Genomic DNA, 72,089 nt, shown 5'->3' with positions numbered 1-72,089 from the left:
GTCCTCGATCTCGTGGAAGCCGGAGGCCAGCATTGCCTCCTTGTCAGTCCAGGAGGAGCGCTCGCTCGCGAATTCGGTGAGGAGGGCCGCCTCCTTCTCTTCCTCCTCCTTCTGCGTCTTCTTAAGCAGCTCCTTCCGCTCTGCCAATTGTGTGGCCAGCAGATCGTGCTCTGCGGCGAGCTTGCTGCACTCCTCCCCCTTGGAGTGCAACGCGGTGTTGGCTTCGCTCAGCTGCTGTTGAAGAGTGGTGTTGGCCTCTGAAGAGAAAGAAGAAAGAAGGCGTTAAGTCATCAACAAAGAAGGTCGCCGGGGAGATCCGGCCCGACTGCTCAGCAGTCGCCCCGAATCTCGGGGACTACAGCCCGCGGGTGCGCCAGCGCGCCCCCGCAAAGAAGAAAAAGGACTCACTCTGGCTCTCTGACAAGTCGGCGGTCCGCTTGCCCAGCTCTTCAACGTTGCGGTTGAAGGCGGTGACACGAAGGTTGTGATAGTCCTGCGACAAGTATTTCAGACAAAAGTTAGTACCCGGAACTCACCAATTGGAGTTCTGGGCCGTCTGCTCAGCTGCCGGCCCGAAACTCGGGGACTACACCCAGTGGGTGCGCTGGCGCACCCCCACAGAGAGGAACAAGAAAACAAAGACAAAGGAGAAAGCATACCCGGATGGCTGCCCGCGACGCCAGGTGCGCCTTGGTGCAGTTTTGGATAGCGTCGCTCTCAGCTCGCAGCTTTGTCTGGACATCCAGAAGCGCCTGGTTCAGCGGGCCCGTGCCGCCTCCTCGCACCAACCCAATGGGCACGATGCTCGTCGCTTCGGCGTCTGGGATCGTCGAGCTAGCGGTGCCGGTCTCCAAGGGGCGTGGCGCCGAAGTCACCTTCTCAAGAGGGCGGCCCGTTGGTGAGCCGACTTGAAGGAGTAGCCTTGCCATGGCCTCGTCTTCAGTCGGCAGCAAGAGCGGGTCCGCCGGTTGTTTGCCTTGTGCGCTCCTAGACGGCGGCGGGGGCGGCGGTGGCGGCAAGACCGCGTCCGGCATGGAGGCGTCGCCGCCGCCCCTCTCCACGATCGGGAACTCGCCGCCGGCTTCCCCTGACTGCCCCGTGAACTCCAGGGGCGGCGGCGCAGAGTTCAGAGGGGTGACGAACACCGCTGACCGCTGGTGCGCGACTTCCTTAGCCTGCCGCCTTGCCGCGAGAGTGGCCTCGGCTCCTGCAGCTTTTTCAGGGCGGGGGCTTCCGCCTTCTCGGCCTCCGCTTTCTTCAGGCGGGCGGCCTCTTCCTCCTCGCGCTTCTCCTGCGCGTTCCGCTCCGCCGCCTCCTGGAGGTCGGCGGTGGGGTCAATCCGCCGAGTAGTGGCAGACGTCTCCGCCGACCCCATAACGGAGGCGGCGGTAACCCTCTTAAGAGTGAGGGGAGCCCTAAAGCGAGGGAAGCATATGAAAAACTCAGACAAGATCAACAAAGAGAAAATAAAGATAAGGGACGGAGGCGCTTACGCAGAGACCAGCGGCGGCTTCTTCACTTCCTTGCGGAAGCGGTTGGCTTTCGCGGCCGCCTCTTCCCGCTTGGTCGCGGCGGCCGCTCCCTTAAACTTCTTCGACCGGCCACCAAGTGTACTCGGCCCGGCCTGGCGCTTCTTCGCGCCGCCTTGAGCGTCCAAGACGGCGGAGGAACCCGCGCTTGGCTGGCCAGCCTTTGGCTGGTGACGCGGGGCGACTTCCCCCTCAGCATCGTCATCAGGCCAGTCGGCGGAAGTGGCCGTAGGCCTGGAGCCGCCTGCTTCTCCTCCTCCTCCCTCGGCGTCGGCCTCCATGGCCGCCGCCCCCAAGTCAGGATCGTCGAGATCGGGGACAAACTGACGAGACGGCACCGTGGTGCCAGCCGAACGAGGGATGAGAGGGTTCTGATTCAAAACAAAAATAGTCAGATTGGACAAGTCGGAATCGGCAACAAAAGAAACAAAAGAAGAAGGAAGACGACTTACAATAGGCAGGGGGTTGGCGCATGAGTACGGCTCCTTGCCGAACCGCCAATCCACCGAGAGACCGCAGTTCGCGATGTAGTTCACCGTGTCCACCACCTCTGCGTGAGGCATGTCCTTGGAGCACATCCGACTCGGGTCCCGATGACCGCTCATCTGGCAGATCAGGTGAGGTCGGCCTTGGAGTGGGAGGACTCGGCCTGCCACGAAGGCGGCCAGCATGTCGGCCCCGGTCAAGCCCTCCTACTGCGTCAGCACTCGGAGTCGTGTGACGTCGGCGGCACCAGTAGGAGACAATGCCCTGGCTCGGTGTGACCAGCTGGGGAGCCTTCTAGCCGGCGCACCGGCTTCGTAAGCCGGCAGGTTGACCCAGTCGCCTTCTGGGGCGACGTTCTTCACATAAAAGTAGGACCGCTGCCACATCTTCACCGACTTAATCAGCGTGATGGTGGGAAAAGGATTGTCAGCCACTGATCTCCGCATCACGATAAACGCACCGCACTGGGCCGGCACGCCAGCGACGTGTGTGCCAACCTTGGACTGGAAGAACTCACCCCAAAGCTCGATGGTGGGGAGAATGCCGAGGAAGCCTTCGCACAGGGTGGCGAAGGCAGCCAGCAGCACCACCGTGTTCGGAGTAAGGTGGTGCGGCTGGAGCCCGTGGAACTCCAAGAAGGAGCGGAAGAAGCCGCTCGCCGGCAGCCCCAGGCCGCGCATAAGGTGCGAGCGGAATATGACCCGCTCGCCCTCCTCCGACGCGAGGCGAACCCACAATAAGCCCCTGCCGGGCAGCCGCCGTGTCTTGCGGAGGATCTCAACGTCGTCGTCATCGACTTCAGAGCCATCCCACACTCCGGAGCGCACAGCAGGAGGCGCGGCAGCGAAGGAAGAGCTCATCGCTGCGGGTGCGGCGTGGTTCGGAGCAGCAGCGGCGAGAGGAAGAAGAAGCAAGAAGGAGTGAAAGGGAGTAGGGAGGATGGGCGCGCGTGCTTCGCCGCCCCCCTCCCCCCGCCTACTTGTAGGCTCATGGGCTGAGAAGCCGAGGGGCAGTTGTGGGATTAACTGCGCCCAGGACCCCACGACCCCCATGATTTACCACACAAAGTTACTGCGTGCAATAACCGCGCGGGAACCCCAACCATCCGCACGGCCACAACGGATCCGTTCACATGCCGAGGCGCGGTAGTGGCGGGCCCCGCCTGTAGGCCTGTCCCGTCGTGCGCGTGGGTGGGCAGACTAGCTCAGCCACGTGGCGCCTCGCGACGGGTCCACAACGGGCGGCAACCCGGAGGCTTATTAGGCACGCCGCCTGGACTCCGCCGCAACGTTCAAACTGTTTTAGGGGCAAGTCGGCCTTAAGCAAGTCCGGCTCCAACTAGTCGGCTTGACAGAAGACGGCTAGCGAGGCCCAGATCCAACCGTCGGAAAGAAGAAACTATTGAGGCTCCTCGACATATCACCCTCGGTGCCCCTCCAGCTTCGGGGACTACTATTGGAGTAATGGGCCACGGGTAGGCTAACCCAGGCCCAAAACCTTTCAAGACATCGGGGCAGGCTGCACCCCTCAAGACCCCAGGACGAAGAGCCGCCTTTTGAGAGTCGGCTGCGAGGTAGCCGACTGCCCACTCGCGGCCGAGTCCAGAGGACGACTTCAGGATGAGCCGACTCCTGACTGGTGACTTCCAGAGAAGCCGGCCATGTTGAGTCGGCCCGCGACGCCAACAACCCCCATGCCCTCGTAAAGAGGGACGGGATGGGGAGTGGCCACAGTAAGGTCCACTCCCACCCTTTTCCAAGGGCAGGCGTGGCCACAATACGCCGTACCCGCGGAGATCTCCGTCCGGCGAGACACTGTTGCCATGCCGGCCCTGACGTTAGCCCCAATGGGCGGAGTCCTGTGCCCACGACGGCGTACCGGTACGACCCAGGGACGATGGGTCCCACTAGTCGGCGGGCGTACGGAAGACGGCGAGAGCGCCACCAGTCGGCCCAGTTGGCAATCGGCCCCCAGGAGTCGGCCAGCCCCTCCCACGGGCCCCACGCGCCATTAACCAGACACGACAGGGAGTGGCAACAGTGATCGCCCGCCAGACGTCGGAGCTGTTGCCACAGCCCCATGACCGAGTTCGCGTCATTAGAAGCACGACCACATTAATCCGCCGCCGGCAAGATCCGCCCGCCGCGGACGCGGCCTGTCGGCTCCGTACCAAGCCAGTCGGCGGGCCCCAGTAGTCGGCGGATAAGACGGCGGCCAGAGAGACTGACGGCTGGGCCTGCGTTTAGCCGAATTACCATTGTACCCCTGGGGGGTAGGCCTATATAAACCCCCCAGGGCACCCATGCAAAGGATTGGAATCCATTAGCACTAGGCCAGATCATATAGGAAGGAGAGAGCTAGCCTTGGCTTCTCCTACCTCCAGGAAACAGCTCAAGGAGCAACCGTGTACACACTTTGCCATAGTGATCATGCGGAGACCCCGCAGAGCAGCGGTAGGGGTATTATCTCCACGGAGAGCCCCGAAGTTGGGTAAGATTCGCCGGCTTGCATGCCTTCGCCTTATCCCGTTTCCAGGCACCGGCGACGTTCTACTCGCCCCCCACCATGATAAGCCATCCTTTGGCATATGTCGCACCCAACCCCCGACGTGGAGAGGGGAAGGAAAAGTGGGGCGGCGCCCACCTCCTAGTCCAATTCGGACTCAAGGGGGAGGGGGCGCACGGCCTACCCTGGACACCCCTCTCTCTCCACTAAGGCCCTGATGACCCACAAGTATAGGGGATCTATCGTAGCCTTTTTGATAAGTAAAAGTGTCGAACCCAACGAGGAGCCGAAGGAAATGATAAGCAGTTTCAGTAAGGAATTCTCTGCAAGCACTGAAATTATCGGTAACAGATAGTTTTGTGATAAGGTAATTTGTAATGAGTAGCAAGTAATAAAAGTAAATAAGGTGCAGCAAGATGGCCCAATCCTTTTTGTAGCAAAGGACAAGCCTGGACAATCTCTTATATGAAGGAAAGCGCTCCCGAGGACACATGGGAATTATCGTCAAGCTAGTTTTCATCACGATCATATGATTCTCGTTCGGTACTTTGATAATTTGATAGGTGGGTGGATCGGTGCTTGGGTGCTGTCCTTACTTGGACAAGCATCCCACTTATGATTAACCCCCATTGCAAGCATCCGCAACTACAACAGAAGTATTAAGGTAAACCTATCCATAGCATGAAACATATGGATGCAAATCAGCGCCTTACGAAGCAACGCATAAACTTGGGTTTAAGCTTTTGTCACTCTAGCAACCCATCATCTACTTATTTCTTCCCAATGCCTCCCTCTAGGCCCAAACAATGGTGAAGTGTCATGTAGTCGACATTCACATGACACCACTAGAGGGATGACAACATACATCTCATCAAAATATCGAACGAATACCAAATTCACATGACTACTAATTAATAGCAAGACTTCTCCCATGTCCTCAGGAACAAATGTAACTACTCACAAAGCATATTCATGTTCATAATCAGAGGGGTATTAATATGCATAATGGATCTGAACATATGATCTTCCACCAAGTAAACCAACTAGCATCAACTACAAGGAGTAATCAACACTACTAGCAACCCACAGGTACCAATCTGAGGTTTGGATACAAAGATTGGATACAAGAGATGAACTAGGGTTTGAGATGAGATGGTGCTGGTGAAGATGTTGATGGAGATTGACCCCCTCCCGATGAGAGGATCGTTGGTGATGACGATCGTGATGATTTCCCCCTCCCGGAGGGAAGTGTCCCCGACAGAACAGCTCTACGAGAGCCCTAGATTGGTTCCGCCAATGTTCCGCCTTGTGGCGGCGGAGTCTCGTCCCGAAAGCTTGCTTATGATTTTTTCTCGGACAAAAGACCTCCTGTAGCAGAAGATGGGCATCGGAGGGCCACCAGGGAGCCCACGAGGCAGGGGGTGCGCCCAGGGGGTAGGGCGCGCCCCCCACCCTCGTGGCCAGGGTGTGGCCCCCCTCTGGTACTTCTTGCGCCCAATATTTTTTATATATTCTGAGAAGTGCTCCTGTGGAGTTTCAGGACTTTTGGAGATGTGCAGAATAGGTCTCTAATATTTGCTCCTTTTCCAGCCTAGAATTCCAGCTACCGGCATTCCCCCTCTTCATGTAAACCTTGTAAAATAAGAGAGAATAGGCATAAGTATTGTGACATAATGTGTACTAACAGCCCATAATGCAATAAATATCGATATAAAAGCATGATGCAAAATGGACGTATCAACTCCCCCAAGCTTAGACCTCACATGTTTAGAGATAGAGGTGTCAATAAAAATAAAATACGGACATGAGGGCATCATGATCATTCTTATACAGCAATATATATATATATATATATATATATATAATGTCATATGATCTCTTATGCTAAAGTAACAATTCAATCACAATTTCAAGTATGAATCATAAACTTCATTGAGAACTAGCAAACTCTAATCTCATTCATTGAGGCAATTGCAATTTATCATAACATAGGAAAGAGTCAATATAAGAGCTTTTCAGCAAGATCATAGGAAAGAGTCAATATAACAACTCTCACTTCCATATGATCTCTTTATTTCTTTTTATTCTTTCTCTTTTTATTTTATTCCCTCAAGATCATAGCAAAATAATCAGGCCCTTGACTCAACACTAAACTTTATTATATATAGCTCACGGACTCGATTACATAGAAGGATCATAAAGCAAAACTCACAACTAGATCATACTAAAACTTTATCCTACTAGATCAAGATATTATCGAAAGGATTGAACTAAGAAAAATGGTAAAGATAAAAGTGATGGTGATACAATACTGGGGCACTCCCCCAAGCTTGGCAGTTGCCAAGGGGAGTGCCCATACCCATGTGTTTATGTTTCCTTCCTCGGAGGTGGTGATGAAGGAGTTGTTGATGATGTAGGCTTGTCGTACATCTTCCAAGGCATAGGCTCACCATCATAGAAGGATGATCGAGTCTCCGGAATCCTCATATCTGTAGCCAAACTCATCCTCTTGAATCTATATTCATACTCACAGTTTTGGTTTTGCAGGTCATAGATCTAGGCTTGGAGGCGCTCGATTTTCTCATGAAGCTTGAAGATGGCCTCCCCAATGTCCTCGGCATCCAGCTTTTGGTTGTTGGTGAACCCCATGATCATTATGTGATTGGAGTCAAGTCCACGCTCCACCATCTCCTGACACTTGAAAACTTGTTGCTCCATCGCCTCGAGCCTTGTCGCCACGCTTCCGGTTGTCCTTGGTCCCTCCACATCGCGGATGTGCAACAACCCCTCACGCATCTCAATGATTTGAGGGTGTTGCAACACCTCCGTGAGGTAGGGTTTGATGACTTTCTCGAATAACTTGTCCTTGGGGGCACTTGAAGACGCCATGGCGATCTAGATCTGTCAGAAAAACAGCTCGAAACAAAGACATGAGATATTTGCGTGATACGGTGGTCAAAACCTTCGGGAGATTATATAATGAACTTTTACTGACCAAAAGGAGTATCGTGCAAGAAAATGGAGTCCGGAGAGAGCACGAGGTGCCCACGAGGCAGGGGGCGCGCCCAGGGGGTAGGGCGCGCCATCTACCCTCGTGGAAGCCTTGTGTCCTTTCCAGTCTACTTCTTATTTTCCTATTTTCTTAAATATTCCAAAACGAAGAAATATTGCAATTAGAACTGTTTTCGAGTCAGTTTACTTACCGTACCACGTACCTATTCCTTTTCGGAGTCTAAAACGTTCCGGAAAGTGTCCTTGTGTATTCCTCCTGGGTTAAGGTTTCAATAAAATTAGTTTCAACATTTATGTGATTACCTGAGATATAATGTTTGATTCTTTGACCGTTCACCACCCTCGGATTTGCGCCTTCGAAGTTGTTGATTTTTATGGCACCAGAACGATATATGTCAAGACCCCGATTCCAAGTCACATAGATCTAGCCGGTAACACCTCATATCACTTTGCAGCCTCACGCATGGTATTCCCACGGGTGTCGCCTTACCATGGCCTGGGACCGTTTGCGCCTTTTGGCTCACGTATATGATAGTGTCGCTAGCATCCATATGACAGAGAACCCGGGCCGACATGGCTAGTCGTGAACCCAAAGCGGCACCAACCTATGGGGACAGGCATACATGAATCACATCGAGCATGTCGGTCAGCAGCGTGTGAATCCGGGCTGTAGCACTGGGCTAACAGGACTCCGGGAACCCGGCTGTAGCAGGCTAGGCAGGACTCCGGATGTCACCGCGTGACATTTCCCCGAAGGGACAGACACAGGAATGAAGTGAAACACATGCCGGCCAGTCAAGTGTCCTGAGCAGTAGTGCTGGGCTAGCAGGACTCCGGTGAACCGGGCTGTAGGGGACTACTATGGCTCATGGAAGCACTAGACTACATTTCCCCATAAGAGAGGCTGCCAAGGATAAACAACTAGATTGTCGGATCCCACACATACCAAGCATTTCAATCATACACACAATATGCTCGATATGTGTAAATACAACATGGCATCACAACATAACTCTACGACTCAAGTATTTATCCATTAGGCTCCGAGGAGCGTGATATTACAAACATGGGTCTCATGACCCAACAATCATAGCATACAAATCAAAGCACATGCGGAAGCTTAACATGTCTGAATACAGACATCTACAAATGAAAAAGGCTAAGAAGCCTGACTATCTACCAGATCCTGCCGAGGGCACAAGATCGTAGCTGAGATAGCAAGCTAAACGTCGAAGCCCACACGGAACTACTAGCGAGACTGACGTCTCTCTGCAAAACATAAATTAAGCAAACATGAGTACAAATATACTCAGCAAGACTTACATCAGAACTAACTACATATGCATCGGTATCAACAAGGGGGTGGTGGAGTTTAACTGCAGCAAGCCAGCTTTGACTCAGTGGCTAACCTGAACTACGACTGCAAGCAACTCTTTTGAGGTGGCGCACACGAGTCCACATATTCACCATATCAATACACCACTATGGATTCGCTCCCATCTCCCTACGAGAACGCCATCCATAGCACTCACGCTTATCTTGCGCATTTTAGAGTATCCACTTTCACTTGTCTATGAACAGTTATAGGCAACCCAGAAGTCCTTTACAGCGGATAGGGCTATTCGAATAGATAATTTATAACCCTATAGGGGTGTACTTCATCACACATGTTTCCACCACTTAGCGTCTGCACACGACATGTGCTCGGCAGACTTCAAGCGAAAGCCGACATGGGTGTAGACCACGACCTGACTAACCGCACAAGTCTCTAGTCCAGGTTTATCGCCTATTTGGGTTCCATCCGTGAGGAGATCCGGCCGGAGTTTCGCTCACAGCCCCAAACGATGTGTGCAGGGTTCCCGAGACACCAAACGGGCGCCCGATACACCGTGCCACGGTGTATCTACCGCATCATAGCCCACCCCTAGGGTCAGCGCTACGCACGGCCGCCAACACATATCCTATAAATACCAGAAACTAATTGCAACTCCTGGACAGAGGATGAGAGGGGTCAGTAAGTCGAGCGGTAGTAGTTGCAACACCAGAAACTAGTTGCAACTCATATTTCAGGGCCCAATGTGTGGTAGTAGTTGTTTCATGGATCACAAACACAGAACTCGGTTCCTAAGGACGACCTCAATGAAACAACCCACCATGTACTCCTACATGGCCTCTCATCGATACCTTTACCAAATCATGTTCAAACACTTAGCTCTCAATAGTGGGACATGTTCACACACCTCTGATTCATCCCCGATGAATCAGACCTGACACAATTCTATGCAATAGCAGGCATGACAAACAAGCATGAATGAGTAGGCACATCAGGGCTCAAACAACTCCTACTCATGCTAGTGGGTTCATCTATTTACTGTGGCAATGACAGATCATGCAGAGGATAAGGGGTTCAACTACTGCAGCAAGTAACAGATGAATCGTGGTTGTCCTAATGTAGTAAAAGAGAGCAGGACCGAGAGAGTGGGATTGTATCGGAATGAGCAACGGGGTTTTGCTTGCCTGGCACTTCGGAAGATAGTATAACTCTTCATCGGTGTCAATGATCACATCGTCGGAACATGTCTATTGAGAGGGGACAACCACCGGCAAACACAGAAAGAACACAATCAATGCAATGCACAATATGATGCATGATGATGACATGTTAATATGCTGTGTTTTTAGCTAATGTAACTAGCAATAGGTTAAATGGAGTTGGTTTGAACCCTAAGTTCAAATTCAAACTCCATATGTGATTTCTTAAATGCCATTTAATTGGATTGTCATAAACAGCAACTTTAAGTTGTTCCAACATGCATGAAAATGCCATATTCAGATTCTTTGGATTTTTCTGATCATTTTTCATATATAAATTATTTGATTCTGAGCTACGGTTGATTTTATATGATTTTTAGAAGTTAATATCATTTTCTGGAATTTCCTGGATAGAAATAAATCCAGAAATTACATTATTGCATCAGCATTACGTCATGCTGACCTCAGCAGGTCAACAGGGCTGACCCGGGTCAAACCTGACTAGTGGAGCATGGTCAGAGCTGATGCGTGGGCCCACCGTGGTTAGTTAAACCTAAACAGAAAGTAAACTATGTTTAATTAGACAGTGGGGCTCAGCTGTCAGTGTCACTAGGAGGTTAATTAGCAGAACTGTTAGTCGCTAATGACGTTGCAACGTCAGTTGCCGGCGTTTAACCGCCGGCGACCAAATCCGCAGCGGAGGGAGTCAGGATTTCGCTGCAGGGCCTGATTTGGCACGCGGGGAGCATCTACAGGGAGCTGGCGGAGGGGCGCATCCAGTGGTGGTGGCGGCTGGAGCTGGGGTGGCCGGAAAAGTGGCCGGCGATGAGGTTCAGCGGCGGCAGCAGCTCGGGCATCCTCGGGGTAGTGCTACAGAGCACGGGAGGAGGCGCTGCGGTTGTCTGCGGGCTCATGGGGATCGTGCTGAGCACTATGGTGTGCTCGGGCATGAGCTGCGGTTGCTGTGGTCACGGCGGCGACATCGCCGGTGGCGTGGAGTTCTCGGCCAAGATGGGGCTATGGCCTAGAGGTCGAAAGCGACCAGGGGAGAAGGGGGAAACGACTCCGGGGCTCACTGTGGTGACATAGGGATGGCCAGCGTGCTCGGGGAAGTGTTGGAGGCGGTGAATCGACCGGCGAAGTCCGGCGAGCAGAAGCAGTGGTGACGAGCTCGAAGACGACTGATACGTCTCCGTCGTATCTACTTTTCCAAACACTTTTGCCCTTGTTCTGGACTCTATCATGTATGATTTGAATGGAACTAACTCGGACTGATGCTGTTTTCAGCAGAATTACCATGATGTTGTTTTATGTGCAGAAAACAAATATTCTCGGAATGACCTGAAACTCCACGGGAGGTCTTAGAAAAAACAATAAAAAATCCTCGCCAAATATGAAGACCAGGGGGCCCACACCCTTTCCACGAGGGTGGGGGCACCCCCCCCCCTAGGGCGCGCCCCCTACCTCGTGCGCCCCCTGTTGACCCTCCGACGCCAACTCTAACTCTATATATTTGCTTTCAGAGAGAAAAAATCAGAGAGAAGAAATCATCGCGTTTTACGATACGAAGCCGCCGCCAAGCCCTAAAACCTCTCGAGAAGGCTGATCTGGAGTCCATTCGGGGCTTCGGAGAGGGGGATTCATCGCCGTCGTCATCATCAACCATCCTCCATCACCAATTTCATGATGCTCACCGCCGTGCATGAGTAATTGCATCGTAGGCTTGCTGGACGGTGATGGGTTGGATGAGATTTATCATGTAATCGAGTTAGTTTTGTTAGGGTTTGATCCCTAGTATCCATTATGTTCTGAGATTGATGTTGCTATGACTTTGCTATGCTTAATGCTTGTCACTAGGGCCCGAGTGCCATGATTTTAGATCTGAACCTATTATGTTTTCATCAATATATGAGAGTTCTAGATCCTATCTTGCAAGTCTATAGTCACCTACTATGTGTTATGATCCGGCAACCCCGAAGTGACAATAATCGGGACCACTCCCAGTGATGACCATAGTTTGAGGAGTTCATGTATTCACTATGTGCTAATGCTTTGTTCCGGTTGTCTATTAAAAGGAGGCCTTAATATCCCTTAGTTTCCAATAGGACCCCGCTGCCATGGGAGGGTAGGACAAAAGATGTCATGCAAGTTCTTTTCCATAAGCATGTATGACTATATACGGAATACATGCCTACATTACATTGACGAACTGGAGCTAGTTCTGTGTCACCCTATGTTATGATTGTTACATGATGAACCACATCCGGCATAATTATCCATCACTGATCCGGTGCCTACGAGTTTCCCATATACTGGTTTACGCTTATTTACTTTCCCACTGCTACTGTTACAATCACTACAAAATACCCAAAACATTACTTTTGTTGTCTTTACTTTTGTTGCCGCTACCACCACTGTCATATTACTTTGCTACTAAACACTTTGCTGCAGATACTAAGTTTCCAGGTGTGGTTGAATTGACAACTAAGCTGGTAATACTTGAGAATATTCTTTGGCTCCCCTTGTGTCGAATCAATAAATTTGGGTTGAATACTCTACCCTCGAAAGCTGTTGCGATCCCCTATACTTGTGGGTTATCAACGACGGCATGGTGATCCTCGCCTTGCGTGGCTTGGCGAGGAGGAAGAGGGGGACCAGGAGGAGCCTCTGAGCGTGTTGGCGAGGCGAGGCAGTGGCTGTGGCCACGGCGGTGCTCGTCGGCGGCGACGGCTGCGCTCGGGTTCGAGAGAGAGGGAGAGAGACGAGGTAGGGAGAGAGGAGAGCGGTCGAGTGTTGGGTTTTGTAGTAATTTCAAAAAATTTCCTACGCACACACAAGATCATGGTGATGCATAGCAACGAGAGGGGGAGTATGATCTACATACCTAGTAGATCGACAACGGAAGCGTTTGGTTGATGTAGTCGTACGTCTTCACGATCCGACCGATCAAGCACCGAAACTACGGCACCTCCAAGTTCTAGCACACGTTCAGCTCGATGACGATCCCCGGACTCCGATCCAGCAAAGTGTCGGGGAAGAGTTCCGTCAGCACGACGGCGTGGTGACGATCTTGACGTACTACTGCTGCAGGGCTTCGCTTAAGCACCGCTACAATATTATCGAGGACTATGGTGGCTGGGGGCGCCGCACACGGCTATGGAATAGATCACGTGGATCAACTTGTGTGTCTCTGGGGTGCTCCTTCCTCCGTATATAAAGGACTAGAGGGGGGAGGCTGGCCGGCCAAGGAGGGCGCGCCAGGAGAGTCCTACTCCCTCTGGGAGTAGGATCCCCCCCCCAATCCTAGTTGGAATAGGATTCGCGAAGGGGGGAAAGGAGAGAGAGGGGCCATCCCCCTCTCCTTGTCCTATTCGGACCAAGGGAGGGGAGGGGCGCGCGGACCATGTAGGGCTGCCTCTTCTCTTTTCCACTAAGGCCCATCATGGCCCATTTAGCTCCCGGGGGGTTCCCGTAACCTCCTGGTACTCCGGTAAAATCCCGATTTCACCCGGAACACTTCCGGTATCCAAACATAGGCTTCCAATATATCAATCTTTATGTCTCGGCCATTTCGAGACTCCTCGTCATGTCCGTGATCACATCCGGGACTCTGAACAACCTTCGGTACATCAAAATGCATAAACTCATAATATAACAGTCATCATAACCTTAAGCGTGCGGACCCTACGGGTTCGAGAACAATGTAGACATGACCGAGACACGTCTCCGGTCAATAACCAATAGCGGGACCAGGATGCCCATATTGGCTCCTACATATTCTACGAAGATCTTTATCGGTCAGACCGCATAACAACATACGTCGTTCCCTTTGTCATCGGTATGTTACTTGCCCGAGATTCGATCGTCGGTATTCTAATACCTAGTTCAATCTCGTTGCCGGCAAGTCTCTTTACTCATTCTGTAATACGTCATCCCGCAACTAACTCATTTAGTTGCAATGCTTGCAAGGCTTAAGTGATGTGCATTACCGAGAGGGCCCAGAGATACCTCTACGACAATCGGAGTGACAAAACCTAATCTCGAAATGCGCCAACCCAACATGTACCTTTGGAGACACCTGTAGTACTCCTTTATAATCACCCAGTTACGTTGTGACGTTTGGTAGTACCCAAAGTGTTCCTCCGGTAAACGGGAGTTGCATAATCTCATAGTTATAGGAACATGTATAAGTCATGAAGAAAGCAATAGCAACATACTAAACGATCGGGTGCTAAGCTAATGGAATGGTTCATGTCAATCAGATCATTCAACTAATGATGTGACCTCGTTAATCAAATAACAACACTTTGTTCATGGTCAGGAAACATAACCATCTTTGATCAACGAGCTAGTAAAGTAGAGGCATACTAGTGACACTAAGTTTGTCTATGTATTCACACATGTATTATGTTTCCGGTTAATACAATTCTAGCATGAATAATAAACATTTATCATGATTATAAGGAAATAAATAATAACTTTATTATTGCCTCTAGGGCATATTTCCTTCAGTCTCCCACTTGCACTAGAGTCAATAATCTAGATTACACAATAATGATTCTAACACCCATGGAGCCTTGGTGCTGATCATGTTTTGCTCGTGGAAGAGGCTTAGTCAACGGGTCTACAACATTCAGATCCGTATGTATCTTGCAAATCTCTATGTCTCCCACCTGGACTAGATCCCGGATGGAATTGAAGCGTCTCTTGATGTGCTTGGTTCTCTTGTGAAATCTGGATTCCTTTGCCAAGGCAATTGCACCAGTATTGTCACAAAAGATTTTCATTGGACCCGATGCACTTGGTATGACACCTAGATCGGATATGAACTCCTTCATCCAGACTCCTTCATTTGCTGCTTCCGAAGCAGCTATGTACTCCGCTTCACATGTAGATCCCGCTACAACGCTTTGTTTAGAACTGCACCAACTGACAGCTCCACCGTTTAATGTAAACACGTATCTGGTTTGCGATTTAGAATCGTCCGGATCAGTGTCAAAGCTTGCATCAACGTAACCTTTTACGATGGGCTCTTTGTCACCTCCATATATGAGAAACATATCCTTAGTCCTTTTCAGGTATTTCAGGATGTTCTTGACCGCTGTCCAGTGATCCACACCTGGATTACTTTGGTACCTCCCTGCTAGACTTATAGCAAGGCACACATCAGGTTTGGTACACAGCATTGCATACATGACAGATCCTATGGCTGATGCATAGGGAACATCTTTCATATTCTCTCTATCTTCTGCAGTGGTCGGGCATTGAGTCTTACTCAACTTCACACCTTGTAACACAGGCAAGAACCCTTTCTTTGCTTGATCCATTTTGAGCTTCTTCAAAATTTTGTCAAGGTATGTGGTTTGTGAAAGTCCAATTAAGCGTTTTGATCTATCTCTATAGATCTTAATGCCTAATATGTAAGCAGCTTCACCGAGGTCTTTCATTGAAAAACTCTTATTCAAGTATCCCTTTATGCTATTCAGAAATTCTATATCATTTCCAATTAGTAATATGTCATCTACATATAATATCAGAAATGCTACAGAGCTCCCACTCACTTTCTTGTAAATACAGGCTTCTCCAAAAGTCTGTATAAAACCAAATGCTTTGATCATACTATCAAAGCGTTTATTCCAACTCCGAGAGGCTTGAACCAGTCCATAAATGGATCGCTGGAGCTTGCACACTTTGTTAGCTCCCTTTGGATCGACAAAACCTTTTGGTTGCATCATATACAACTCTTCTTCCAGAAATTCATTCAGGAATGCAGTTTTGACATCCATCTACCAAATTTCATAATCATAAAATGCGGCAATTGCTAACATGATTCGGACAGACTTAAGCATCGCTACGGGTGAGAAGGTCTCATCGTAGTCAATCCCTTGAACTTGCCGAAAACCTTTTGCGACAAGTCGAGCTTTGTAGACAGTAATATTACCGTCAGCGTCAGTCTTCTTCTTGAAGATCCATTTATTCTCAATTGCTTGCCGATCATCGGGCAAGTCAACCAAAGTCCATACTTTGTTCTCATACATGGATCCCATCTCAGATTTCATGGCTTCAAGCCACTTTGCGGAATCTGGGCTCACCATCGCTTCTTCATAGTTCGTAGGTTCATCATGATCAAGTAGCATGACTTCCAGAACAGGATTACCGTACCACTCTGGTGCGGATCTTACTCTGGTTGATCTACGAGGTTCGGTAGTATCTTGTTCTGAAGTTTCATGATCATCATCATTAGCTTCCTCACTAACTGGTGTAGGTGTCATAGAAACAGTTTTCTGTGATGTACTACTTTCCAATAAGGGAGCAGGTACAGTTACCTCGTCAAGTTCTACTTTCCTCCCACTCACTTCTTTCGAGAGAAACTCCTTCTCCAGAAAGTTTCCGAATTTAGCAACAAAAGTCTTGCCTTCGGATCCGTGATAGAAGGTGTATCCAATAGTTTCCTTTGGATATCCTATGAAGACACATTTCTCCGATTTGGGTTCGAGCTTATCAGGTTGAAGCTTTTTCACATAAGCATCGCAGCCCCAAACTTTCAGAAACGACAACTTTGGTTTCTTGCCAAACCACAGTTCATAAGGCGTCGTCTCAACGGAATTTGATGGTGCCCTATTTAACGTGAATGCGGCCGTCTCTAGAGCGTATCCCCAAAACAATAGCGGTAAATCAGTAAGAGACATCATAGATCGCACCATATCCAGTAAAGTACGATTACGACGTTCGGACACACCATGACGCTGAGGTGTTCCGGGTGGCGTGATTTGCGAAACTATTCCACAATTTTTCAAATGTACACTAAACTCGTAACTCAAATATTCTCCTCCACGATCAGATCGTAGAAAATTTATTTTCTTGTTACGATGATTTTCAACTTCACTCTGAAATTCCTTGAACTTTTCAAATGTTTCAGACTTATGTTTCATTAAGTAGATATACCCATATCTGCTTAAATCATCTGTGAAGGTGAGAAATAACGATATCCGCCACGAGCCTCAATATTCATCGGACCACATACATCTGTATGTATGATTTCCAACAAATCTGTTGCTCTCTCCATAGTACCGGAGAACGGCGTTTTAGTCATCTTGCCCATGAGGCACGGTTCGCAAGTACCAAGTGATTCATAATCGAGTGGTTCCAAAAGTCCATCAGTATGGAGTTTCTTCATGCGCTTTACACTGATATGACCTAAACGTCAGTGCCACAAATAAGTTGCACTCTCATTATCAACTCTGCATCTTTTGGCTTCAACATTATGAATATGTGTGTTACTACTATCGAGATTCAACAAGAATAGACCACTCTTCAAGGGTGCATGACCATAAAAGATATTACTCATATAAATAGAACAACCATTATTCTCTGATTTAAATGAATAACCGTCTCGCATCAAACAAGATCCAGATATAATGTTCATGCTTAACGCTGGTACCAAATAACAATTATTTAGGTCTAATACTAATCCCGAAGGTAGATGTAGAGGTAGCGTGCCGACTGCGATCACATCGACTTTGGAACCGTTTCCCACGCGCATCGTCACCTTGTCCTTAACCAATCTTTGCTTGATCCGTAGTCCCTATTTCGAGTTGCAAATATTAGCAACAGAACAAGTATCAAATACCAGGTGCTACTGCAAGCATTAGTAAGGTACACATCAATAACATGTATATCACATATACCTTTGTTCACCTTGCCATCCTTCTTATCTGCCAAATACTTGGGGCAGTTCCGCTTCCAGTGACCAGTCTGCTTGCAATAGAAGCACTCAGTTTCAGGCTTAGGTCCAGGTTTGGGTTTCTTCTCTTGAGTAGCAACTTGATTTCCGTTCTTTTTGAAGTTCCCCTTCTTCTTCCCTTTGCCCTTTTTCTTGAAACTAGTGGTCTTGTTGACCATCAACACTTGATGCTCCTTCTTGATTTCTACCTCCGCAGCTTTCAGCATCGCGAAGAGCTCAGGAATAGTCTTATTCATCCCTTGCATATTATAGTTCATCACAAAGCTCTTGTAGCTTGGTGGCAGTGATTGGAGAATTCTGTCAATGACGCAATCATCTGGAAGATTAACTCCCAATTGAATCAAGTGATTATTATACCCAGACATTTTGAGTATATGCTCACTAACAGAACTGTTCTCCTCCATCTTGCAGCTATAGAACTTATTGGAGACTTCATATCTCTCAATCCGGGCATTTGCTTGAAATATTAACTTCAACTCCTGGAACATCTCATATGCTCCATGACGTTCAAAACGTCGTTGAAGTCCCGATTCAAAGCCGTAAAGCATGGCACACTGAACTATCGAGTAGTCATCAGCTTTGCTCTGCCAGACGTTCATAACATCCGGCGTTGCTCCTGCAGCAGGCCTGGCACCCAACGGTGCTTCCAGGACGTAATTCTTCTGTGCAGCAATGAGGATAATCCTCAAGTTACGGACCCAGTCCGTGTAATTGCTACCATCATCTTTCAACTTTGCTTCCTCAAGGAACGCATTAAAATTCAACGGAACAATAGCACGAGCCATCTATCTACAATCAAACATAAACAAGCAAGATACTAATTAGGTACTAAGTTTCATGATAAATTTAAGTTCAGTTAATTTACTTAAAGAACTCCCACTTAGATAGACATCCCTCTAATCCTCTAAGTGATTACGTGATCCAAATCAACTAAACCACGTCCGATCATCACGTGAGATGGAGTAGTTTCATTGGTGAACATCATTATGTTGATCATATCTACTATATGATTCACGCTCGACCTTTCGGTCTCCGTGTTCCAAGGCCATATCTGTATATGCTTGGCTCGTCAAGTATAACCTGAGTATTCCGCGTGTGCAACTGTTTTGCACCCGTTGTATTTGAACGTAGAACCTATCACACCCGATCATCACGTGGTGTCTCAGCACGAAGAACTTTCGCAACGGTGCATACTCAGGGAGAACACTTCTTGATAATTTAGTGAGAGATCATCTTATAATGCTACCGTCAATCAAAGCAAGATAAGATGCATAAAAGATAAACATCACATGCAATTAATATAAGTGATATGATATGGCCATCATCATCTTGTGCTTGTGATCTCCATCTCTGAAGCACCGTCGTGATCACCATCGTCATCGACGTGACACCTTGATCTCCATCGTACCATCGTTGTCGTCTCGCCAAGCTTGTGCTTCCATGACTATCGCTACCGTTTAGTGATAAAGTAAAGCATTACATCGCGATTGCATTGCATACAATAAAGCGACAACCATATGGCTCCTGCCAGTTGCCGATAACTCGGTTACAAAACATGATCATCTCATACAATAAAAATCAGCATCATGTCTTGACCATATCACATCACAACATGCCCTGCAAAAACAAGTTAGACGTCCTCTACTTTGTTGTTGCAAGTTTTACGTGGCTGCTACGGGCTTAAGCAAGAACCAATCTTACCTACGCATCAAAACCACAACGATAGTTTGTCAAGTTGGTGCTGTTTTAACCTTCGCAAGGACCGGGCGTAGCCATACTCAGTTCAACTAAAGTTGGAGAAACTGTCACCCACAAGCCACCTCTATGCAAAGCACGTCGGGAGAACCGGTCTCGCGTAAGCGTACGCGTAATGTCGGTCTGGGCCGCTTCATCCAACAATACCGTCGAACCAAAGTATGACATGCTGGTAAGCAGTATGACTTATATCGCCCACAACTCACTTGTGTTCTACTCGTGCATATAACATCAACATATAAAACCTAGGCTCGGATGCCACTGTTGCGTTTCGTAGTAATTTCAAAAAAATTCCTACGCACACGCAAGATCATGGTGATGCATAGCAACGAGAGGGGGAGTATGATCTACATACCTAGTAGATCGACAACGGAAGCGTTTGGTTGATGTAGTCGTACGTCTTCACGATCCGACCGATCAAGCACCGAAACTACGGCACCTCCGAGTTCTAGCACACGTTCAACTCGATGACGATCCCCGGACTCCGATCCAGCAAAGTGTCGGGGAAGAGTTCCGTCAGCACGACGGTGTGGTGACGATCTTGACGTACTACTGCTGTAGGGCTTCGCTTAAGCACCGCTACAATATTATCGAGGACTATGGTGGCTGGGGGCGCCGCACACGGCTAAGGAATAGATCACGTGGATCAACTTGTGTGTCTCTGGGGTGCTCCTGCCTCCGTATATAAAGGACTAGAGGGGGGAGGCTGGCCGGCCAAGGAGGGCGCGCCAGGAGAGTCCTAATCCCTCTGGGAGTAGGATCCCCCCCCCCCCAATCCTAGTTGGAATAGGATTCGCGGAGGGGGGAAAAGAGAGAGAGGGGCCGGCCCCCTCTCCTTGTCCTATTCGGACCAAGGGAGGGGAGGGGCGCGCGGCCCATGTAGGGCTGCCTCTTCTCTTTTCCACTAAGGCCCATCATGGCCCATTTATCTCTCGGGGGGTTCCGGTAACCTGCCGGTACTCCGGTAAAATCCCGATTTCACCCGGAACACCTCCGGTATCCAAACATAGGCTTCCAATATATCAATCTTTATGTATCGGCCATTTCGAGACACCTCGTCATGTCCGTGATCACATCCAGGATTCCGAATTAACTACCTTCGGTACATCAGAACACACAAACTCATAATACTGATCGTCATCGAACGTTAAGCGTGGACCCTACGGGTTCGAGAACTATGTAGACATGACCGAGACTCATCTCCGGTCAATAACCAATAGCGGAACCTTGATGCTCATATTGGTTCCTACATATTCTACGAAGATCTTTATCGGTCAAACCGCATAACAACATACGTTGTTCCCTTTGTCATCGGTATGTTACTTACCCGAGATTCAATCGTCGGTATCTCAATACCTAGTTCAATCTCGTTACCGGCAAGTCTCTTTGCTCGTTCTGTAATGCTACATCATGTAACTAACTCATTAGTTACATTGCTTGCAAGGCTTATAGTGATGTGCATTACCGAGAGGGCCCAGAGATACCTCTCCGATACACGGAGTGACAAATCCTAATCTCAATCTATGCCAACTCAACAAACACCATCGGAGACACCTGTAGAGCATCTTTATAGTCACCCAGTTACGTTGTGACGTTTGATAGCACACTAAGTGTTCCTCCGGTATTCGGGAGTTGCATAATCTCATAGTCATAGGAACATGTATAAGTTATGGAGAAAGCAATAGCAACAAACTAAACGATCATCGTGCTAAGATAATGGATGGGTCAAGTCGATCACATCATTCTCTAATGATGTGATCCCGTTTATCAAATGAAAACTCTTTGTCCATGGCTAGGAAACTTAACCATCTTTGATCAACGAGCTAGTCAAGTAGAGGCATACTAGTGACACTCTGTTTGTCTATGTATTCACACATGTACTAAGTTTTTGGTTAATACAATTCTAACATGAATAATAAACATTTATCATGATATAAGGAAATATAAATAACAACTTTATTATTGCCTCCAGGGCATATTTTTTTCAGGTGGTACTTTGCAGTGGGAGTTGAGTGGTGTGGGTTCGCGACCCTTGAGACTCGACCGGGACAGCGGAGGCTCGAGGCGGTAATAGCGACGAGGCATGTGGTTTGCATGGGACATGAAGACAGGCCAGGGCTCTGGTGGTCATACATGTGGTGAGACAACTGCGAATTTGATCGGGATGACTACAAGGAACGGTGAAATTCTTTCAAGTTTCAGACAGACGGTCAAGAAAGGAGCGGTGATGTTGAGTTCAGGTAACTCTTATGTGTGACACCCAATATGTGAGTTGTTCACTTTCATGCAGGTCAGTGATCAGTGCGCAATGGCGTTGCATGGATACTCTGAAAGTTGGGAGCACAAACTAGAGTAACAAGGAACTTAATTTTGCTTGAGTGTTGACTGTGGTCAAGAAAAGAAGGGACTATAAATTGCAGGTGGAGTCACATGGAGTCTTTGGAGTAGCAGCGGTACTCACGCGATAAACTCAAGTCCAATGTACATGAAAGTTTGACGCATGAACAAATTCAAGGTGGTGGAGAATTAATGTTCGTCAAGGTGGAGTTTGTTAGAGTTATGTTGAATATTGTATACAAGATAGGTTACAGTTGGACTCTGAGTAGTATTGTGTTTAGATGGATATGGAGTCGTGTCCTAGTAGTATCCTATGCCTCTTATAGTAGGGGTAGACATACGATGTAACCTATGCCAACATAATAGTACAGGCATGCGGGGGAGCCGACGGCGTGTGCCGGTGCCCGGACGGCCGGTGTGCCATATTATAGCGGTGTCATAGGAAGGAGCGCCCGTAGTTAGACCCCGGGATATAGCCATATCAGTAAACCTCGTTAATAAATTTGATGTCGTGTTTGTGTGATTGCTTGGTTTTTAAATTATGAACGATATGCCTGGGATTGAATTCTAACAGGATCGGATCGCTCATCCGCTTAGAGCACTGGTCTCCTTCTGAGATCGTGTGCAGACTGTACACACGTTAAATATTCGGGTATGGATCTGGGAGAGCTTGACCCGCCAAACCTCACCTGACCCGACTGCTAGGTTGATGCGGATTTGAAAATGATTCATAGTTTTGAAAAGAAATAGCGGGGTCGGCCCAAGCGTTTATTGATCTGAAAAAGTTCATTAATTTTGAAAAAAAAAACGCAGGCTTTGTAAAAAATTGAAAAGAGTTTGTGGATTTGAAAACAAAATTCATGAATTTAATAAAATGTTCATGAATTGAAGGAAAAGTTCATGAATTTTTCAAAAGAAAAGAAAATTGAGAAAAACAAAAGAAGAACCGGACAAACGAAAACTTGAAAAAAAATAGGCTCTAGTTGGTTAGTGTTATATTTGAAGAAGAAAAAGAAGGTAATCTTTATCTTTATCTTTACCTAATATTAAAAGCTGAAGGCTTTCATAGTTCTTCATAAGTCATCCTTTTATATCCATTGATCTTGTGTTAATGTGAAAAATTAATGGCTGAGATTCAAAAATAGATCTATGTAATAATTTCGAAAGAACCTTCTCAATATGAGAAGAAAACCGAAAACAAAATCTGAACGCCATGTCCAAAACCTCGATCCGTTCCGGACGATCTCGACCAGGAGCCTAGCACCGAACTGCACGGAACGTCACGTCCAAAAATCGATTCGTTTCATAAAAAAACAGATGCTAATCAATCCCTGAAAAATAGGAAACTGCATTGTCTCTAAACGCAAAAAAATCACGTCAAGGACCACACATGATCGCTCATGAAGTTCAAGGAAGCCTTTGGTCCGCTGCAATCATTTTCTTCAAAAAACATCTAAAGGAAAAGGACAGCCTTGGCGCGAGCGTCCCTGCTCTCGCGCGCTTCGCCACGAAGGGCCAGTTCCGAGCAGCCGAGCGACGTCGCCGTGAGGACCAGGGAGGAGCGCCCTGACGGACCGGGAAGCTGCTGCTGCGAAGCGCAGTTACGGGCCGGGCAGGATCACCACCGTAGATTGAGAAGGACCGTCGCCCAGACCAAGCTCCTCACGCCGCCGCACATCACGAGGTGAACCACACTTCCTGGACCGAGCTCCTCACGCGGCCGCAGATCAAGGAGGATCGCCGCCCCGACCAAGCTCCTTGCTTTCGCCACCCGGACCCGCCCGCCTCTTCGGAAACATGTTTTAGAGCCTATGCACCCGGGTACTTCTTATCCAACCACTCATTCCTGCATCACGATTCGTGCAAATAATTTTCTTTTTTTTGTTTCTCTCGTATAGGACATGTATTTGTACTTCAACTTTGCAGCACAACAAAGCTTTCTATGTAGAATGTGGGATAAAACTTACATATTTTTTGGTCCAACATAAATATACAAAATGAGATTTGTTTGATTAAAAAATCTTATTTTTCATATTTATGTCGGACAAAAAAAATCTGAAAGTTTTATCTCACATTCTAGTTACAAAGTTATGTTGTACTGCAAAGTTTGAAGTTCAAGACATGTTTTATATGAGAGGAACAAAAAGAGAAAATTTCATGTAATAAGCTAATTGTGTAACACAGATCTCAAAGCAACATTGAAGTGCTACGATAGTGAGGCCCGGGTGCATAAGCTCACAAAATCTGCATTCCCCGCCTCTCCCCAACGCCGGCACGCTAGCCACCATGTGAGTGAGGCAACCCTACCCCAATTCCATCTGCTCCCACCGGCAAACCCGGGTATCCTCGTCGCCGGCTGTTTGTGTGGTTCTTGGTGGAGCGTCACCGCTGGTTCTTATAGCATATATACAAATAGTGGATTATATTGGATTGGATTGACTGATAATGCAAAGAATTGACCTTACCGTGGATGCTTTTGAATTTCAGTGACAAGTAGCATGGAAATTGACATGTACTGATATTGCTAGGAATTGACCTGTACTGGTTCTTATAGCATATGTGTGCATCCAGTTCATTATTTGGATTGACTGGTAGTTAATTGCCTAATATATCCAGTGTTCAGTGCTACAAATTTGTTCAGCTGTACCTTGCTACAAATTTGTTCTGTAGCTGTTCGATTTTTCATTTGTAGAATTTGAAGGATCAAAATTTATATGTTAATGCTACACATTTTCAATGTTCGGTGCTACAAATTTGTCCAGTTTGTGCTTTTCTGTAGTTGTTGTTTCTGGTGTCATTTCGTTGTTGTTTCTGGCGTCCGGTCTCTCGACGGGATCAACCGTGCTCTCATTGCCCTGCTCCCGAAGAAGGATGGTGTGCCGGGCCCCGGCGATTTCCGTCCCGTTTCGCTTCAGAACGGTGATGTGAAAATCCTCTGCCGGGGGCTGACCTCTCGGCTTCAATCGCAGATCGGAGCCATCATCGATGATGACCAGACAGGGTTCCTGTCTGGGCGCAGCATCTTGGAGAACTTTGTGTATGCGGCTGAGTTGGTGCGGTGCTGCCACCGGCGGGGGGCTCCCACGCTTGTCTTCAAGCTGGATTTCGCCAAGGCGTTCGACTCCATCGCCTGGTCGAGCCTTCGCCGAATCATGAAGGTCCGGGGGTTCCCGGCTCTCTGGTGTGACTGGATGGACATCATCCTCCGTTCCACTAAGGCCGCGGTCCTTCTCAACGGCGTGTCGGGGCGCTGGTTCGCGGTCCAGAACGGGCTGCGCCAGGGGATCCCATCTTCCCTTACCTGTTCCTCCTGGTCGCGGACGTCCTCTAGCGCATGATCAGGAGCGACGGGGCTCTCTGCCACCCTCTGGTGGGTGGGGCGCCGGCGGTGGTCCTCCAGTATGCGGATGACATGTTGATCATCATGCGTGCTGATCCCGCGGCCGCTGCGCGGCTTCGGGTCATCCTCGACCTCTTCGCGGCGGCTACCGGCCTCATCATCAACTTCTCCAAGAGCACGCTTGTACCGATGAACGTCGAGCGCGGGGTCCTCGACTCTGTCCTGGCGTCCTTCGAGTGCACTATGGGGGCCTTCCCCCAATCGTACCTTCGCCTGCCTCTCTCGTCCGACAAGCTCAAACTCGACGACTTCGCCCCCATGCTCGCTAAGGTAGACCGTTACCTGGCTGGGTGGCGAGCGCGGCTGCTCTCGCCGGCTGGCAGGTTGGTGTTGATCAACGCCGTCATCGACTCCATCCCCACTTACGCCATGGCGGCCATGCGCCTTCCGCGGGTGGTTCTGGATCGCCTGGATGCGCTGCACCGGGCGTTTCTCTGGAACGTGGCGGACCGGGCCTCGGTAGCTCAGTGCCTGGTCGCCTGGGAGCGTGTCTGCCGCTCCAAGGCCGAGGGAGGACTCGGCGTCCGGTCTCTTCGGGATCAGAACGACTGCCTCCTGCTCAAGCTGCTTCACAGGCTGCACTCCCGGGCGCCGTCTCGGTGGGCCTATTGGGTATGGGGCCTAATGGGAGGAGGATCTCTCCTGGCTACCGGACGACCCCCCCCTCCCGGGCGAGCACTGGAAGTCCCTCCTCGAGCTGTTGCCGGCCTACCGGGCCCTTACAAGGGTGGAAGTGGGGGCGGAAGACGGACGTCGTTCTGCATGATCGGTGGCTTCCGTGCGGGGCACTCATCGTGGCCTTCCCCGCCTTGTTCTCGCATGCACTTCGCCGGGAGGTGTCGGTTTGGGAGGCCCGCCACAGCGGCGTCCATGCCCTTCTCGTTCCCCGGCTCACCCCCTTGGCGGTGCGTGAGTGCGCCTCCGTGCAGCGTCTCATGGAGGAGGTGCCGCCCCTGGATGGTCCTGACTCCAGGGTGGCTGTCCTTTGCTCGGGACCAAAGGGGAAACTCTCGTTGCGGGGGGTTTACACCCTTGCCCGCTTCGGGGGGACCACGTGGTCGTCGGCGCCCTTCCTTTGGTCGTCTCGGGCTCCATCGCGCGTTGCGTTCTTCGGTTAGCTACTGTCCCTGGCTCGCATCCATACGAGGGATGTGCTCCTGCGGAAAACCATCCTGACGGTGGTGGAGGTTGGGTGTCCCTGCTGCTCGGCCGCGCTTGAAACTGCAAACCACCTCATCTTCGGGTGCCCCTTTGCGGCGCAGTTCTAGCAATGCCTCGGCATATCGACGGATGGGAGAACGGTGGAGTCCATCCACTGCCTAGATGCGTCTCCCGCTGTGGGGGGGCGCCGCCCGCTGCCTTCATCCTCCTCTGTTGCTGGAGGCTCTGGAAACGTCGGAATGCGGTCGTCTTCCGCAATGACCGGCAGTCCCTTGCAGTCACCCTCAAAGCCTGTCATGACGATGCCGTTCTCTGGCGGGCGAGGCTGCCCCCCGGTGACCAGGCTCATATTGATGTGTGGCTAGCTGCTCTTAGGGGTTGAGTGGTTGTGTGGTTTTGACCACCACCACCACCCCCCCCCCCCCTCCCTCCTTCACTTTGTACATCTATGCATCTCTCTACTCAGGGTCGGGGCCCTTTTTTGGGTAATATATTCAGGTGGTGGAGGGGGCCCCTCCCCCCCCCCCCCCGGTGAAAATTCAAAAAAAAACAAATTTGTTCAAGTGCCATGTGGATGTGTTTCTATGCTTGTGCTTTTCTTTAGCTGTTGTGGCTTGTCTTCAGTTGGGCCAATGTAAACTGGATCGTATTGTAAAAGCATTGGATCTGCATTAGAGGGCAGATGAGAGGGGGCTGCAGAGGCAAGTCACTAGATCGCAGTCCTGTGCCGCCAGCCTACCGCGATCGACGCGCCCCATCCCAGTGTGCCTGTCGGCCAGCCGTCGCGATCGTCCTCATCACACCACGTCACTCTGCGCTCGCCAACCACCCCGATCGTCCTACATGCATGAGGTTGGTGGATTTTTGGATTACATGCTTTTCAATCAGCAATGATGAACAGGCATTTGGCACGTTGAAGAGCAGGCGGTTTGTATCTCATAACTGCACTTGCAATGGGACCTAGAAATAGTGGCAGAGGTACAATTTTTTTTTCATAATTGTGTAAGTCTAAACACAAGAGCGTATTGCTAGTTGAACCATGTCTACGTCCAAATGTTCAGAGTGTCTATTAATTTCTTTGTCTAATCTATGGATGTTTATTGGCTGTTATAAATAATTGGAATGACAGTTTCCAACATATCTGAGCAGAGATTTGCTAGCACTTCAAAGGAAAATTTGCCTCAATTCATACATTCATGTGGTTTTGTGACGGAAGCTTTGTACTCAATAGAGAAGCACATGCAAGCATTTGGCATACCTTCTACCACTACTAGGAAAAGGTCTACTAGTGGCGCACCTGTTTTGCCTACTAATGGCGTGCTATTAGTGGCGCACCTGTAGTGCGCCATTAGTATAGCCCACGGTGGGCCATTAGTATGCCTCCCAGGGGGCATATTTATCCATGTGCTTTGGCATACTAATGACGCACTGGTGGATGATGCGCCATTAGTGTGCTCTGGCTTACTAATGGCGCACTATGTGGTGGTGCGCCACTAGTATGAATATTAGGAATTTTTTTTCTTTTCTAATATTTTCACAGGTTACAAAATATATTATTGGACAGAATATAGCTAGCACCACACAGCAGCAGCAGATTCATTGAATACAATAGAAGATTAGTCTCCAAATACAATTCATCATATTAGTCTCCGAATTCAAAAGACCGGACAAAGATAGAACATTACAAGTCTCGAGACCGCGAGTAGCGAGTTTGTCGGAAGTAATACTAATCCTAACAAGTCCTACTAATCATCATCATACAACTTCTACTCGTTATTAATAACAAGTCATATGATCATCATCTTGATAGTCATCGAACCAACCCTACTTAATTGTTCTTAGCACATGATCATCAGTATTAGGCAGGACCTAAATACCCTATTTAAGGTAAAATAGCATAAAACAATATAGACCCTGACTCTCCATTATGGAGAATGGAGATCATCCTGTCTCCAATTCTTGCGCTTCGCTTCTTTTTGCTTCCAAGAACCTCCTTACGACTGTCCATACATTTTTCCATCCTTTGATTTTTATGTCTCCACTTCTTTTAGAAATCTCGTATGGACAGTTGAGATTCGTAGGATGACCTGGCTGTATGTTCAAAACATTAAGACTACCTTTCTGATACATCAAATGAGGCACGCAATTCTCTGGGATTATCTGTTGAAAAACATAGTAATAACTTCATAGTTAGCAATGATGTACTAGTTTTAGAAGTATGCAAAACATGCACGGATGTCGTAATAGTAAAAAAATCTTACCAGGGTATCTCCATGGTAGTAACCGTAGTTGAACACATGCACTAGTGGCATGTATTGACCATAATGTTGAGGAGTTTGATTGTAGATATTGTAATTCTCAATGTCAGTACAAAATCCGACCAGATGATTTTTCTCCTTGTAAGTTGTTAATTCGGAGCCATCGGTGTAGTGGGTTTTGTCTACCATCTCCCACACATTCTTTGAACAATAAAAATAAGCTGTCAATGGAAATAAGTTGTCAACTATTTTGAAATAAATAATATAAATTAGTTAATAATTAACTATGTTTGAGAAACTCACATAGCGGTAGAACTGGAGGCGTATCAACAAGGACCCAAATGTCCATATTGTCTTGGTCGATGTCAGGATCACCAAGATCCATGGTGACAAGCATACCCTCATCAAAACCATACATCTTGCAAAATGCTTCCCAATTTTTGCAACCAAAATGGGTTACGCTCCCAAAATTATACAGATTTACTTCAAAATCCACATCGTGATGAGTCCTTAGGTGAATTTTCTTTGTTTCGGAAATTTCATGGTCTTGAAAATCCATCCTCTCCAAGACATAGCGTCTTGCATGGCATGGGATAAGCTACACTCGAATTGTAAAAGATGAAAATTACACGTTGAAATAGTTGAAGTTATGCTTAATTATGAAAATAACACTTTCAGTCATTGTGTACCGTTTCAACTTCGAATGTCTCCTCAAGCTTAATGTTGAAGCGCCGATCATCGTCCAGGTGAGGCATGTCGCACAGACCTCGATCGTCGTGGCACCAGCCGCACTCCCCCGGGAGACTTTCGTCGTCCGATGACGACATATCCTACGTTCATAATTCAAAACTACATCATCCCTTGTGTTGGGTCCAATAAGATAATCCACAGTGTGGTCAAAACACGCCCTTCGAACTGGTTTGAGCTATTGGTGAATGGAGATGGTCTAAGATTTTCAGTAGTAAGAAGTGAAGTGGTAATTTTGAGAGCAAATGGTTAGGATGAGTGGTTCCTCTTTCCTGTTTAGCTTTACAATAGAATATTATTAGTCATGCACACTTGTGCATTTTCAGCCAGGCCCAGTGGAGTTGGCCTAAAAACATTTCTTTCTTTAAGCCTGCTGCATCCATCTCAAGTATTTATGGCCAAGGGTTAGCAGGGCCATCCAAATAGAATATGTATAACACAAGAGGCAGTTGATCCTACTTAATTAAGTACTAAGATACCCCGGCCTATGCATTAGTCGCAAGTACCCCATATGTCCTATTTTTAGAAGTCATGCTAAAATTCACGGAAAAATTTAGCATGACCTTTGCTGAAAATAGGACATATGGAGTACCCAAATTTGCCGGAACGAAAGTTAATCGACATTCCGGCAAACTCAAGGGCCTCTCGGGGTACCTGCAAAATCATCACGACACGATGGTCGGAGACAAAACCCGGCAAACTAGCACCACAATGTGCCTCTACTTTCATATGGATGAAAAGGCCACAGACCATATGGTCCTCTGCTTTCATATGGACAAAAATCAGCTCAACTTATGTGAGCTTCCATTCCAGATCTAATAGGTCACCCAACAAAAAATCATCAATAGTTTTAGCTGAAAAAAATCATGAATGTTGGTCTTATACTTGTTTTTTTAATGTACTTATGACAATCAGCAGCATGTCTATCCATGTCAACAATCTCTAGATGTTCAACAAAACATGTGCTATTTAATTAGGAAAGTAGGACCAAACTACATTCACCTGTCAAACGATGTTACCATTCATCTAGCAATACATAAAAAACACAGAAATTGCAAGGTCTGGACTGAATGCTTTTGAGTTTATTAAGTACCTTCAGTTCTGAGCTTTAAATGTCAAAAGAGCTTCACAGAATCTTGAATCCTCCAAATCACTCTTAACAGTTCTGCGTTGCACAAAGGCAGCAATGAGCCAATGATATCAGTAGCAATAATAGGTACTGCAGTTATATAACTTATCAAACAGGCCCAACTTAGTTAGCATTCTATCTACACAACTGGCCAAAGAAAACAGATGAACTATTCATAAATGTTTTGCAGTTTTTATTATTTTTGCGATAAGTGTTTCTGAATAGAGGAAGTATATATTTCATCTAAATGAAAAGATGGTGCCCATGCAAACTTGGTGTACCTAGGCAACGGCGGAGCTTCTCGGGGGCGAACCTGGGCGGTCGCCCCCCCCCCCCCCCCCCCTAGCAAAAATGAAACGTCTTTAATACACCATCATAGTAATGAGGCGGCACTGCACATACCAGCCTGTACGGCCCTTTTAACATCTCCTTACGGAGACAAACTAGCTCCGACCTAGTGCAGCCAGCGACCAACTCTAATTTCTATCATCTTCTATTCTTTCCTCTTGCCATCTTGTGTTGAATGAGCATGGGTGAGCGCCTGCGTAGAGGTAGAGGTGAGGCACTGATCAGCGTGCCTGCGTGTGGGTTGGCGGGCAGCTAGCAAGGCGTCCATGCAGAGGTGGCGAAGAGGTTAGAGCTGAGATCGGCGCCACACGCAGTGAGCTAGTGATCAGCAAGCAAGAGCAGTTTGCCCACCCACTCCCCACTGGAAATTTCTTCCTTGTATAGATTCTTGCATCTTAATTTCTTGGGGAAAGTTTTGAATAGGTCATAGATTTTGTACTAAGGACAAAGAAACGAAGAGCTGATTTTTTTGCGGGAAGATTGAGAGCTTTATTGATTAGTGAATAGGATTACAATCCATAGCCAAAAGCCAAGAGGATTCTCTGGGAACTCAACTCAATACTCCATGGTTAAATAATATTTTGGTATTTTTTTCATGGACTAGCTTTCATATATATAATCAGCGTTAGAAATGTGATTAATATACTTATCAAAGTTTCTCAATAGTTTTCAATGTCTAATTTGTCGTAGTGGTATAATTCCATATTCGGGAAGAAAAAATGTTTTCCCCTCCTAAGATTTCTTTCAAGCTCCGCCACTGTACCTAGGTGTGTTCGTTGTTGGACTTACTTGGTGTGTTCGTCAAGAAAAACCTAGGTGTACCTAGATGTGTGTTTGTTGTTGGACTTGCTTATTAGCTCAAGACGAAACGAACGATGCATGGGTTAGTGAAGTGTACCTAGGCTGATAATCTATCTACTCTAGCTAGTAAGTGGTCATCTGGAAGGCTAGAACGAGCAGGAACGTGTGAGGTTAGGCATTTATTCGGTTAGAACTGAATAAACTGCAAAATGATCTCGCTCCTTTCTGCCAACTCATGAACGCAGTCCAGTCCCCATTACCAATCCAAACGGTCGAGGGAAGGGAGGGAGGGAATGGGGAGGAAGGGTGGAGAGGAAGGAAGGAGGAAGGAGGAGAGGTACCTGGGCGGGCGCGGCCGGTCGCCGGAGGGGTCGGGGTCGGGGTCGGGGTCGGTGGCGGCGGCGGCGTTGAAGGGATGGCTCGAGGGCGTCCGAGCTCATCCGGGTCCTCGTAGTCGAAGAGGAAGACGTCGGCGGTCCTCCTGGGCGCCTCGGTTGGTCGTGAGGAGGCCGGCGGCCACGTGCTTCGCGGGTCGGCGGCGGTCGTCGTCCTGCACCCCGTGCGGTCGTCGGCGGTGCAGCGAATGCAGCGGTGGGGGGCGCGGGGGCGCGGTGGCGGCGGCGTGGGGGAGCCGGAGCGGGTGTGGAGCGGGCGCGGGGAGGGAAGGGGGATCTGGCGAGGGAGAGGGAAGGGGGGATCGGGCGAAGGGGTATCCAGCTAGAGGGGGAATGTTAGTAATGGCGCACCATCTACGGGTGCGCCATAAAAACACTCATAGCAATGGCGCACCATCCTCTGGTGCGCCATTAGTAACTTTTTTTCTGATAGCAATGGCGCACCCTCCTTCGGTGCGCCATTAGTAACTTCTTTTTTATTATTTTTTGTTGCATCTAATAATTTGTTTTTTATCAAATTTGTTATTTTCATGAGGACTAGAACAAAAGATATCATCAAATATCATCAAATTTGTTTTTTTTTGAAAATATCATCAATTTTGTTTTTTTATTTTTAATTGAAAATATCATCAAATTTGTTATTTGAAAATATCATCAAATTTGTTATTTAAAAATATCATCAAAAAGCGGGGGAGGGTGCGGGGTGTCGGCGGCGGCGGTGGAGCGGGCCGAGGAAGGGTGCGGGGGGTCGGCGGCGGCGGTGGAGCGGGGAAGGGTGCGGTGGGTCGGCGGCGGCGGTGGAGCGGGGGAGGGTGCGGTGGGTCGTCGGCTGCGGTGGAGCGGGGGAGGGTGCAGGGGGTCGGCAGCGGCGGTGGAGCGGGTGAAGGGTGCGGGGGGTGCTCGGCAGCGAGGGGGATAGCGATCAAGATGGAGGGGGATCGAGATCGAGTGTCCTCATGAATATTCAATTTTTTTTCATATTGAATATGAAAAAATATCATCAAATTTGAAAAAATATTCATGAATTCAAAAAGTGCCCATAAATTAAATTTAAAAATATTCATGAGTTCGAAAAATAAAAACGATAGTAGTTTTGCAAAAAAAAATAGCAGTTGCACACTGTGTTGGAGGTTCGCCATTACTAATTAAACTAGTAATGGCGCATTCTTCCCTGGTGCGCCATTAGTATTTTTCGAAAAAAAATGTTACTAATGGCGCACCAGCTCATGGTGCGCCATTACTATATAGTAGTGACGCACCATGTTTCTGGTGCGCTATTAGTGGTCATATCATCTATAGCCTTTTCCTAGTAGTGTACTTAATAATCAGATTACATGTTGCACTTGATGAAACTTTTCTGTGTGCTCTTCCCTTTCCAACCACATCCCTTCCACTTGAGAGCAATGCACATCTAAAGCAAATGGAATCGGAGGAAATGAGAGCATTTTTTTACTTCTAAAATCAATGATCCGGATGGCAACCCGTAGCAATGCACGGCCATCATTTCCTTGACTAATTTTGTAGGTTTCTTGTGTTCACCACAAGTTCCTTCTAGGAGTCATAAATTTCCTTTTCCCTTGCCTATTCCAGGAAGAGTGCTTACTGATATCAGTATAATAGTTCAAATAGAGGGCGTTGGGTATTGAGTTAGGTGCATGTGGTATATATATTTTTTTTCCCATTGCAAACCGTAGGTTGAGAATTTTTGCAGCTAATATCATTACAGGTTTGTTTGCTTGCTATTGTTGCAATTGTTATTTCAGGTTGATTTGTTTGCTGCTACTGTTACTTCAGATTTATTGATGTTGCTATTTTTTTTCATGTTCTACTTCTAAATTTCAGAATGAACACGCATGTCAATTTACTCAAAATCTCAAGTCGCAATATACTCAAATCATCCATCTTATTTCTGATCAGCGCCCTCTCAACTCGGGTAACTATGATTCATAAAAGGCGGTGTATTCTCCCGTTGCAATGCACGGGCATTTGTGCTAGTTAGACACAATAAGAAAGTTGGCCAGTTCGTTATTGTTGTTGTACTAAGCAAATAGGTGCTGGGTTCGAATGTTGTCAAGGCATTTATTTTTTGAAGGTTTACCGAAGTGAAAAAATGTACAAAATGCGTTGGCCCAGGCCGGGGAGAGTGTGTGTGGGACGTACACAAGCCACATATAAAAAAAGTATTTTAAAAAAGACCATCCTGCCCTTTGTTACGAAGGGATATTGATAGATTTGGTACATCGATGTGTTTAAGGTGGTTGTACTTGTACTGAAGAAGAAGTGATTTGTATACATTTCTAAAGGAGTTGTACGAAGCAAACCCCAACTTTCAAAACAGAAGTTGTAGATGATGTAGATTAGATCTACAAAGCGAAACCAACATTTGCCAGGCCTTCTGTGAAACGTCAAGTCTTCTTATTATTCTCTTGAAATAAGCTTTCGCTTTGATGTATAGATCAATGAACTGAAGTATCCGCCATAGTTTATACATTATAGAAGTATTAATTTGAAAGAATGAAGCAAATAATCTGTTACGGCAACAGCGACGGCCTTGGCTTAACCAGCAACTGATCTTCTTAGCATCTTGCGAGATGGTGCTTTTTGGTTTTTGCCTTGTATTATGTCAGAGTTTCTGTGAAGGTTGTCAAAAACTTGTAATGACTAGATGATATCCCGCGCGTTGCTGCAGTAATTTGTTAAAAAATGCACAAATAGTTGATAAAAATAACTAAATCTAATGAAAAGAAAATATAAGACTGAAATGAACTATTTGTTGTGAGAATTGGAACAACTTCTTAAGAATGTAAGATTCATGCTTGTGAGTTGTCACGGCGCTGTAGGTGTTCAGACGGCAAGCACCTCGCAGCAGGTTTTCCACAAGTGCGTCGAACTCATCAGCTAGAAAAGGGATCAGAGACATGTGGTTTATTTTAGCTCTGTAGAATCAAATGGAGATGATGTTGGGGATGCCCTTGCCGGTGACGCCGGGCTGGGAGAATGGTTTCATGAGCTGCTACGGCACGATGCCGGCACGGCACCGGTTCTTGAGCTTCCTGTCCTTGTTCCTTCCGTCGATGATCCCATCCACCTCCTTAAGACACTCGTTGAACCTCAGTTACGCCGCCTGCACCATGGTGTCGTCGCCCCAATGTGCGCTCTCCATCCCTCCGAGGTACTCCTCGTCAGGAGAGTGACTGGACAACACGTCCAAAACCGTCATCACCAGCTTTGCCTGCACCTGCGACGGGAAGCATTCTCGGAGCGCCTGGTTGTCCACAGGCTCCTCCACCGGCATGTTGGTGCGAGCGATGGAGGGGCGGTTCGGGAAGTGTCCCCCGAAGTCATACTACCGGAAGCTGACCGCCGTGTGGTGCGCCGCCGCGACCCAGATGATGGTGGTGAGCGTGTGCGCTAGGCTCTCCGGCGTATCCAGCTTAGGCTACCAGGGCGCATGCTTCTTATCGCCGTGTCCCAGGTGCACACCTCCTTCCAGAACGCCTGTAGCTCCACGTCGCCGGCGACGGTGGCAACGTCCCAGTAATACCAGGGGACGTATGCCAGCACCCACCCCTTGATGGCGCCCCAGATGAGGATCCCGTCATTAGCGAAAGGGTAGTCTTTGATGGCAAGCTTGAGGCCGTGCTCCGCCGTGGGGTCCTCCTCTGCCATCGGTAACCAACTTTTCCATTACGCGGATAACTATTGTTAGTGTGTATTTATATATTTTGGGGGTTTATATGGGTTACAAAAAAATGAATATATCTAATACAAGGAATGTATTCCCTAGGTGCTAATACAAGGCACATTATATACAGTGATTGCATTTTTCTAAATTTCCTTCCACCGTATTATGATTTTTCCACTGGTAAAAATAATTTATGCATCAATTTTCCACCTGTTGGTGTTGAATCGATGGATGAATGAGGATGATTATTTTTTACAAAGAGAGAGGAGGGGTTAATTACGTGGAATGCTATTACCAAAACCGAGTCTTGTAAAAGGTAGAACCACGAGCTGCCAAAGTGTGAACAGAGAGAACCATATCAAATTTCGATAATCTGGGATTAATTTCTTGACTCTACATCTACATCTTCCAACTTATGTTCCACGCACGAGAACACGTTACTTATCAAGAAAAAAGTACATCATCCAATAGTTTTTTTAACTTAATGCTGATAATTGTTTCTAGGCAGACTCGTGTCACATATGACGTATTGTAAACATCTTTGAGCTTGGAGGTTCACTAATTACAGATAACTTCTGTCACACTATCATGATATCTTGGATCTACCAGAACAATTTTTCTACTTCGTATGTGCTGCCCAAGACATGTGAATAACGAGAACACACACACACACTCTACCAGATCAGAGCAGAATTGGAGGTTGTCAAATCGTATGTTGTCTAGTAGTCACCGTGTCTTCCACGGCCTCATTGCGTGTCCCTCGTCCCGGCTTACGTCTCGGCCATGTAAACCGGCCGAAGTGATAACAATTGATTGCTTCCGGCCAATACTTTGGGCTGACACATACACATGAAAAAGAACTAATCAATTTTTACAGCTGGTGGATTCCTGATAGGATGCATGTGAACAAGGTTTGTTTTTTTTCGATAAAGGGCTTTTCATTGAATTGAAATATCGAGTTGATACAACCGCATCAAAGATCACCCGGCCTCTGCATAGCTAGATGCACACAGCCAAAGTTACAAAGTACTAGAAGCCAAAATAAAAAGGCAAAAAACGCCAGCAGTAGCGAAAAAAGATAAAAGAGGCCTAAGGTGATGCCGGTCCAATCCGAAGGTCACACCGCCATCCATGAGGGTAAAAAATGTCCCTGGCCGAGCACTCCAACCGGGTAGAAGCCATCATAAAAAAGTCTCTGTCCTCCGGCCTCTGCAGGATAGACCACATACGGAGCCATCGCGAGCATATATGAATTACCTGCATAGGAGATGAAACACTTTTATGATTAAAAACAATATCATTCCTGGTGAGCCACAACGCCCAACATAAGGCAGCTGCCCCCGCAAGAATGTGCTTAGACAATTGTTTATCTATTCCCCTCAACCAATTGCCGAACATATTTCGTACGCTGCGTGGAGGATATAGATTCGAAGCAATTTGGACTATTGCCCATACCGATCTAGCAAACTTGCAATCAAAAAATAGGCGTTTAATGGATTCATTATGATTGCAGAAAACACATTTTTTGCAGCCTTGCCAGTTTCGTCGAGCTAGATTGTCCCTAGTTAAGATAACTCCTTTGTTGAGAAACCATAGGAAAATTTTCACTTTTAGAGGAATCTTAATCTTCCACAATTTTCTATTATTAGATGGAACCTCGTTATGAACCAATGCATCATACATGAATTTAACCGAAAATCTTCCATTCAGATGCAGATTCCATTTAAAGATGTCCGATTCAGCCGACAGTTGGACAGCTCCCAAACGAGTCAGCAAATCGTTCCATGCAGTCAGACGAGGTCCAGAAATCGTTCTGCGAAAAGAAATATCCGGGTGTTCTTGTCCCAATACCTGCTTAATCGTGACAAACTTATGTCTAACTATCCGATATAAGCTTGGGTATTGCACATTTAGAGGAGTAGTCCCGAGCCAGGTGTCTTCCCAGAATCGAATCTGGGAGCCGTCCCTAACCGAGAAAGTGCCAAATTGGAAAAAGAATTCTTTAGTTTTCATAACTCCACTCCAAAAATGAGAGTCACCTGGTTTCCAGTAGACCTGGGAGATTGCTTTGGACCCAACGTATTTATTACGAATGATCTCCTGCCAAACACCATCCTCAGTGAGTAATCTGTATACCCATTTGCTGAGCAATGCAATGTTTTTGATCTCAAGATCCTGGATTCCGAGTCCCCCTTGGCTTTTAGGACGACACAATATATTCCACCTAGCCAAGCGATATTTCTTTTTTTCATTGTCACTCTGCCAAAAAAACCTTGATCTAAAATAATCAAGGCGTTGGAGAACACCTTTTGGCAGATGAAAAAAAGATAGCATGTAAAGGACCATGTTGGTAAGAACCGAGTTGATCAGAACTAGTCGCCCCCCATAGGACAAGAGTTTGGCCTTCCAGCTCGCCAACCGTTTCTCTAGTCTCTCTTCAACATGTTTCCATTCAGCGATTGTCAAACGCCGATAATGAATAGGAATACCTAGATATCGAATCGGAAATTGGCCTAGTTGGCATCCAAATATATCAGCATATTCTTGTGAAGTTTCTGCGACTTCGCCAAAGCAGAAAAGTTCACTCTTATGAAAGTTTATCTTAAGGCCAGAAAGATCCTCAAAAGCACATAATAACAATTTGAGGTTTCTGGCCTTTTCTAGGTCATGATTCAAAAACAAAATGGTGTCATCCGCATACTGTAAGATTGACAGGCCTCCTTCTACTAGATGAGGAATGACCCCGGTGATTTGACCAGCTAGCTTGGCCCTCTCAATGAGAGTAACTAGCATATCAGCCACGATGTTGAAAAGGATAGGTGATGCGGGGTCGCCTTGGCGTAGCCCCTTCCTAGTCTGGAAATAATTGCCTACGTCATCGTTCACCTTGATAGCCACGCTACCTCCAGACACAAAGTTCTCAACCCATCGGCACCAAGTATCGGAAATCCCTTTCATACGAAGAGTTTGAAGCAAAAAAGGCCACTTCACCTTATCATAAGCTTTCTCGAAGTCAATCTTAAAGATGACCCCATTCAACTTTTTACGGTGGAGCTCATGAACAGTTTCATGTAGGACAGCAACACCGTCTAAGATGTTCCGTCCTTGCATGAAAGCTGTTTGTGTTGGTTTGACTACATGGTCTGCGACCCCATTCAGGCGGTTAGTCGCGACCTTGGTGAAAATTTTGAAGCTCACGTTTAATAAGCAAATCGGTCTATATTGTTGAATCCGATTGGCATCCTTTATCTTTGGTAAAAGGATAATTTCACCAAAATTGAGTATGGAGATGTCTAGTCTATGAGCATGCAGTTCATTAAACAATTGAACCAGGTCAGACTTTAACATATCCCAAAAAAATTGATAAAACTCCGCCGGAAAACCATCCGGTCCCGGAGATTTGTTGTGTTGCATTTGAAAAATCGCAGTCCGTATTTCCTCCTCAGTGAAAGCAGAGGTTAGGAATTCATTTTCCGCAGCGGAAACCTGCTGGATGTCATGACAAATAGACTCATCCATCTCCAGCGTAGTTTCCAAGGAAGGACCAAACAAGTCTTTATAGTATTTTGTAATAAAGTCCTTGAGTGGAGCGTCCCCCTCAATGCGACCCTCGTCCTGATCAAGGGTGAATATTCGTTTCTTTCTATGTCTGCCATTGGCTAACATTTGAAAGTACTTCGTGTTATCATCCCCAAGTACCAACAAGTCGCTCTTGCACCGTTGGTACCATTTGATTTCCTCTTCGCGTAAGAGACGGGCTAGCTGCTCATTGAGATGACTTTTTTGCTCAATCTCAGCCGCAGATAGAAGCCTCACCTCCGCGATCTTATCTAAGGAGTCAATCATGACAGATAGTCGCAACTTCTCTTTCTTATAAATCCCAGCGGTGTGTTTAGCCCATCCGCGGAGGAATTGGTGCAACGCACGAATGCGATTATTCCAACGTTGAATTGGTGTATCACCCCGTGTTGGGCGTTGCCACACCTTTTTAACCAATTCAGGGAAACCCTCTCTAGTGAGCCACCCCAGTTCAAATTTAAACTGATGGCGGTTCGAAGTGGGTGCTGCTTGACCAAAATCAGTAAGCAATGGAGCATGATCCGATAAGGCCTCAATTCTCTCCAAAGCCCGCACTGATGCTAATGGATATTTAAATTCCCAGTCTGTGGTGACTAGCACCCGATCAAGTTTTTCGAATGTCGGGATAGATCTATTATTGGCCCAGGTAAATTGGCGCCCCGAGAGAGAGAGTTCCCGCAAATCAAGACTGTCAATGACAGCATTAAAAAGAAACGGCCATCGAGTGTCGAACCTATCATTGTTTTTATCCTGCTGGTATCGCAAAATATTGAAGTCCCCCCCAAGTAGCATGGGGTGAGGATTTTCTCTGCAGGTATTGACAAGTTCTTTGAGGAAAGCCGCTTTAAATTCATCTTGAGCAGCACCATATACGGCAACCAAGCTCCAAATGAAATTATCGGACTTGTTTCTAAGGTGGAATTTAATATGATACTCCCCCTTTGAAGTTGAAAGAAGTTCCAAGTAAGTGGAGTGTATTCCTAAAAGAATACCTCCGGACCTCCCTGAAGGCGGCAGGATATGCCATTCGTAATCTTTGCCACATGAAAAATGGTCCAAATCACGCGTTGGAAAGTCACGCTTACTACACTCAGAGATTGCCACAAAGTCGAGGGCATGATCCGTAACACAATTGGAAATATGTCTGCACGCACCGCCAGGGAGAAAATCACACCCCGACGACCAGAAGACCGAGAAGAAGCCGATGTCGGTGTCGTCAGATGCTCCAAAGCAGCCTCCGACGGTGATCCCATCGCCAAGGGCGCCGCAGGCCCATCAACCCATGTCCGAATGGCTGACATGGGCGAAGCATCCGGTTGAGGTGGTGGAGGCGGTGCAGAGCTGGCAAGCGAGGGAGGGTTCTGGGGAGGCACGAGCTCCGTTGCCGCTGGCGGGTCCCCCGACAAAGGCCGCGATGCCAAGCATGGATGTGTACTGGCAGGAACGGTCGTGAAAGAGGTGATTTGCATCGGAACCACTCCTCCCGAGGAAGATGATGCCGCCGTGTTAGCTGACGACGAAGACGCTTTCGGCCTCTTGCTCTTGTCATCAGCCCTTGAAGTGTCCTCTCGATCATGCTCCTTGTCCCCTTCCGTATCATCGCCATGCTCCCAAACGCGAGGCACAAAATCAGCGTCCACACGGAAATCATCATCTTCCAGAGTGTACCGGAATTCATAGCCCTTCTTTTGAACAACCACATCCGACGAGAGGGACTTGACAGGGCTCATCTTAAAAGCATCAAGATTAAGCACGCCAACCTGAATCCTCACAATACCACGGCGGCGCAAGCAAAGGAGGTCGACGTCAAGAGTGGCGCCAATAACAGAGCCAACTGCCCAGAGACCCAAGAAATGCCGGAGAGCGTGAGGAACTCCGTGCACATGCACCCAAACTGGAATAAGCTCAAAACGATTCGGAATCTCCTCGGAATGACAAGCCTTGAACTCCAAAGTGGCATTATGCGATTTGATGAAGACCGTGAAACCAGTAACTCTCAGGAGCACCTCGTCACTGGGAAAAGACATGATAAAAGCATTCTGGCCATGAGGGATAGCCTCCCACGTCCACTGTTGCTGATATTGAGCGATCTTAGCAACCTCCGCCTCCACTATGCTCGAAGAGATAGAGCCTCCCGAGATCGTAACAAGAGCCGTTGGGGAGGATTGTGGTGCGAGGTCTGCCCTGCAAACATTGTCAGGCATCTGAAAGAAGGCCATGCTCTCAGTCCCATAGCCACAAAGCATCGCCGCCGGCTTCGGCATCTTGAGAGCTGGACACCGCCGAGTAGTCATCGGATGGTTCGCCTTGTTACAGATGAAACAATACTGCTGTGTTTCACAATCTGAAGCCACATGTCCGGCCGACTGACACTTGGTACACCACAACTTGGTCATTACCGTGTTCACCCCGGGAGCAGATGCCGCCTGAGCCACATCATGTTGTTGTTGAGCCGGTGCCATAAGAGGAGCAGCAGTCACAAGAGGCCCCGAGACAAAAGCCGGAGCACCTTGTACGCCATGATAAGGCAAGGTGGGTGGAGCAGCGATGATCGGGGCGTTTCCCGCGCGGTTCTTAGGCCGATTTCCTTTTCCTCCCTTCGGTTTCCTAGGACGGATATTCCCTGTCTGAACTCCGGCCGCCGGGTTTGCCAGACCAGCGTTAAAGGCCATTGGCTGGACAGCAGTGGGGTGACCATGGCTCTGTTGCAAGAAAGGGCCGGCTGGTTGATATGGGTACACCGGCGCCATTTGCTGCATGTACCCCGGCGGCGCATGATACATCGGTTGCTGCTGAAAGAACTGCTGCGGCATTTGATACATCTGTTGTTGCTGCTGCCCCGGTGCTGGAGTCTGTTGGGGAAGGTTCGGCATGACACTTTGAGCGGAGGAAGAAGGGATCACCGGGAGGAACACCCCAGGTGCGAAGCCAGGGGCACCACCAGACGAGGAGGCGTCCGAGGGCATCGGCGCGGCGGCTGCAGGTCAGACCTGCCCAGAGCCCGGCGGCGCGGACGCGTCGCGACCCATCCCCGAGCAGACGGCAGCCACGAAGGATCGAGGAAGATTAGGGTTTCTGCGAGGAGTGTCCCTATTCCACATATGAAACAACCAACGGTTGAGATTAACCATGCATAAAGAACGGTTCGGATGTGACGCACCTGAGATCGGGTGAGGGCCCAGGCCTATCGACCGCCCCGACTCGTCCGGCGAAACGCCCGTCGCAGGAAACATCGGAGGCGCCGTCGGCGTGATCACCGCCGTCCTCGCCAAGCCGGCCGAGGGCATGGCATCTCCCAGAGTACGAGAGGGAGAGACTCTGGGGGCAGGGAGAGGTCCGATCCAGGGCCGTACCATAGGCCTAGATATAGCCGGAGCCCTCACGTGCCGGCATGCAGCCGGCGGCGACCCCCACGAATGAATTGCCGGCGAGGTCGGAGAACCGTTTACCTCTTGTGCACCATCCTTCTGAGCAGATCCTCGCCTAGAAGACGGTCTCTCCCATACTCGTGAGGCTGATGTAGGATACCCATTGTCGGCCCAAAACTCGGCGGCCAGCTCCTCGTCAGTCTTACGACGGCGCGATGCCTCAGAGGTCTCGGCCGTCGAGGAGTCCTCACCTCCGTCATCTGCAGGGAGGCAAGAAAATCGCGATCCAGATCCGGCCGGCACCGGAGCGGACCACCCCGGCGCTAAGGTCAGGCGCCGGCGGGTGGAGATCCGCATTGGCACTGGATATCCGGCGGGTCGAGAGAAAAGACATGCAGGAGAGCCGCATTGGCAAGGTTTGTTGCCAGAGGTTTGTCGTGGATGGTTACAAGTAGTGTATACATGCGAATATATGCACGGGCCTGTCGACTCCCACTTCTCCTAAGATATTTTGGTCGTTACACCTGATTTATTCCGTGGTTTGACCTTGGGGGGGGGGGGGGGGGGGGGGTCGTATGTAGAGCTTCAGGACACACCAGATCTGGGTTTTTTTTGGGTCTAACCAATGCCTTGGTCTGGTTTTTAAAACTATGCCTCTCACTCACCTCCACATCAGCCCTTATGTGCTAGCAGGGAATCATAACTCTCTCTTCTCCCATGAAGTGTGTTGGGCTGGGCCATCTCGGTCTTATTTTTTCATCCTGAGGGCTGACAATCATGCAGACAAAAAATCTGTTGTGCTTGCGTGAGTGCTCTTCTGGGCCTCATGAGCCTGCAAAAAGAACGGTTGCACGAACCAATCTGTGGAATTGCTCCCATCGTTTGCAGCATTTTCAACTTTATTGTGATGATTGTTTGTAGGCATACTTGTGTCACACTGGTGTATTTTGAACACATTTGAGTTCTTCTGCGGTACACACATGTAAGACAACTTATTATAGGTAACTCATGGCACACTATCATGCTATCTTGAAACCATCAAAGCAATTTTTTGAGCGACGTATATTCTTATGCTTCTCGAGACATGTGAATACTGAGAACACACACACTCTACTAGGTCTGGAAAGAATTGGATATTGTCAAATCATGTGTTATCTACGGGTCACCACGGGCTTGTTGCGCACCCACTGGCCCCGACTCGTGTTTCACTGATGCAATCTGGCAGAAGTGCTCATGATGGATTACTTCCAGCCAGTGCTTTTGGCCAAGGCATACACAGTCTGGCAATTAAGTGGTGCCTTGCAATGAGGGGTAAATCTTAGCCTAACGTATGGATTACACTCGATCATATTTTAGATGTGTTAATACACAGCAGGGACCATGCATGTTTTGCATGTAAACTTGGATCCGAGCGAGAGCTTACAGATCTTGTCTCGAAGCGAAACAACTTTTGTTCCATAGTTAGCAAAAGTATAAAACATTATAGCTTTCACGTCGAGCTAGTTGTGACAGTCTATACGTTAGAGTGTTGCATAGCTAGCATGCAATACGGTGAACACTATCTCGAGCGTATGCATGCCTCATTACATGTGAAGGAAGAGATATGCTCGTACCACGTCAAAAGTGTATAATTATTTACTAACCATCAGGTGTTCTATTACTTACAAAAGCACCAAGTTATACAGTTGTGAAAAATAGGTTCTGGTCCTTCTAAGCCCATACATCTCTCAAACATAGACGTAGGTGCATCATAGGCTGCCAGCGCAGGTGAAGAAAATGCAGCTCTGGTCGCCTTCCTTGTCCTCCATTGTTGGCACCTTTTCTCTTCCACACCATCTCACCCTCTCTGTCTCCTTTTCCAATTGCTCAGTGATATAGTCGCAAAGACACTCTTGTTTACAAAATCCCATCTCGCCTCTGCCACAAAAAATGTGAAACATGCCATGCATGCATAGAATATAATTAACATTTCTTGGATGCTAAGGGGAAGTGTAGACTTGACAATCAATTGCTTACTTGAACATGTAGACGGTGCCACTACCGATCCACCTGCGGCATAGACCGCATGACAGTATGGCTGCTCGGAATGGCCTCCTATTGCTCCAACAGAGGTTCGGTAGTGTAATCTCTAGGATCTCACGCGCGTTGGTGTTGATGAGAGGCCCGACGATGCGTAGGCGTGCAACGGCTGGTTCCATAACAGCCGAGACAATACCAACGCCGGATCTCTCTGGGTTGTAGCGGCACCCTTTTGGCGACCGTGCTACATCGCTGAACCGCTTTAGTAGTGAGGCCGATGACATGGCCATGGAGCACTGGGATGATGCCCCTGGAATATCAATTGCAGGCACGGTCAGGTTGCAAAGGTGGTGCCTGATCGTTTGTATTTGAGAGGATATCAACTGCCCTATGTGTAGAGGAGGAGGAGGAGGATGGGTTTTATATAGTGCTGGGAGAGCACGTTGTATTTGCCAAACCTTTTTAATCTCTTTGTGTGTGTGTGCACGGGAGGGAGGGCGAGGGGTTAATATAGTGCTGGCAGCGCATGTTGTAATTGCAGAACTTCGAATGGATTTTGCTTTTGGGGAAGAATTGATCCTAGTTAGTACCTTGGTATAGAAAGGTTAACACCAAGAGGTTGCAAGCGTCATCTCCTCCATACGAATTGCGACAAGCGAATATTGAACTGTTTCCTCTCAAATTCCAGTGATATTGCTGCATTACATAGATACGGCCTTAGTTTGAAATTACAATATTGAAAGCTTTTGCATTGGACTATGGAGCCATTTTATACAATTCTTGTAGACATGACGTGATGTTTTCAAGAGTACTTATGTTACCTTTTTCATAGCTATACCATATGAATTCAATTTTTCCGTAGAAGTACAGCTAAATTGTTTCATGAGGAAATTAATCAGGATTAAGATGGCTAGTTTTAACTCACAAATTTAGAATTACCATGTAAATGAAGAGTACATTTTATGTATGGTTTTGCACATATCTTCAACGTATTATTCCAATCATTCCATTTTGGGACTAACCTCATAATCCTTTTTTACGCGAACCAATATGTAGTTCTCCATACTGCGTATATTTCTATTTGGGAATTTGCTATTCTTATAGTCCTCTTAAGCACCACTGGCCTATTTTCAGTCGTTCTGGTCCAATAGCACATACTATCATTTGCGCTCATTAACTCAAACGGCCAACTAAATATATTCACACGGTTGTCTACTTCTACTTCATAAGGAAATTTTACACAATTTGAGTGTTTCTTTCATTCATTATAGCTACATAACGACACTTACTAACATTAAAATTACTTAAAAGATAGTTCCTTGGTCCATCTAATATAGTATGACACTAACAATTGCTAATAAGTGGGTAAGTAGTTCTGAACCAACCAAATCCCGTACCATGTAGTAAAACACAAACCCCATCTTCGAGCGATTGTAGCACACAATAAATCCACGGCTAGACCTTGAGCATTGCCAACTACATAGGTTTGCATTGTAAGGTTGAGCACTTATTCACAAAATTAACTTATTAATGGCATGAGAACAAATTTCTAAACTAATTTACTTGTGCCATTACCCAAGTGATCTACCTCTGTACAAAGATTCAATAGAGTATGATGTTAGAGCGAATAATACCTCGCCTCTGAACACGACTCTCATCGGAAGTTCGTTGAGAGCACACCTAGGATATTTCGTTACCTTACTTGTATTTAGGTTGTCATGGGGGATCTGCACCTCTTCCGGCCGCTCCCCCTCCCCCCTTTTATAGTCGTCACGTGATAAATATCCTAACTTCCACAAAACATTTAGATGTCACTTTGTCGTGTTTCGGTAGTAGTGTGTGGAAGGGAAGGGGAGTTATTTTAAAAATAAAATGAAATAGGAGAGGGTTAATTTTGTGTTGGTGAGTGGTGCACATTTACCGAAATAGAGTCCAACAAAGGAACAACCTGGAGTTGCTAAAGTGAGAGTAGAGGCCACCATCTCATGTCCGGATGATCAGGATTTCTGCAAACTTTGCATCTGCATATTTCAACTTAAGTTCCTCTCGACGGATTTTGGCTTAGCATTCACATTGTCAAAATGCATCCATCGGTAACCATCTTTCGACTACATCGATAATTATTGTTGGGGTAAAAGCACATTTTTTGGGGCTAACAGTTGGAATTCCTAGAGTGTATTTATATATGTTGGGGTTTATATGGGTTACAAAAAAATGAATAAACCTAATACAAGGAATGTATTCCCTAGGTGCTAATACAAGGCACATTATATATAGTGATTGCATTTTTCTAAATTTCCTTCCACCAATTATAATTTTGCCACTGGTAAAATAGTTTGTGCATTCCACCTGTTGGTGTTGAATCAATGGTTGAATGTACACGAGATTATTTTCTTAGAAAAAAAGAGAGGAGGGGTTAATTACATAGAATGCTATTACCAAAACCAAGTCTTGGAAAAGGTACAACCATGAGCCGCCAAAGCGTGAAGAGAGAGAACCGTATCAAATCTCAATAATCTAGGATTAGTTTGCTGACTCAACATCTACATCTTCCAACTTTAGTCCCACTCGCCTCCACACGTTACTTATCAAGAAAAATGTACATAAAAACGTACATCGTCCAATAGTTGTTTCAACTTTATGTTGATAATTGTTTGTAGGCAGACTCGTCTCACGTATGACGTATTGTGAACATCTTTGAGCTTGGAGCTTTGGTGGTAGATAGATGCAAGACAACTAATTAGAGGTAACTTCTGTCACACTATCATGATATCTTGGATCTACCAAAACAAATTTTGTACTTTATATGTGTTGCCCAAGACATGTGAATAATAAGAACATGCACTGTACTAGATCATGATAGAATTGGAGGTTGTCAAATCATGTGCTACTAGTCACCGTGTCTCCCACAGCCTCATTGCATGCCCCTCGCCCAACTTACGTCTTGAAGTGCAAATGATTGATTGCTTCCGGCCAATACTTTTGGCTGACTCATACACATAAATAAAGCTAATCCATTTCTAAACCGGTGGATTCATTATAGGACGCATGCGAATGAGGTTCATTGTCAAAGGTAGTCGTGCCCTGGTTTTCCCCCTCCTTTAGTCCTTAGTGTCACGGTATGGTTACAAGTAGCGTATACATCATACATGCCAATATATGCAAGGGTCTGTCGACTCCCACTTCGCCTATGCCATTTTGGTCGGTACGCCCGGTTTATCCCCAAATTAACATGCCCGTTTGACTTACACACACAAAAACCATGACTGTTTGACCAATTCTCATTGGTTTGATGGGAGGTGGGGTCTTATCTAGAGCTTCTGGACACACCAGTTCTGGGTTTTTTGGGTCCAACCGACGCTTTGGTCCGGTCTTTAAAACTAGAGTCAATTACGCCACTGGTGCGAAAACTTGGCGTGAAAAATCACTTTAGTGCCATAACTTGCGGCATAGATTGAACTGGTGCTACAACTTGGTTTTGACGTGCATATACGGTGCAAATCGCATTTGTATACGGACACGGTGCTGACTAGGCACGCCACATGGCGTGGGACCTGTTGTCAATCATTGAATGGTAGAGATAGGGCTTGTGGCCTGTTTATTTTGTGAAATCCCATCGAAATTATTTTTTCTCACAAAAAGGCCACTGCCACGTGTCGGTCTATCTTTCAGCAAGCAAATTATGTGCAAAAATGGTGGCTGACAGCATAGATGTGCGTCTGCCTAACCAATGGACCAAGAAGCGTTTTTCGTACTTTTTTTTTGAGACAATGGACCAAGAAGCGTTTTTTGTACTAAATGGATATGATATGCACTCTATATATTCGGTAGGCCTTAAGTGGGCTCGATACCCTATCGACCATTTTGCACTGTTATTTGTTACAAAAAATTTAAATTATATGCAACTTATAATTGAGCATTATAAACAAAAAAACTGCAGAATAAAAATGAACACTTTTATATAATACATAAATATTTTATTGAAAGCACGAAAATTTTAAATATATATTATCATTTATTTAAATATATAGAAAAAATACTTTGATATTTTTATTGAATATGAAAATTATTACGTGCATAATTTTCTAATTTGCAATTTCAACATATGGATATTTTTTTAAATAATACGTGAATAATTTTATAATGTAATATTATTATGTATGTATATTATTTATAATATAAGATTATAATTTACATATATTTTATCAATTTCTGAAGAAAAAAATAATGCTGCCGGGTCGGTTGGTTGCTACGCGCACCTGATGACTACATGTCACTGGTTTGAATCCTAGGCAACGATTTTGACATTATATGAAAATACGTTTCTTAAAACACGAACAATTTTATAGACTACATGGGTATTTTCTTAAAACTATGAAGATTTATAAACTTATATAAGCATTTATTAAAATATATAGAAAAATTATTAAAGCATGAACACTTTTATATACTACATTAATATTTTGGTAAAACTGTGAAGATTTGTTTCTAAAAAAACTGTGAACATTTTAAACTTATGTAAGCATTTAAATATATATAAATCTATTATACAATTAAAATAGAAGTCAAAGAAGACACCACGTTCTTCCACATAATCCAAAATAATATACATCGTTGATCAATAATACTTACAGCTGAGATTTACAGATATTACGTTACATGAAAAAAAATATAAAGTCATGTGTATTGAACTGACACGTACATGGTCTTAGAAGTTACATTGAACAATCATGTACACATATGTTGCATCTAGCACGTTACGAGCAGACTTTACTTTTTTTTAAGGAAAAATTACAATGCCAGGCACACGTACGTATTGTTGTGTTCGGATAAGAAAACACATGATGGCAGTATCAGACATGCATCTTTATTTTGGAAACTATCTTTTTCCTATAGAAAAGTACGGCAGCAACTAAGGAAGAGTCTCTAAAAAAACGAAAAGCCTGAGCGTGACGCAAGAAAACAGAGTCCAAGCAGAATACAAGGGATGAATCAATCCGGACTCTCCAGCAAATTATTCTATCCGGCCGGTATTCTTCTTTCTTTTCTTTAAAATATTCAAATAGGACTACAACATTAGTGCTTCACGGTAGAAATAAACTTTTTCTATCCAGATATAAGAAAAAAAGAAAATATATATGTACACATAACATAAAGAGTGGGCCAAAAGAATACCAAAATGCTTTTGTTTGTTTTTTGTGAATAAATGATTTTATTTAATAATAAAGATGAAGTATCCCCTGCAAATCATAACAATAATTATGAAGTATCCCCGGCAGAAAATAATAATAATGATGAAGTATGCCCGTAATAGAGGAATAAGATATTAGCGCTAATTAATTATTATGGACAGCTGAGACCCAAAATACATGAAAATCTAAATGCCAATAATTCATGTTTCCTATCTTGCAAAAAAGAAACTTCCAATGAATCGTGATGTGCGCTCGAATGACAATAGTGATATTTTAAATATACCGTACAAAAAAGTTATAAATATCAGTAGAAAGAAAGAACACATGCAAATTCTTAGAATAAATTAAGTATTCTCCATGGACAATAATTCATGAAAATACACCATCGTTTCCCACAATATAAGGTGTATTAGTAACCAACAATTGTTGATCACGCTCAATCATATTAATCCTTTTTCATGTAGAGCTAAGTCAGATTATTCTGATATATAATATCGTCAACAACAAACGATTAACATTTCTGAACGTGTCTAGAAGAAATAGTCATCCATATAGGCTAAATACTTCAAGTAACTACAAATGATTAATATTTAAATTAAAATATTTCTGAAAGTGTCGTACAAAAGTATTGTCCTAAAACATAGACAGTAGGATGGCAAAACCTACAATACATAAAGCTAAATATTGTATTAGTATAAAACCCGATAATTTTACATTGCCACTTAAATATCTCTAGACCATCCATTGTCACACATCAAAATACTTTTGAGCTTTTACAGAAGTCATTTCGTTTAGCCATGTATTAAACTCAAGATTCCGTTTCGAAAAAAAATATTGATATGTTTCGAAACAATTATTTCAAATTGTTGTATGAGGGTGAACAAATGACAAAGATTAACAACTGATAATGTTGCCACACAACTGGGCGGGTCACTTTGTTAATTAGAAGTTGGTACGACATATAACGACTGAGATTAAAAATCAATACATAAAATTCTGAAGACATGCTATTAAGAGCCAGCAGTACGGGTGGTGTACCAGTTAATTTAGTATCGACATGATGGCATCATTGATAAAAATATTATTTGGCTGCTCTGCTACTAGCCTCAATCGGGAATTATATTGTAATAGTAGACACAATCAAATTTCTCATAACTAAAGTACAATATATGATTTTGCAACATATCGTACTGAAGAAAAATGATGTTGTGACTACATCACTAAAGGTTTGAAGTAGCATCCCAACTTTCATGAACATTATGTGATAATTCATTTCGGTCATGCTAAAAGTTATATGTAATATTAGAACCACAAGGGAAATCCTGGGGGACAAGCTCTGAGAGGGGTACGTAGTCAAGGGAACATGTTAATACTTCCAAGTAAGATACACTGATATTTTAATTTGTCTTGAATGAAAACCCATGGGAGATGCCCCGGTAGTATAGAAAAAGTAAACCCAAATTCTTTACCACGAAAAAATAAACCGACATTCAGAGTTCCTATAAGATTGTGCATGTCATAGAAGACAGGCGAAATAAGAAAACAACATAGACATGATTAGAAAGAATAAGTTATGATGATAGACCAAAAGCTGATTCTCAGAGAAATAAGTCAGGCAAAAAAGAGACCGAGGGATGGTGTCGCAGCAAAAACATTGTAAGAAAAGAAAATCATATAATGTAACATTAGATAGTATATATGATAAATGTAATGATTTAGACTATTGGTCAAGAAACTTAGGGAATGAGTGAATGATGACTTAGATTATTACATTTCAATATGATAGAGTGAATCAAACACAACTAATTCTAGCCGCGCAAATGCGCGGGTCACACTACTAGTTTTTTAAAAAAAATCTTAAAGCATGACACACGATTATGATTTACATATTCGTAAAAAAGATTATAATTTACATATAGTTTAGTTTATGTTAAAAAAATAGCACTGCAATATGGTTTAGGGTCTCCAGCTAGCTTAAGTCTGCCTCGATATATAACGTACATTTGCAATTATAACAAGAAACTGTTCTTGGTGCATTGGTTAAGCATGAGCTCCTGCACTCTGTAGGTCACCGGTTTAAATCCGGCCAGTGACAATTTAATTTTGAAAAATTATTCTAAGGTGTTTTTCACAAAATAACAGGACGTGCACCCTATATCTATCCTTCAGTGACTGACAGTGGGCCTGATGCCATGTGGCGCGTCTAGTCAGCTCCGTGTCCGTCTACAAATGCAATTTGTACCGTACATGCATACCAAATGCAACTTATGGCATCAATTCAATGTATGCCGCAAGTTTTGGCACTAAAGTGATTTTTCTCGCCAAGTTTTAACACTTGTGGTGTAATTGACTCTTAAAACTATGTCTCTCACTCACCACCACATCAACCCTTATGTGCTAGCAGGGAATCGTAACTCTCTCTTCTCCCGTGAAGTGTGTTGAGTTGGCCGACTTGGTCTTGTTTGCTCTTCCTAGGGGCTGACAATCATGAAGAAAAAAATGATCTACTCGCGTGAGGGACCCCCAATTTGGCGATCTGCGCAGCAGGGATCGAGGCCAGATCCTATTCGGCGCCTTTAGCGCCCGATATAGGTGTTTCCACAATTGGGCGCACACCCCCCCTCCCTTCATTTGCGACAAATGGGCCGGCCCATCTCCCCTTTTCGAAGGATAAAAAAGGTGCAGCTACGTGGAGCGGGGTTTGAACCTGCGATCTCATCGCTACGTAGATGCTGCACTAACCACTAGGCCACCTGCTAGCTGGTGCATATGCACTTCCGTTCTATTCTTTCTATTTAGATTCGCCTACTGTCCTTTATGTTTTGTTTTTCTCCTTTTTCTTTGTTTCTTTTCCTGTTTTTTATTTATTTTTCTTTAATGCGTGAAGTCGTTTCAAATCGGTGTTTTTTTCCAAAATTGATGAACTTTTTTCAAATACAATGAACTTTTTTCAAACGCGATGGACTTTTTTTTCAAATTCCATGAACTTTTTCCAAATTCGATGAACTTTTTTCAGCTTGATGAACTTTTTCAAATGCGATGAACTTTTTCCTAATTGGATGAACTTTTTTTCAAATTCGATGAACTTTTTCAAATGCGATGAACTTTTTCCTAATTTGATGAACTTTTTTTCAAATTTGATGAACTTTTTCTTCAATTTTGATGAAACTTTTTCAAATTCAATGAACCTTTTGCAAATTCGATGAACTGTTTTCAAATTTGATGAGATTTTTTTTAAAAAAAGCAATGATTTTTGTTACAAATCCGCTGAATTTTTTTGAAAAGCGACGAACTTTTTTTAGATTCGGTGAACTTTTTCTAATTATGATGAACTTTTCTCAAATTCGATGAACTTTTCTACAGATTTGATGAAGTTTCTTCAATTTTGATGAACTTAAAAAAACCAATGAACCTTCGTTCCTTTTTCTTAAAAAAATTTACTTTATTTTTTTAGTAAAGTGCACGTATTCGGCAAAAAAAGGAAATAAGAAAGGCGAAAAAAACCGTTACAGAAAAAGGGAGAAAAAGAAAAAAAATGGTTTGGAAAGCTTCCCATATTGGGGGCTTAGGGCGTTCTAGAAATAATAAAAGAAAGCAAACAAAGGCTGTAAGCGCAGTTCGTTGGATGGCGTAGTGGTTCATGCACCCCTATGTGAAGCGAGAGATCCTTAGTTCAAATCCCGCTCCCCGCATGTCTTTTTTTTTAGTTTCTAACGGAATGGGTGATCGACTCGTTCGCTGAGACCTGAGAGGCGAATCGAGCGAAGTTTTCTGGGCCGGCCCACTAGAGGTCTCGTTCAGGCGCCCGGGAACTGTTCGGGCGCTTAACGCGCCGAATAGGAGATCGAGCGAACTCGCAACCCCAGCTCCTCCATGTGCCCTTTTTGGGCCGGCCCATGTACAGGGAGAGATGCCCACCTTTCTCTCATTTTGATTTTTAGTTTTTTCAGTGTTTTCTTTTTTTAATAATTCAGGATTTCAAAAGAGTACCAAATTTAATATATTTTTTGAAAATTTTAAAAAACAAAGTGTAAAAATCATAAATGTCCAAGAATTAAAAAATCTTAGTTTTTAAAAATGTTTGACAAATCCTAAACTATTCGTGATACTGACAAATGTTCACATATTCAAAAAAAACGGTAAATTCTCACGGATTCACAAATTGTTCGCCTAATTCAAAAAATGCTCACAAATTTAAAAAGCGTTCATGAATTTCTATAATATGTTAAAATATTCAAAAATGTTCAGAAACTTTGAATATTGGTCCTAAATTTCAGAACAAAAGTTCAAAACCTTTTTTGCTGATTCAAAAGTATTCAAGAACTCAAAACAAGTTTGTCAAAAAAATGTTCCTAATTTTCAAAAATTATTGCCAAACACGGAAAAATATTCATCAGTTAAATTGATCATAAACATCAAAAAATGTTTGTGAATTTGTAAAAAAGTTAGTGAATTTGCAAAAAATGTACACGAATTTAAAAAATGTATGGTATTCAGAAAACTATTCACTTATTTGAAAATTGAACTTAGTTTCAAAAAATGTGCACAATTTTGAAACATGTTCAGAATTTAAATTATGTTACAAATTGAAAAATAAAATGAAAACAAAAAAGAAATGAAGAACAAAAAGTGGAAAAAAAATAAAGAAAATAGAAATATAAAAATAATAAGGAAAAGGAAAACAGAAAAGAAAGCTGGAAATGAAAACCGAAAAAAGAAAGAAAAAGGAAAAGTAAAAAAATCGGTTCAGATCTAGAAGCTTCCCGAAACTGGTGGACATGAAATCCCGTAATGGGCTGGCCCGTAAGAATATAGAGCGTGTGTGTGTGGGGGGGCGGGGGGGAGGTTGTGGGAGATTGGTAACAATCGAATGGTCGTTATATAGTCCACTACATGTAAAATGGAAATTCGAACGAGCGAATGTTAGAATTCGAGCACTATAGTGAGATTTAATCTAGTGCAAAATTGTTCCTGCTCTATAAATTGAAGTTAATCCTAAAATATGCTTGACATGCAAAAGAAATCATTACTAGGTCCACGTGCAAGGAAAAAGTGGACTTGCTAAGTGGGCACAACCAAGAACAAATCATGCTGACATTATCCCATTGGCTTTGTAGACTGAACCGATTTGCGATTCAGTTTCTTCATTGGCTTCGTATCAACAAGGGCTTCTAAATTAGATTCCACGTGGCTAATTTGAATTCAAAAAAAAAATCAATAAAACACACCAACGTAGGGTCTAGTTTCGAAGATCTACACCCGTCATGCTAGGAACCATATGTTCGCTCTCTATTCCCGTCTATAGAAAAACCTTCGCATGTTATACTGAAATGTCTGAACCAATTTGGAGGAAGTCACAATTCAAGAAAAAAAGGTCAATCAAATAGCATAGGACTTAGCTGAGACTTTGCCAATTCGCATCTAGATGGGAATAGCAAAACCGACAAAGAAAAATTCGGAGCAAGTCGGGCTTGTATCTATTGCCGTTTTCCAGATGAGGGCAGCACACCAGCATCGGCCAGGATACAATGCTCTGCGCAGTAGATTCAAGAGCTGATCACAATACACTCGATCCTGGTTGAGGCCTCCATCAGCTGCAGCACAAGCGGGCACTTCACCGATAGCGTGCTCGCCGACGTTATCGTCAGCTCCCCAAACTTGTACCGCATGGTGCCAACGACCCACAGGTCCACGGGGAAGACACCCATTTCACTTCCCGTAGTGTTATCGAAATATCCTGCGGAGCTCCCTTGGAGCATGGCTCGCACCGCGTCCGTCCGCCGGACGCCGACGTCGATCAGGAGCGTAGTGGGTGCGGATGCCGTTGTCGACGTAACCCGTTTCGAAGGTATAGACATGGCGTTCTTGCTGTGATTGGTACATGGCTAGAGGGAGACAACCCAGGTGGCCAGACATGAAGGAATTGACAGATATAGTAGTGGATGCCTTGTTCAAAGCTGATCCGGTTGATGGTAAGATCCAGAGACAAAAACAGACGGTACCTTAAAGGCTCGTAGCGGCAGTAAACATGCTTAAGAAAACCAGGCAGGTCAACAATGGACGGAGAAACAGCGAAGCAAACAGGAGGAAATGATTTTTTTTTTTTGGAAAAGGGGCGCATCCCCGGCCTCTGCATCAGAAAGATGCATACGGCCACAAACAGGACTGATGCTACAACTATGCAAATAATTGTACTAAATCAACGACAATTAATATGGACCGAAGGGAGTACAATATTTGTTATTTCGTTTATCACTTGAGAATTGAGAAGAATAAATCAAATGGGGCAGTCAGAAATCAGAAAAATATGAGCATCATTCATTTGTACTGGACGGTAAGGTGTGCTCAGCTGCCCCCGCTATAGTTGAATCATTTAAAACTAAGTGTTGCATCTGGCTTAGTGTTAGGCGACAAACTTGGTCAGCTCAGGAGTGCCCACACTCTTGCCCACGATCACCATGATCCCCACGTTATGGAACTGGCAGCGGCCGTTATATGTACCTCCTCTCTCTGTATCTCTCGACAAGCAAATGAAAACCCTCGACATGTTATCAGACAACGATCCCTACCTCCTTCCCTCGCCATGACCAACACCGGCAGGGGACCACCTCCTCCTCCTCCTCTTCCGACCGCCCCTCTCACCGACGGACCAACTCTCCCCATGGCTACCGCCCCCATCTCCGGCAACCAACTCTCTTCCACCCTCGTCCTACCTTCTCCCCTCTCTTTCAGCGACACCATTACCGATATCACCCCATTCATCTCCATAGTTCTTGACCTCAATAGCCACAATTACTATCACTGGCGCCATCTTTTTGAAATTCACCTTGGTCGCTGCTCTCTCCTGCATCACATCTTCGGCGACGCGCCTCCCGCTCCTAGCGATCCTCGCTGGGTCAAGGACGACCTCACCATCATTCAGTGATTATACACACGCATTTCGACCGAGCTCTTCAATCTTATGGTCACCGATGGCGCTGCCGCGCGCGATATCTGGACCGAACTTCGTCAGCTCTTTCAGGATAACCGTGATGCTCGGGTCTCCTCCCTCAAAACGGAGCTCCGCACGATCACGCAGGGCAACCGCCTCGTGGGCGTCTTCTGTCAGCGCATCAAGGTGATCGGCGACGAGCGTCGGGAGCTGGGCGAGGTGGTTGCCGATCGGTCTCTCTTGCATGGCCTGATGTGCGGGCTCAATGAGCGGTTTGCGCAGCAGGCGACCCTGATCCCTCTCCTCCGCCCTCTGCCCACGCTAGCCGAGGCCCGCTCCATGCTTCAGATGGAGGAGCAGAACCAGGCGCGTAAAGCCGGCGTCCCGCGCCTCTTCCACGCCACCAAGCGCCCTGCTTCAACAGCTCCTGCCCCGACTCCAGCCGCGCTCTCTGGGTCGTCCTCGACACAGCCGCCCCCTGGATGCCGCTCGAGTCCAAACTACAAGGGCAAGAACCCCGTCTATCGTCCTCCACAGCATCACTCGTCGGGGCGTCTTCGTCCTCCTTTACGCCGCCACCTGCATCATCATCGGGCTCTGCGCCGGCCCCGGCCGCTCCTTCATTACCGTGGCGTCCTTCGCGTGATCCTTGGACCGGCCTCGTCCAAGCCTGGACGATGTCGTGGTCTGCGCCCTCTCCTTATGACGCCCCTCCCGCGTACAGTGGTGCCCGGGCACCACCTGGCATGCGTCCTCAACTCGGTGCCCCGGGCCTCCTCGGGTCGCGGCCTCCGCCACATGCCTACACGGCGTATGCGCCTCTCTATCAGCCTTCGCTCCCGCTATCGGCTTCATCAGCGTACGACTACGGCGCCCCCTCTACTTCACCATGGGATCAGACGCCGCCAACGCCTCCCTCTACCTCACCATGGGATCACGCGCCGCCGGGGGCTCCCGCTGCTGCCTCATCCTCTATGCCAACCGTGCCAACCTGGGACCAGGCCGCTTTTCTCGCAGCCATGAACTCGCTTACCACCCAAGACACAAGTACGGAGTGGATTTTTGATTATGGTGCATCCTCACACATGTCCGCGTCTAGCTCCTCCCTTTCCTCTCTCCAACCTTCTATTTTTTGTTCCATAACAGTAGGCAATGGTTCTTCCATCCCCATTTCGTGCACTGGTTCTACCTTGTTCTCTCCTAACCTATCTTTGCGCGAAGTACTTGTTGCGCCTACTCTTATCAAGAACCTGATATCTGTTTGTAAATTCACTATTGACAACCTTGTTTCTGTTGAGTTTGATCCACTGGGTGTGTCTGTGAAGGATCTTCGCAGCAAGGAGGTGATCGTTCGATTCAATAGTTCAGATGACATATACACTGTCCGCGACGTCGCTTCATCACCCTCTGTCCACGCCATCGTCGCTTCCATCTCGCTTTGGCATCGCCGGTTTGGGCATCCCAACAGCACCACCACGACCACTCTTCTTCGCGAGCTCCAGTTACCGCATGTTCGCGAGGCTCATGACTCTGCTTTGTGTCAGACCTGTCAGATGGGCAAGCATGTTATACTGCCTTTTAGCTCTTCTACTACTACTACTAGTTCTTTTCCTTTCAAATTGTTACACTGTGATCTATGAGTCCCCTATCCCTAGTGTCTCCGGATTTAAATTCTATCTTGTAATCGTGGATGACTACTCGCATTTTATATGGACATTCCCTCTTCGTTTCAAATCTGACGTGCATACTGTGTTTTTAAACTTCCAATGATATGTGTATACCCATTTATCCCTCTTGAGCACTGCGTTGGTTTTCCCTTGAAGAGGAAAGGGTGATGCAGCAAAGTAGTGTAAGTATTTTCCTCAGTTTTTGAGAACCAAGGTATCAATCCAGTAGGAGACTACACGCAAATCCCTCGTACCTACACAAACAAATAAGAACCTCGCAACCAATGCGAAAAAGGAGTTGTCAATCCCTTCACGGTCACTTAAGAGAGTGAGATCTGATAGAGATAATAATAATAAGATAAATATTTTTGGTATTTTTATGATATAGATTGGAAAATAAAGATTGCAAAATAATCGGCGACAGAAATATCTTGTTGACGGGAGATTAATATAATGGAGAATAGACCCGGGGGCCATAGGTTTCACTAGTGGCTTCTCTCAAGATAGCGTAAGTATCACGGTGGGTGAACGAATTACTTTCGAGCAATTGATAGAAAATTGCATAATTATGAGAATATATAGGCATGATCATGTATATAGGCATCACGTCCGCGACAAGTAGACCGAAACGATTCTGCATCTACTACTATTACTCCACACATCGACCGCTATCCAGCATGCATCTAGAGTATTAAATTAATAAGAATAGAGTAACGCATTAGGCAAGATGACATGATGTAGAGGGATAAACTCAAGCAATATGATATAAACCCCATCTTTTTATCCTCGATGGCAACAATACAATACGTGCCTTGCTGCCCCTGCTATCACTGGGAAAGGACACCTCAAGATTGAACCCAAAGCTAAGAACTTCTCCCAGTGCAAGAAAGATCAATCTAGTAGGCCAAACCAAACTGATAATTCGAAGAGACTTGCAAAGATAACCAATCATACATAAAAGATTTCAGAGAAGAATCAAATATTGTTTATAGATAAACTTGATCATAAACCCACAATTCATCGGATCTCGACAAACACACCGCAAAAAGAGTTACATCGAATAGATCTCCAAGAAGATCGATGAGAACATTGTATTGAGATCCAAAGAGAGAGAGAGAGATCCAAAGAGAGAGAAGAAGCCATCTAGCTAATAACTATGGACCCGAAGGTCTGAAGTCAACTACTCACACATCATCGGAGAGGCTATGGTGTTGATGTAGAAGCCCTCCGTGATCGATTCCCCTCCGGCGGAGCTCCAAAAAAGGCCCCAAGATGGGATCTCTTGGGTACAGAAGGTTGCGGCGGTGAAAATAGGGTTTCGTGGTGCTCCTGAATGTTTTCGGGGTATATGGATATATATAGGAGGAAGAAGTAGGTCGGTGGAGCCACGAGGGGCCCACGAGGGTGGAGGGCGCGCACCCGTGCCTCGTGGCCTCCTCGTTGATTTCTTGACGTCCACTCCAAGTCCTCTGGATCACGTTTGTTCCAAAAATAACTCTACCGAAGGTTTCATTCCTTTTGGATTCCGTTTGATATTCTTTTTCTGCGAAACACCGAAATAGGCAAAAAAAACAGCAATTTGCACTGGGCTTGGGTTAGTAGGTTAGACCCAAAAATAATATAAAAGTGTATAAATAAGCCCATTAACATTCAAAACAGATAATATAATAGCATGGAACAATAAAAAATTATAGATACGTTGGAGACGTATCACTCACCCAACCTATCCTGACCATGTTTGCCATCTGCAGAAATTGTTATACGGCTTAAAACAGGCTTCGCGTGCTTGGTTCCAACGTTTCGTTGCGTTCCTTCACACTATTGGTTTCCTCCCTTCTCGGTCTGACTCCTCTCTCTTTATCTTCAAAACGGATGCTCATGTTGTGTATCTCCTCCAATACGTTGATGACATTGTCCTCACCACTTCTTCTGCATCCTTTCTTGAGAACGTCATTTCATCTCTTCGTGCGGAATTCTGCATGACAGACCTCGGGCACCTCCATCATTTCCTCGGCATAGTGGTCTATCGCTCTTCCTCTGGTCTTTTTCTGTCACAACGGCAGTACACCCTCGTCATCCTTTCCAATGCCGGGATGCTCGACTGCCATCGACGTGCACTCCTGTTGAAACAGGCTCGAAAATTTCCTCCGGCGGTGACCCTGTCCCCGATGCCACTCTTTACCGTAGCCTAGCAGGGGCCTTGCAGTACATGACCCTCACTCGCCGTGAGCTCGCCTACTCCATCCAGCAGTCTTGCCTCTTCATGCATGATCCCCGACTCCCACATCTCAAACACGTTCATCGCATTCTCTGCTACCTCAAGGGCACTCTCGACCATGGTCTCTTCATCAACACCTCTTCCCCCCACACTCTTATAGCATACTCTGATGCAAACTGGGCAAGATGCCCGGACACTCGACGATCCACTTCTGGATATTGTGTTTATTTGGGTGATAATTTGATTTCTTCGTCTTCCAAAAGGCAGCTAACCGTTTCCAGATCCTCCGCGGAAGCTGAGTATCGTTATGTGGCTCATGCAGTTGCAGAATCGGTTTTACAATTAGGCTATTATTGTGGCTCCTTGGCAAACTTCACCGACCTATTCACCCGGCTATTATTGTGTACTATGACAATATCTGTGCTATATACATGTCATATAATCCCGTTCAGGATCGTAGAACTAAGCCTATAGAGATAGACATCCACTTTGTAAGAGAGAAAGTAGCATTAGGTGAGGTCAGAGTTCTTCATGTTCCTACAAGTGCTCAGTTCGCGGACATCTTCACCAAGGGACTGCCAACGGCGACCTTCGTCGATCTTCGCTCCAGTCTCAACGTCGTCACACCCGACGCTGACACTGCAGGGGGGGGGGGAGGGTGTTAGGCGACAGACTTGGTCAGCTCAGGAGCGCCCACGCTCCTGCCCACGATCACCATGATCCCCACGTTATGGAACCAGCTTCAGCCTCTATATGTACCTCCTCTCTCTGTATCTCTGGACAAGCAAATGAGAAACTAGACCACTTCAGTTTTACACTTAGGACACTAGTCTTATTTAATATCACCTTATAGGGTGTAAGCCGGGATCTTATTCACCACAAAAAGTATATTACCTGATTTATATTCAGAAAATATTTGAATGGTACAAATTTTATTACATATAACTTATATTTACTCTTATGTTTACTGTTTCACATTACATGTTTGTATGGCCTTCTGCCTAAGCAAAATGCTTCATGGCTGTTAATGCCCACAATGTTATTGATGTATGTACGTGATGACTCTGTATTTGGTCTATCCTGTAGAGGTCGGAGAACGGATACCTTTTTATGATGGTGTCTACATGGTAGAGCACGGCCAGGGAGATTTTCTTCCCCCATGGATAGTGGTGTAATCTCGGGATAGGACCTTACCTACTCTAGACTGGATTGATTTATTATTGTTGTAAAACGATATTTATTTATGGATGAGTTGAACTTGGCTGTGTGCATCATGCTATGCAGAGGCTGGGCATTCTTTTGATGCAGTCATATCACTTCAATATATCAACTCAATGAAATGTCTTTTATCGAAAAATGGTGTTCCTGACCACAGTGAGTCACCCAATTATAAAAAGTAGATAAGGTACCTGGTCAAAAGTTAAAATAAATTAACTTATGTTATTTATATATACAGAAAAAATTAGACCTGGCTCAAAAAGTTTATTCGGTCTCTCTTCTCTCCAAATATTTGACTAAATAACCAAGTCATTATGTTTCTCGTTTTCTTTCGTTGTATACTTGACTATGCATGCAACCCAAAAGAATATCTTAGAGCATGTGCATCATCGGTTTACATATTGTCTTAACTCTACTCAAAATATAGATATTGTCTTATCTCTACTAAAAATATAGATATTGTCTTATCTTATGGCTGTAACGTAATTCAAAGATTGTATTAAGAAAAGATGTACAATGAATCGTCTTCTAGTCTTATCTCTACTAACTAAATGTAGCTAATATATGATGAGAGATAAGGTTCCTAGGACCTCTCATCTCTTAAGTGAGAGAAGGTAAGTTTTTTTACTGGGTTCGTTCTCCTCCATCTCTGTATGACTAATGCTAGACTCACACGGGGTTTAGAGTCTGACTAATAATTAATGGCCATGATATAATTAAGGCACGTGAGCCCGCCAGTGAAATTAGGGCGGGGCGTGAATTAGGAGAGGGTACATTGGCCACTCTGTAAAAGTCTGTTGGAGGTAGCCCCTGAATCTAGCATTATTGCCTCTGTATTTAGTCTGTATGACACTTTTAAGGGAACACCATTGTACTCATCTTTAATACGCCTATGCGGTTCAGTGTCGCCACATATCGATAGAAAAACCAAGCAAACCATTAGGTAACACTAAGAGAATCTACAACCAGACCTTCTATACTTGCCCCCAAATGATAGGACGGACTGCCCGGTCAGTACGAAGCACCGCCACACAACCGGCCTCTCCATAGCCGGGCCAGATGCCTGGATTGACAGGCACTCCCCATATCCAACCCATATCCAAAGTGAATATGGGGACGCTCGGACGTGCCCGCCACGTCGGATTTAGCCCACGTTGGCCCACCGAACCCACATAAAGTGGACCCGATTCGCACTCCGGCCAAAATCCTAGCCGCACTTCACTCCACTCCGCCCCCCTTCAGTCCACTCCTCTCCACCCGCAAGCTCCTATCCAGCGATCTCCTACATTCCACGGCATGGCGGGCAACGGATTCGAGTCGTAAACCTCCAGATCCATTGACCCGGAGCTCGTCCCACGCGACCCCGAGGAGATGATCGCTCGCCGGGAGGAGGCGGACCGACGGCAGCGCCCAGACTCCTTCCATCAGGAATCCAGTTCGTCCGCTTAAATGGCGCACGCATCCGATGGGAGGTGTGTCGTCCGTGCCTCACTAGAGGCCGTGTGGTCCATCTCATGTCCTAATGCGGCGCCGGATGCGCAACTGCTTCATTGGCGTGCCTAGACGGAGGTGAATGCATGTGTATTGTGCAACACAAGTATGGCGCGGCGTGCGCACCGTGCGAGGTAGCGGTTGCAGGAGGTGGCGGCAGCCCTCACGTGGGCGGACGTTTGGAGGCGGAGTCGCACTCTTTGGCGCTGCGTATGGTGCACAACCACCCCGGGTGACACCGTGTTGTTGTGGACGTTGCTGGCTCCTCCCACCACAAATTTATCATTGGTCCCCCCTCAACCTGCGATGTGAAAGCCACGTGCTCAGACAAGGAAGAATAGGGGCATGGGAGACGGCAGCGCCTTGAGTACCATGAGCCAGTGTGTGTCCCATGTCCTACTCTACCTCGCCAGCAACCGGAGCAACACTTCGAGGGGCGCAACCAGCCGCCGGACGTAGGCATGCCGGAGCCGTACGAGGCCCGCTTATATTAGGCTTCATGTTCCATGTAATAATATGGATTTGATGATTTGGAAATGATGTTTGTAGTTGTGGAATCAATTTTTTGTGTGTTGTCCAGGTCACTGGCCCCGGACGCGTCCGCGGATGTTTAAGCCGGATTTTGGTGTTTGCCGTTGTAGATCCTCTAAGCTCTGTAGATTTCAATTATACTTTATTTAATTAATTTACTTAACTACAAATGTACAACATTTCAATATATTAACAAGCTGGTATGTGTGCATTAGAGCATCTGCAGCCGGACGCCCCAAACCCACCTCAAACGTCTGGGCGGATGGCCTGGTCAGTGTCTGGTCATGAAAATTTGACCCAGACGGGCTCCTCAAACATGCCTCAAATATCCGGGCTGACCGGCACCCCTCATATCGAGCCCAAATATGGGGCGGAAATGGATGACGATGGGGTCCCATAAGAAAGAAGTTTGAAACCCGGCGGTCCGAAGCTCGTCTCCTCCGATGGACCAATGGCGTCGCGTGGCGACGCTCTAGCGGGCCGCGTAGTGCCTAGCCCGGCCATTTAAGACGACCGCCGGCACCGAAACCCTATCTGTCCACATTTCCCTCCTCCCGTCCGGTGCTCCTTCCACTTTCCACTGCCTGTCCGCAACCACTAGTAGCCATGCCCCCACGCCGCCGGTTAAGGAGCTACCCATATCTAACGCCGGAGCGCTAGCTGCAGCTCCTTGAGCAGACCCGAGGAAGGCGCGATGCCCGGATCGCCGCAGGCCTACCTCCGGATGTAGTGGATCCAGAGGATGACTTGGAGGAGGAGGAGGAGGCTGGGGACGAGGAGGTTGAGGACGATGTTGGGGACGCGGATCTGTAGACGGAGCAGTAGGCCATCCTCGATTCCCACTGCTTGAAGTTGGATGCAGAGGCCTGACGGCGTCATCGGCACGAGATGGGGGCAGAGCACGCCGCGGTGGAGGAGGAGATGCTCGCCTAAATGGATGAGGTCGAGGAGGAGGAGGAGCCGGAGCGCTTCTATGCGCCCGTCCACCGGCGCCCAACAACGACGTCGTGGTCATCTTCGACGATGAATCGTAGCTAGGGTGTCATAGTACCTAGATTTATTTTGCATGGTGTATGGACCTACGGGATCGAATATGATATATTCCAATGCCGAGGATCAAATATGAGGTGTGAATGGTTATTGTCGGTCGCGTCCGCGGGCATTTGAGGGGTCGGATTTGCGACCGGTTGTAGATGCTCTTACTAAGTCAAGTCGTTGCAGATTAATTATCATGATTATCTCAGCATCTTTTGTAACTGAAAAAGATTGAGAAATACTATTTATTTTTTACCATGCATGATTGAGAAAATATATATCTTGATAATAAACGTGTGCGCATACGTATGGATGTAGTGATGGTAAACGATGCAAATTTTCTTGCATCGATTCAGTAGTTGCTAGCTACCAAGGCATAACAAGTGAGAAAGACAAAATATTTGTATAGCTCCGATTCGACGCGCACCTACCTAATTGATATTTTAGTTCAACTCTTGTGTAGGCACGCAGTCGGTTGATTAATTCTGGCCGTAGAATCTAATAGAATAGTAGATCTTGTACTGCTCACCAGTCATCATACAATCTTCTCTCTCCTCACACACGTAATCTTCTACCCCTCTCACCTAACCTTCTCTCTGCTCACACACATAATTTTGTCACCTTTCCCCTTGCGTGTTTTTGGGTCATTTCTACAAAAAGTAGTGTTGTGTGAAATACCAGGCCGCTTTGAAAGAGGTTAGGGAGCAAAATGCTCGGTGCTAAAGTTAAAAGGTCAAACTAATCTTGTATATACTGGGGTTCAGTTATTGAAAATAATCTTGTTTTATAGTTTTCTTTTTTGAAAATCTTGGTTGATAGTAGTTAGACTCCATGTTATCGGTATAACTATGGTAAACTAGTTTACTTGCAATAAACGGTCATTTGTACTCGTTTCATTGGAAAATCTTACTGAAAAGCTTGTAGGATACCCGCAAAAAGAAAAAGTATGTAGGGTGAACTGCCTACTTTCACAAATCTAAACATCAGTCAACAAAATATTTCACGATCACTTTTGCCCTTCACGATCGACCAATGACTTGAGAGAAATCAACCACATGCGCGCGCACTACATTAAAAATGTTTCGGCCTTAGCGATAGATTTTCCGACGTCCAACTAGCTCTAGCCTGTTCCATTTTGTTGAAACTAATTGATCACGTGGGCTTGCACGTACCACACGTCCTGAATTGTTTAAAAAACGCATGCTGCAAGTGTGGGGTCGAACCCACAGGCTGATCGAGCGTTGTTTAGCTTAACCTGGAAATATGTGTTGACTACACCTGCCATAAGATTCATATTGGTCTGAACGGTCTGAACCCTAGCTACTTTTAGAAACCGTCTGTTCAATCAAAGTGGCGTGAGAGCTTAAGCAGCCCTCCGGGAAAAAGAAACAGCTTTAAGCAGCCGGATGGTGGCCTATTAATGAACGATAGCATGCATAACGGATGAGACTTGCCGGTTCTCACTTTCTTTCAGTATAATTTCATTAATTTTGGAACATACTGAAATATTTACCTTTTGGTCAAAATATTTCACCAATTTCGGCAGTACGCGAAGATTCAAATTATTTGTATATTATTTTATGAATTCAAAATATTTGATTGGATCTCAGTCAAATTAACTGGAAATTATTCGAGGAAAAAATATAGTCAAGTGAGAAAGACAAAATATTTGCACAGCTCCCATTCGACGCTAACCTAAGTAATTGATATTTTAGTTCAACTCCTGTGCAGGCACGCAGTCGGTTGATTAATCCTGTAACCATCTTGTACCACTCGTCACTCATCAAGCCATCTTCTTTCTCCTCACACACGTAATCTTCTACCGCTCTCACCTGACCTTCTCTCCTCACACACATCATTTTGTCACCTTTGCCCTTACTTTTTTTTAGATCCCTTACTCATTTTTTAGTTGCATAGGGTGTCATTTCTACAACAACAAAACTGTCATGTGAACAACCAGACCGCTTTGACAGAGGTTAGGGACCAAAATGCTCGGTGTTAAAGTTAAAGGACAAACTAATCTTGTGTATACCGAGGTTTAGTTATTGAAAATAAACTTCTTTGATACTCCCCCCGTCCCATAATCTAATGTTAAAAATGCTTTTATATTATGGGACGCAGAGAGTAGTAGTTAGATTCGATGTTATCGGTATAACTGTGGTAAATTAATTTACAAAATAAAGGGTCATTTCTACTTGTTTCCTAAGAAAAACCTACTGAAAAGCTTATAGGATAAACTGGCACAAATCTCAACATCGGTCAACATTAAGCAATCAATTTGGCTACCTAACAAAATATTCACGATCACTTTTGCCCAGGATGGTCGACCGACGAGTTGAGAGGAATCAACCACATGCACGCCCACATGAAAAAGGTTTCTGCAGTAGCGATGGATTTTCCGCTGTGCACGTACGTCCACGTATACGTGCAACTAGCTCTAGCTTGTTCCATTTGACATTAATTGATCACCTGGGCTTGCATGTACCACACGTCTTGAATTGTCTACCAAACGCATGCTCAGATTGTGGGGTCGAAAGGTTGATCGAACGTTGTTTAATTTAACCTGAAAATATGTGTTGACTACACATGCCATAAGATTCATATTGGTACTTCAAAGAACGGTCTGAAGTCTGAACCCTAGCTACTTTTCGAAACCGGCTGCTCAATCAAAGTAGTGTGAGAGCTTAAGCAGCCCTCCCGAAAAAAGAAACATCTTTAAGCAGCCGGATGGTAGCCAATTAACGAACGGCAGCATGCATACTAAAATAATTGCTTTTTGGTCAAATATTTCAGAAATTTCAGTAGTACACAAAAATTCAAATTATTTTTACATTATTATTTTTTATTTTTCAAATATTTGATTATATCTCAGTCTAATTAAGTGAAAATTTGTTCCTTAGGCCGAAACAAAGAAAATACGGTATCACTTTTTTTGCGGAAATTCAATAATTTCAGTACTGACTGAATTACTTCTTAAACTCAAATTCAAAACCAGCTGCTTGCGTCATTACGTGTTCCTGTCGACGTGTCTTCTTCAAGAGCTTTTTTTTGTTTGAAACTGTCTTCTTCAAGAGTTGGTCCTGGTCGGCTGGGTCCGTGAGAACGATCGTCCGTATTCCGGATTGAAGCGCACGAGTTGACCATCCGCCTCGTGTCGGCCGGACCTCTACCTACCCATGCATGAATGCACTTTCGTAGTAGCAGCGTACGTAAGCGCTCGCGGCCAGGACTCGTCCAACGCCCACACCGCCACGCCGCTTCCCGCATCCAGCTATGCTATATATACCATGCCCCGCACCAATGAGCAACTCCATTCACCAAACCAAGCAGCAACTAGCTCTCCTCCGCTTCTTCTTCTTCCTGTCCGGCAGCAAAGCAAAGCAAAGCGAGCTAGCTGCACCTCATTAAGCCAAGGAACCTCACACCTCCTTTGCTCGGATCATCATCGAGGGTTAAGCCTCCTAAAAAATGGGCAGCTTGGACGCCAACCCAGTGTCCTTCTCCGCCTTCCCCGACGACAAGGCGGTGTTCGAGCCGCTCAACCCCGAAGATGTCCGCGCATACCTTCACAAGGCCGTCGACTTCATCTCTGACTACTACACCAACGTCGAGTCTATGCCGGTTCTGCCCAATGTGAAGCCAGGATACCTGCAAGACGAGCTGAGCGCGTCCCCGCCGACCCACTCCGCATCATTCGATGTCACCATGAAGGAGCTCAGGACCTCCGTTGTCCCCGGCATGACACACTGGGCTAGCCCCAATTTCTTCGCCTTCTTTCCCTCCACCAACAGCGCCGCTGCCATCGCCGGTGACCTCATCGCCTCTGCCATGAACACTGTTGGATTCACGTGGCAGGCCTCGCCCGCGGCCACCGAGATGGAGGTTCTCGCTCTTGACTGGCTTGCGCAGCTTCTGCGCCTACCCACCACCTTCATGAACCGCACCAGTACTGGACGTGGCACCGGCGGTGGTGTCATCCTCGGCACAACCAGCGAGGCAATGCTCGTCACGCTAGTGGCCGCTCGTGATGCAACGCTGCATCGGAGCGGCTCAGTCGGCGTGTCCCACCTACCACGCTTGGCTGTCTATGCTGCCGACCAGACCCACTCCACGTTCTTCAAGGCATGCCGCCTCGCAGGTTTCGACCCCGCCAACATCCGCTCAATCCCTACTGGGCCGGAAACTAACTACGGGCTCAACCCGTCCAAGCTTCTCGAGGTAATGCAAGCTGATGCCGATGCCGGTCTCGTGCCCACATATGTCTGTGCCACGGTGGGCACCACATCTTCCAATGTCGTCGACCCAGTGGGTGCCATCGCCGACGTTGCCGCCATGTTCAATGCATGGGTCCATGTCGATGCTGCCTACGCCGGCAGTGCGTGTATCTGCCCAGAGTTTCGCCACCATCTCGATGGCGTCGAGCACGTGGACTCCATTAGCATGAGCCCACACAAATGGCTTCTCACGTGCCTCGATTGCACCTGTTTGTACGTCCGTGATGCTCACCGACTTAGTGACTCATTGGAGACCAACCCGGAGTACCTCAAGAATGACGCTACCGAGTCTGGTGAGGTCACCGATCTGAAAGACATGCAGGTCGGCGTTGGTCGGCGCTTCCGCGGGCTCAAGCTTTGGATGGTCATGCGCACATATGGTACCGCAAAGCTCCAAGAGCACATCCGTAGTGATGTCGCCATGGCCAAGATGTTTGAAGATTTCGTCCACGCCGACAACAGGTTCGAGGTGGTTGTACCGAGGAACTTTGCTCTTGTGTGCTTTAGGATCAAGCCAAGTGGAGCCATGACGGAAGAGGATGCCAATGAAGCCAACCGTGTGCTAATGGAGAATCTGAACAAGACCGGCAAGGCTTATCTTGCGCACACGGTGGTTGGAGACAAGTTCGTGCTCCGGTTCGCCGTTGGGTCGTCACTTCAGGAGGAGAGGCATGTGACGAGTGCATGGGACCTTATCAAGAAGACTACGAGCGGTATCATGGATTAAGTGGACGGACCTACTGACACAGAAAGTTCCAGGAGCTGCACAAATCCTTATATTTAGGGCATGGATATTCTTCTTTTCTTTCTTTTTGCTTCGATTCTGATTATTATTTATTTGGACATCTTGTTCTTATTCCGTTTTGTTATCTGTATCGACCGATGGGTATATCTGTAGCAGGCTGATACAAAACAGATGATTATAGATTGTAAAAGGGCTTATATTGAATGAACAAGAGCCACTGGTTTTATTTGTTATACTATACTCTGGTAGCGAGTGAGGAATGCATCCATGCCCGCGCATCTCGGTCAATCAAGAAATACTTACGTTGCCCTCGCTTGGTTTTTACGTTTCAAGATGCCAGACCGAAGCCATGCAATTTCATCTCCATACTCCAAATCGAGTAATCGACCATATACTTGCATGCTTGAATTAATGGTGCTTGCACCGCAGCAATAACACAGCAAGTTTTGACATGGATGTAAGTAATTGAGTGATCAATGTAATTTGCATCCCTTCGATGTGTCTATATTTTTTCAATGTATTATTGTGTCATGCGGAGATCTCGATGTGGGAAATTTGTTATACTATTTAAATAGTATCTACGTGTTGTTGCTCTGCACTTACAGGTTGAGAAGAGTGAGTTACGGTGGTAGCTAGTACATCACCATATGACTTGGTTCCTACTGACAATATCTGGCATCTGAGCCTGGCCAGCGCCAATCAGTTTGCATGGGACTCGTACGAGACTTCTCGCTCTAGCAAATCGTCTATCCTTGAGCAACCTCTTCAGGCTCCCGTGTATACTACAACCAGACACTACAACAAGTAAAAAAATAACACTTGTGGCACTAACTGCCAAAGCCCGAACTTCTCAGGCTTTGATACACACGTTTCAGACAGCTGAATGGTCGAGACTCGAGACGACCATCACCCTGATCTCGCGCCTTCCCAGTTCTTCCCATATGCACACATTCAGCATCCTTGCTCACGCGGACCACCTCCGCATCTTTCTCCACTGCCAATAGTGAAAATGATTCTCTTTCCTCGGACGCCATGCACTAAGTGTTTGCTAAACTGCCATATGGATGCAAGACTAGGACCAGAACTGAGATGTTTTAGCAGTTTGATTTATGGCAGAATTTTTGTCAAGTCCACCAGGAAGGGGCTACAAAATGATCCACTTCTCTATTCAGTTCCTTCTAAAATATCAGCCCACAATAGGGATTGACATATGATCATGACCTCTTGCGCGAAGACATACCACTCATGACCTAACACCCCAAAAAAGTTAGGCGGACACAAACTGTGGTAATGGTGTAGAGATATATAACGAGCGAGGCTGGTCGATGGCCACAACTTTCGTTAAATCAACAACACAGTAAGTGTGAAGGTACTAAATGGATATAAGTGTGTAACTCATGAGGCGGAGTAGAACCAACCAGCAATGTTTTTACAGCATGAAAGCTATAACAGGCATCTAATAATCGCATAGAATTCAAGAGGCAATGAGGCTGTAGAGAAGAGACTGGTTGTTTCATAACATATAGATCAAACCAAAACGTTTTCATGGTTCATCAAATCTCTATCGCTGTACATTTCTGTACAGTTGGGCTTCAGATGTATTCATGCATGCAAAGCGGAGGATCAAAAGCATGCACTCAAATGCCCAAACCCTTTTTTCTTTCTTTTGCAAAAAGGCCAAATGTATATATTTAGTAGCACAAGCCCTTACAAAAACACTATTATAGAAATTGAAAAACCCATTTAAATCCTTGTGAGTGCCGAAGTTCTGTTCTCGCTGATTCCACTGACGGCGTGCCATGAGCAAAACTTGTTACCGCCTCTGGGCCTCCATCAGAGTGGAGAAAATTTGTTTAAATCTAGGATCTTGTATAAGCAGCGGCCGACAGTCGTCGATCTAGACCAGAAGACGCCGGCGGTCACAATCTGCATAGCAAATCCCCGCTCCAGAGAAAAAAACTTCGAAGAGGGCCTGTAGAACAACCAAGGTCCAGCGT

At 46.1% G+C, this 72,089-nt stretch overlaps 1 protein-coding gene and 2 pseudogenes across 1 annotated transcript; 1 reads left to right on the top strand and 2 right to left on the bottom strand.

Annotated features, from left to right (window-relative positions):
* Window positions 1-35,083: 35,083 nt before the first annotated feature.
* Window positions 35,084-35,808, bottom strand: LOC125520117 (lipoxygenase 7, chloroplastic pseudogene; annotated as a pseudogene).
* Window positions 35,809-44,388: 8,580 nt separating this feature from the next.
* LOC125523424 (uncharacterized) lies at window positions 44,389-46,524 on the bottom strand. The gene is made up of 4 exons (XM_087537322.1): window positions 46,425-46,524; window positions 45,381-45,486; window positions 44,788-45,100; window positions 44,389-44,688 (listed from the first exon to the last, which is right to left on the bottom strand). Exons 1-4 carry the CDS (start codon window positions 46,446-46,448, stop codon window positions 44,520-44,522), a joined length of 612 nt encoding a protein of 203 aa, XP_087393448.1. The 5' UTR covers window positions 46,449-46,524; the 3' UTR covers window positions 44,389-44,519.
* Window positions 46,525-68,405: 21,881 nt separating this feature from the next.
* LOC125522835 (tryptophan decarboxylase 1 pseudogene) lies at window positions 68,406-70,325 on the top strand (annotated as a pseudogene).
* The last annotated feature ends 1,764 nt before the right edge of the window (window positions 70,326-72,089 follow it).

Source organism: Triticum urartu, chromosome 7A, assembly GCF_056163025.1.
Source record: "Triticum urartu cultivar PI428250 chromosome 7A, HENAU_Tu73, whole genome shotgun sequence".
Classification (NCBI taxonomy): domain Eukaryota; kingdom Viridiplantae; phylum Streptophyta; class Magnoliopsida; order Poales; family Poaceae; genus Triticum; species Triticum urartu.
Note: the sequence above shows the minus strand (reverse complement) of the source record. Positions and strands in the feature narration are given on the sequence as shown.

Coding starts and splice junctions, on each gene's coding strand:
- LOC125523424 (XM_087537322.1), bottom strand. CDS start 46,448: ATGAGAGTCGTGTTCAGAGGCGAG. Junction 45,487..46,424: donor GAGTCGTGTTCAGAGGCGAG/GTATTATTCGCT, acceptor TATGTAATGCAG/CAATATCACTGGAATTTGAG. Junction 44,689..44,787: donor GGCACCGTCTACATGTTCAA/GTAAGCAATTGA, acceptor TTTTTGTGGCAG/AGGCGAGATGGGATTTTGTA.